A 72,089-nucleotide genomic window follows, 5' to 3' on the forward strand; every position below is an offset into this window, starting at 1 on the left:
TGTGGTCTGGCCCTCTCTGGCAGTTCCAGCGTTCCTAGTTGGGCTTAGGTTTTGTACACTTAGACCGCAAACCAGAGTTGATTCAGAGCTGGGTTTCTTTTTAATTGCCCCAGCGCAGTTTGAGGGTGGAGGATGAAAGATCATCATGGGCAAACTGGGTGTGGGTTTGCTTTATGTTTTTCAAAACATCATCGGTTGGTTTAATAAACCCCAAATGGGGGCTGGTTTGGTTCTGGGTTCCGTTTTACCCAAACAGATGGCGTTCAAAGGTCTGGAGGGACGATTCCTGTTTAGGGACATATCTGTATGTAGCACTCTAGAAAATGAGGTTTGCAACAAAGCTATGGCTGCTACTGCAATGGAAGGGGTGACTGGGGGTCTTTCCTTGAAAGGCCATGGACTCTTCCAGGATAGATAATCTGCTAACAGTACTGAGCTTACAGCAGTGAATGGTTGTTATCAAACAACTGCACACAGCTGGCTCTAGGGAATGCTGAGCTCTTTGTAATAGATTTGGAGAACCAGGCTGTCCTATGAAGGGATGGATCTGCACCACACTTGGCATTTTTGTGACCATTCAGAAATAAAATGCAACAACTCTTACCTTCTCTGGCAAATATGGCCTGAGCATAATCAGGGCAGCTGATACTTAAATACACTGAGAAACTTTCCACCCAACAGGAAAGTCATAGAAGTATTTATGGCTCCAAGTCACCACCTTGCCTACGTCATTTTCATCTTGCTGAAACGGCAGCAATAAGGGGGCCGGTGGGGACAGCAGCGGAAAAGAAGATTGTTGACAAAACCTCCTTCCTACGAAGTGTAAGAGTCTTTCCAGAGTCAGACAAATGATCACCAGAGGCTATTACAAACTGGCAATGGCTCATTAGGCATTCAGAGACCAAATTGTCAGGTGAAGTGTAAAAAACCTAAATAGAATAGAATGACTCTATTCTGTAGTGCATTAAGCAGCGTGACTAACACCTGTCTTGTGTTTGTTCTCTCATCGTCTCTTCGGGGGCAGAATTATTTGCGGCGGGGTGTTTTGTTTTGCCATTGTTTCATAATAAACATACAGGTTGTTATGTGTTTATGATCTATCCAAATATGTCCCCATGTCAGTGCTGAAATGCCAGCTGGCATGAGAGTATTGCAGTGCCACTTGGCATTTTTAATCAACTCCAAAAGTCTTTTTAATGATCATTATTTATTATTTGTGTTAGTGGAGCGCCGAGGCACTCCAGTCATGGGCCAGGACCCCATTGTGCTAGGCGCTGTACGAACACAGAACAAAACGACGGTCCCTGCGCCAAAGATCTTATAGTCTAAGTATCAGACAAGAGAAAACGGATGTATACAGATAGATGGGGGTGTACAAGGAAACAATGAGACAATATTGGTCAGCATGATAGGTTGTGATCTCAGTACACCATCAGTCAAGTTTTTTGTAGGCATCACAGCGAAGGAGAGTTTGGAGCAGAATAATGGGTTGGTGTTAATGGGGAACTCCTCCCAAGCATGGGGACCAGCATGGGAGACAAGCATGAAGGTGCTTTTTCGAAAGTGCAACAAGTAGGAAATGGAGGCCGGCGTCATGGGCATAAACTCACTTTCAGACATTCATATGCAGCTTCTTCATACTCACGCAGCGGCTTGTGCAATATTGAAAAGGATCCAAAATTGTCATATGCGGTCCATGGGACAAAAGACAAGAAAACTATTTACCAGGGGCATTAGTGAGAAGAGAGAACCTGAGGGCTGGTAGATATCAAAGAATGGGCTATCTCTTTTGCTACATTTTTCAAAAATTAATTGAAGTTCTTGAAGTGGTAGCTGCCGTTAGAAGAGTCTGAGCTATCCTAGCTAAGAGGTACTAATTTCAGACTAACCTTCCTGCAAAAGCACCTATATGGGGAAACCCCGACTTACAAATTGGGGGGAAGGGGAGTCTATTATTTGGAAGAATTGACTGAGGAGGGCCAACATATGGATTTCCCAATAAGTGAACGATGAGGGATTTCCTGAAGCAACACTATGACCTACTACCCTCAGCAGAGTGGCCGTACTTACAGCTAAAACAAATGCTGAGAGATCAATTTGATCCGGACACTGCCCAAGGCCCCAGAACTACCAGGAACCTTAGAAATGCTTCATAAGCTCCCCAGACTCATGCCCACTCTATGCTTTATTAATTAAGAGGAAGTCCATTAGTCTTCAGTTGTATGTGAAAGAACCCCAATGGCAGAATCATAGATGGAGTCATCTAGTCTAACCCCCTTCCCCAGGTGCATGTCACGTAATGTTAAAAATGCCTCTGTGGATCTCAGGCTATACTTGATACCACAACTGGATGCCATTGAGGTCACACAACATAAAGTCCATATCTTCTGATGTCTGTTGGTGCTTAATAAGGGAAAAGGGATCCTGGTGCATATGCTATGGGATTGTCCAACTGCCAGGGAGCTACAGAAAGAGGTGGATATGGGAGTTCAAATGGTACTTAACTTCAGCAGCCAAACCTCGCCTGGAAATTATATCCTCTGACATGTGCTGGCTGAGCTGGGTTTCACTCTGCCTCAAAGACTGGTTTTTTGAGGGTTGCAGTGATCACCAAGCCCATGAGGTTAGAAACACTGAAGAAACATGGGCAGCCGGTGACCTGGCCGTTGGGGGAGGCTAGCCCCTGGCCCCTTCCCTTGTGCCTGAGGCCCCACCCTTCCTCCTTCACCTCCCCCGCACCCCCGTAGGAGCCCAGAGCACGTCCACTGCGGCCCCCAGCGCCAGGCAGTCCACCCCAAGTCCCAACCAGCCAGGGCCAGTGCAGAATGCCGGGAACTGTAGGAAGGGGCCTGAGGGCGGGGCAGGGCACAGCCATGCCAGGCTGTTTGGGGAGGCACAGGCTCCCCCAGCCTATGATACCCTCCGCCCATGCCCAGAATACAGCAGTGGTATTCAGACATGTTCTAGTTACCAGCCAATGAAAAAATCACTTATCACCGCAGAGATCAGTGATATGAATTTAAAGACATTTGCAACTTGTTGCTAGATACATTTGAATAAAGACCATTAAGATAGCTCAAAGAGTCCCAGACTTCCATTCCACCTACACCTCCCCCCCCTCGAATCTTCCATCCTTTTCCCTCCTCCCAGTCCCCTCCTTTCCCTTTCATGTACATCTTCTCTTATTTTTTTCAGTAATCCCCACCCAAATGGTTTGTGTCTATGCAGCATTGTCTGAGTGTGTCATTTTGATGAGTTGTAAAATTGCATAATGGTCCCATTCCATTGGCGATCCTGTGAAGTGTGCTGTATTGGGGTCATATACGAGCTGTAAAACGTTTACCTTTTGGTACTTTTAATTGTTTCTCTATAAACATTAATAGCAATGAATCACAGAAATTGCTCGAAGAAAACATGAGAAAGCGTAAGAGGCGGTACAAACACTGCTGCATGTAGCAATTATTAGCCATGTAAGATACACACCCTTTATATGCTTTGGGCATATTTTCATAATTATAAACATCTTAAAACATAATTAAAAACAGCCCATCAGATAAGAATCAGCTTAGCGAGGGATCTAAGCCCAAGCCTTGTTAGGCAACTTGCTGTACTCAGGGAAAGTCTGAGTAAGTTGTAAGTGTCCCCTGAGATTTGGGCTTTGCTGGACTAATTTGAAAGATGAATTCCAAAATCAGGAATCCCCTTCTGAGGATGTCCTTCTGCAAGCCTCTAGAGAAATGCTTCTATGGACTCTGAGCATAAGCACTCTGGCTGGTCTTAAATCTTTATTAGTAATGATGTTCCACAAGCCAGAAAGAACCCAGCTTGCTTCTCAGATCCCAAGCTGAGTTTGCAGAGCTGACCAAAAAAAAACCCCAACCACTCTTCTCTTGTAACTGAACAAACATGTTTGATCTCGATGTCACTGAGCGACAATAAACATGGAACTCCACACTGCTATTTTCATTGAGAAGAACTGCACTTCAGACGTAGGATGTAACTCTATTGGCTTCAGTAGAATTAACTTTGATTTACGTCATTGTAAGTGAAATCAGAATCAGGCCCGAGGACACCAGTTTGAAAGTCAGGCTCAAATTCTGCTATCGGCTAAACCAGTGTAAATCCGGAACGATTCCAGTGAGTTGAGTTTATTTCAGAATTATACTGGTATAATTGAAAGCAGAATTTGGTCCTCAATTAGTAATATATATTAAGGTGTCTATAATAGCAAAGCATATTTAACTTTTTAATGAATCGATAATGACCTGTTAATAAGGGAAACCCATGTGACCTGCTTAGAGCAGGACTTGTGAGATGTGCTCGTATGGTGTGAGCAGATCACTATCTTGAGCCTTTCCTTTTTTGCAAGGGCTAGATCCAGAGATACTTACATGGCCTCCATCACCACTGTAGCTAAGCACCGGCCCAGAAACCCCTGCCTCATTCAGTGCACAGGATGGACGGTGCTCAGTGAACGAGCAATATTCAATATTTTGTTTGCTCCTCAACATTCCATGTGTGGCCCCGGGCCTTATTCATGGCACCCTATTCAAACGTGGCTCTGAAGACAGAATTATTAACTCCCATCCCTAAGGTATCTGACTGCTTCACAGACATTAACAAATTTCTCTTCATTAACTAATTTATACCCCTGTAAGGTGAGGGGGTGGCATTAAACTACCTTACCCAGGAAACTGTCCTTTCTCTCCTTGCAATGCCCTCATTACTATACACCTTCCCACTTCTGCAACAAATGAGACAGACGACCTACAGGCTACCAGCCCTACCTAAACTAGCAGGCTACATTTGCTTCTCATGTACACCAATGTAACTCCAGATTTAAACACAGTTACTCCTGACTTACCCCAGTTTAAGAGAGATCAGGCCCCATAGTTCATGTAGCATTCAAGAAATTACTTTAGCATTGGAATGGGAATTATTTCTCTGCTCATGGGTAACGGACTCCCCACAACATTCCAGTAATGTATATAACTATTCTTATCCCTATTGGAACAGGCAGTTGTCTCCACACTCCAGCACAAAGAGCTTTTGACAGGGTTGCCAGCACTAGGATCCCATCATTTATCTGCCACAGGGTCCAGGGCCTTAGAGTTAAGTCTCAGTTGCAATATGTCCATTACTGCATCAATGCTCATTCTTTCGGGGCATGTAGCACCAATCCAACTCCTTCCTACCTTGTGGAGGTTGCCATGAAGCAAGTGGGTTGGAGGACCTGGGGAAACTGTAAGTTTTTGATCAGCTCCTGTCTCTATGACATAGCTGGATCACTTTCAGCAGCGTGCAGGTGATCAATCCAAGAGACATCCTCCTACACCCATTACCAAGAGATGTTTTTCCACCCTCTCTAGCACAGATGTCATGTTCCCACAGCACTGCATGCTCCCACATATAATTAATTAAGCATCCTGGAATTGTGTCCCTAGCCTCTGTTTGTCAGAGGGTGGAGATGGATGGCAGGAGAGAGATCGCTTGATCATTACCTGTTAGGTTCACTCCCTCTGGGGCACCTGGCTTTGGCCACTGTCAGTAGACAGAATACTGGGCTAGATGGACCTTTGGTCTGACCCAGTACGGCCGTTCTTATGTTCTTCCATATACCTGACTTCAGTTGGCATCCTCAAACGTTGTGCAAAGAGGCAGTTGCATATATACCCAAGTGCTACTCTGCTGCCGAATTGTAAGAACTTTTCCTGGGTTGAAAGAGTAGGAAAAGCCCCACCTTGAAGGAACATCAATAAGGAGGGAAGAGGTCTGATGCTCCAAAGCAGTACACCGCACATCAGCGAAAGTCTGCTCTACTGTTCTTGGATTCTGGGAAACACGTTTCTACCCGCAAAAGCCCAAGGCAACCAGATAACTAGAAATGTATTCCCACCGCACAAGTTATTAGCAACTAGAGCCAGTCAACAATTTTTCCAATGGAATAATTTTCCATCAGAAAATGCTGGTACAATTAAATGGAAGTGGTTCAGAGGAACGTATCAATTCTTTAGGTGTGTATTGAAATGTTTTGTTGTGACTTTTGTTATATTATTATTTATAATACAAAAGTCCAAATGTTTTCACTTTTGTAATATATGATATGTCAAAATGATAAGGTTAAAACAAAATGTTTCAGAATATTTCATTTCATGAAAAATTCTGAGATTTTTGACTTTTTGCCCAGGTTTGGGACATGTGACATTTCAAAATCTCAAATTCCGGTTTGGGGTCAGCTGTATAGTTGTGATATTGCTCCTGGACCTGCAAAGCAATCTATAGGTTCTGTTATACAAGTCCCTAGAGCTTTTAACTTCTCATCGAGCTTAAGGACATGGGCCCTGATTCAGGGTCCATTGAATTTAATGAAATTATTCCAATGGATTAAGCCCATTTTGAACAACAGTCTCCTATCTGGGGACCTGTTCTTCCCACATGTCCTTCAGCAAATCAAGACTACCTTGAGGTTGACTGCCATAGAGTAACTTCAGTTGGGTAATCCTGTTGAGATATCCCACATGCAGCAAAGAATAGGAACCAGGAATAGTTGATCCCAGTGGTGGGGCTCACGGGAGATACACTTCTTGGACCTATTTTTAAGGATATGGTTAAATCTTTCTACAGTCCTAAACCATCAGTTTGGGGATGGTAGCTTTAGTTTTCAAGGAAGTGCACACTTGTTTTATGAGCCTAGATTTGAAATTGGCCTCCTGATGAGCTAGAAAGAATAGTTTCAGGGAATGTCTGCCTGGCTACTACATCTCCCCCATACCGCATACTTGACTTCAATGGAGTGGCAGCATGTTTAAATAAAGTGGTGTCTCTTCACCAGAGAAGAGTAGCTCCCGCCTTGCTTATGTTAATTAGTTATAATGCTGTGTTCCTTCTTAGCAGATTAAACAGCTGTAGAGGGACTGTGATATGCAAACCAAGGGCCCAATCTGGAGAGCTGGTGTGAAGTCACAGGAGATGGCTTTTTTTCTCAGGGGATAATCACAGAATGTTGCACTACTGAGGTTGGGGTCTTTGCACCCAACTCCCACTGAAACGCAGTGACATTTGGGTGCCTAACTCACTTGGGTTCCTTTGAAAACCCCATCCCAAGCCTCTATTTAGCAAATATGCTTCATCAACAGAATGAAAGAGAACAGTAGTACTTTAATGAGTAGTCAGAAACAATCTGTTAACAAATACACAACAGACTGAATTCTTCAATATATAATAATATTTAGCTGCTATATCACACTTCTTATTCTTAAAACACTTCTGTACACAGCACCATCAAGTGATACAGTTGTCCCATTTACTGACATTGGTGTGACATCTTGCACATTAAATTATATTTTGTGATAGTTACCGTTTAGCCCAACACCTTTTTTTAAAATTATTTTAAGGACATCTCTCCTTGCCAAATAAGGTTCCAAGTAGTCCTCTTGCAGGTATAGATGGGGAAAGGGCTTAATCTCACATTGCAAGGGGAAACCTGGATGCTTTTACTAGGAATGTGCCTGACTTGAGTAAAATGTTCCTTACTGGGCCTCTTAAAGAAAGTGGGAGGAGTAACAGAATTACGGGGATACAAAGTGCTGTGTGTCCACAGTCTTGAAGCTGGTCATCTTTTAAAAGAGTAAGTCTGTGCCACTTTAACTCACCTGTGTAATTTACAAGGTTCCTGGAGGAATGCTCCACCATTGTTGTCATTCTTATTATTTATTTCCCATGCCAGGCCGTGGCGCCATTGTGCGAGGCGCTGCACAAACACATCGTTAGAGATAGTCCTTCCTCCGAAGAGCGAAAAAGATCATCGGTGCTTGTCATTCAGATCAGACAGGCTCCTGGCATAATCTTCATTTTCCTTCTGCCTGACTAAAGGCATGACCTTCACCTGAAGGAAGATTCCCTCCCAGGAAATTAACATTCAAATAGTCCACAGGGAAGACAACGGACAATTATTTGGTACTTGGTTTCCTCACAGGGGCTAAAGGATTTGGCACATTCAAAATACAATAGTGAGAAGAGCCTGTGACTGGTTGTTTAGTTCACGGAGGTCTATGTAGATAGGAATTGATCCAAAGGCCATTAAAGTCATTAGCAAGACTTCCCATTGATGTCAATACACTGTGGATCAGACCCATCTTTGATATATCTTCATTATGTTACGGGCTAGCTAGATTGGAACCTTATTATTGAGGTGGTAGCTGGGTTTCTTTAGCTGGGTTAAAACTGTGATCTATCACTTTAAGTTCTATGGGGTTTTCCTGGCCTTGTTTGCAGGCTAGGGGGCTTTATAGGAAGCATATGATCTGGGTCTTTCAGTAAGCAACTTGCAGAGAGCCATCCTAGAGTGAGGTAAGTTGAGTTGAGTTGTGCCTGCTTTCTCTCTCTCTCTTTTGGGGTATCATTCTGAATCCTAAGAAACAAAGCAGTGTTACATTGCAACCTTCCAGCAAGAGTATTTTATGTCATCTAACTCCAACTGGAATAATTGCACAAGCAGGACATCATTTCACCTGTGGAGTTCAGCAAATGGGATGCACCACTTGTATGTAGCCCAAAGGGTAATGGCAGCATAAGAGTTTGTGGGGACTATAAATGCGCCATATCCCCCTGGCTGGAATTGGACCAATATCCAGTTCCTAAACCACAAGATTTATTTGCAAAGCTGACAGGGGCAGTGACGTTTACTAAACTAGACTTGTTTCAGGCTGACCTGCAGATGGCATTGGAGCTAGATTAAAAAAAATGTGGGCAATGAAGACACATAAGGTGCTATTTAGATATGAAATATTATCCTATGGGATAGCTGGTGCCCGTGTTATGTTTCAAAGAATAATGGATCAGTTAGTGCCGGTGGTAAATGGTGTTTCCTGTTATTTCGATGACACATTCATTCATAGATTCCAAGGCCAGAAGGGACCACTCTGATCGTCTAGTCTGACCTTTTGGATAACAGAGGCTGGAGAATTTCCCGTAAATGATTCCTACAGCAGATCTTGTTTTTAAAAAATCCAATCTTGATTTTAAAATTGGCTGCCGGAGAACACACCACAAGTCTGGGTAAATTGTTCTGATGATTAATTACCCTCACTGTTAAAAAGATACACCTGATTTCCAGTCTAGCTTCCACTGCCAACCTTTGGATTGTGTTACCTTTGTGTGCTATGTCAGAGGAACATTTAAAAATCCTAGAGGGGGTTCTAAAGAGCTTGTAAAAACATGGCTTTAAAGCTAAGTATGCTTTTTTCCAAAGCCGGGTTACTTCATCCAGCCATTTTCTAGATGCAGGAGTACACCTGTTATGTACAAAAGCCATTCAGAATGCCCCTAGGCTATGTAATGTCTCAGAGCTTAGATCGTTTCAGGTGACGTTAAAACTATTATGGAAGGTTCATTCCAAACTTATCACCAGTAACCAGTCCGATGTGTGCCCGGTTATGGAGAAATATGAAGTGGGTTTGGACAGAAAAAGAAAATAAGGCTTTGGAGAAAGCAAAAAAGAAACTAAGTCGTGCCAGCCTATTGGTACATTTTAATCCGGAGCTTCCCACAATGCTAGCCTGTGATGTGTCTCCTGTAGGAATTAAGGTTTTTGTTTCACATCTTTGTAAAGATGGGAGTGAAAAACCCATAACATCTGTTCCCAGAACATTGTCAAAGGTCAAGAAAAAATACTCACAGATAGAAAAAGAGACTTGGGTTATTAATTTCCATGAGTACCTCTTTGGAAAAAAAGTTACCCTTGTTATCGATCATAAACCACTGGTAAAAATAATGGGCCCAGGTGTAGGCATTCCCCCACTAGCGGCAGCTAGACTTCAAAGAGGGGGGGTTGATCTTAGCTGCCTACTAAACTGGGATATATTATAGACCATCCGAAAAACATGCTAATGCGGATGCATTGCCCTGTTTGCCCTTGCACACAAGGAAACATATAGAGGAAAATTCCACGGATAGAGTCTCTTTCCTAGATGACCTCCCTATTACAGCTAAGGAAGTTGCTCTGTAAACAAGACAAAAAGGTGATTTTGGTTAAGATGATGCACCACACTTGGGACTGGCCAAATCACATAACCAAAGAGCAACTTAGCCGTTACTATTTCAAGAAGCCATGCAGAAGGGTTGTTTGCTATGGGGAATACAAGCGATAATGCCAATATGTGTACAGAAAAGGATGCTGGTGGAATGACACGAGCAGCACTGTGGGTTAATACATATGGAAGGGATGGCCAGAAATTGTTTTTGGTGGCCGGCTTTAGATTAAGTAGCCAGTGCGACTCCCGTTATAGCCATAGGAACATGCCAGAGGAGACACTGTCACCCTGGCCGCAGCTGTGCATTGGCTTTGCAGAAGAAGATAAGCAAATATATGTCATAGTGGTTAATGATTATTCTTGGTGGCCAGAGGTGAGGCACATGATTTAAAACCTCTTCTGTAATAAACAACTGACGTGCTTTGCAATATTTGCCACTTATGGGTTACCTGAGGAACTCCTCACATAACAGTCCACAGGTTATTTCTGGGATTTTCAGACATTCCCACAGCAAAATTCAGTGAAACGTATTGGGTCTGCTACCTACCACCCAGCATCACCTGGATTGGCACAGAGTGTTGTGCAGACATTAAAACAAGCACTAGACAAAACTGAATGGAGTCCCCTGACACACTGCATTGCAAATTCCCTACTCTCATATTGGTCTACCCCACAGCCTGCCACGCAGAAGACTCCAGCCGCTTTGTTTTTAAAATGCTTGTTACGTACTAAATTTGATTGACTTAGACCCGACCTATGGAAAGCACTCAACAAAAGATGGCAAAGAGTGAAAAAAACTACCCATAAACCTGCCAGGTTTTTCTGCTGAAGACAGACAGTGGTGGTGCAAAATCACATGGGAGGGATGAAGTGGGGGAAAAGCAGTAAAGCAGATACTGGGACTAGAATCAGAGGGGTAGCCATGTTAGTCTGAATCTGTAAAAAGCAACAGAGGGTCCTGTGGCACCTTTGAGACTAACAGAAGTATTGGGAGCATAAGCTTTCGTGGGTAAGAACCTCACTTCTTCAGATGCAAGACTAGAGACATATCTGGTAGAGGTAAAATGGGAGATAATGAAGAGGCCCTTTGATAACTGTTACCAGAAAGAACCTCAGTACCGTTACAGAATGCAGCCCCTGACATTAGTAAGGATGGATGTAGCTTTGGTTGGCCAGAGGAGGAGGAGAAGGCACTGGAGATGGTGGCCAAGAGAGGGAGAGGGATAGTGCTTCTTTTGGGGGTGACACAAACAGGACAAAGGTCAGGTGTCACTTTCTCTCCCTGGCAGGCACCACTGGCCTCAGCAAAATCACCAACCTCCTCTAAGGTTAAATTTGTGGTTTTTTAAAATTGTGTTTGAGGAATGTACAGGGGAGGAGTGTGGTGGATTGAAAAGTGTGTTAAAATTGTGATCTATCACTTTAAATTCTCAAGGCAGGTCCCTGGTTTTGCTTGCAGGCTATGGGGCCTGGTGGGAAGTGTGCAATCTGGGCCTGAAGCCGTCTGCCTGCAGACAGAGAGCTAGAATAGGGTGGGGTGAGTTGTGCCTCTCTGTTTTAGGGAGCAGCCTGCTTTGTCTCTCTGTTTATTGGTTGTTTTGCATTATGGTTCTGAATTCTACGAAAATAAAGTTATATTGCAACCTTCCAACATGAGTATTTAAGTTCTTATCTAACTTCTCTGTGTGCATGCTGTGAACACAATCAGAGAAAGCCTGGGGAGTCATTCCACACAAGAGCAGGAGTACAATCCTGCAGAGCCCAGGAAGGGTGAAGAGTCTGTGGAGGAGTGAGTCTGATTAGGAGCAAAGAGTTATGTTTCTCTAAGTTCATTTTATTTGACTCTTTGTTTACCCCAGAATGGGTGAAACTGAACTAGAGAAGGAGTGCCTGCAACACTACCTCCAGCCATGAGGGGGCATGCCAGCAGTGAGTCCACTCTTCTACCCTACTAAAGAGTGATCATTTGCCAAGAGTTGCCACAGAGAGGAGTCTGAGATACCATAGTTTCCCTCTGTACCTAGCAAAGGAAATAAAAGCTTTAAGGTCACAACGAAGTTCCTTTTTGCAGAAATTGGCTTTAAATGGTGACCACTGGATCAAATTTTCAGATCTCATCTGGTAACATAGGCCTAAGTCTCCCGCTGGTATCAATCAACTAAACTAAACTCCGATGAAATCAATGGAGCAAGGTTGATTTACACTGGCTGAAGATCTGATTCATATTTTTCTCCCTGGCTGATCAATCCTCTGTCATTAAAGTAACCAGAAAGTGTTTGGGAATACAGTTTTAATGGAGGACATCATATGGCTCAGAATAAATATATATATGGACCAACAAGCAACCTTTCAGGCTCAAAGGGACTGAAGATCTTTTTTTCCCCAAAGATGGGATTTTTAATGCATTTGATAATCAAATAACTTACAAATCTCTTATGTATTTTGCCCACTTATTTCACAATGTCAATGCCAGTGGATTTTCTTCAAGTGCACATGTATCCCATTCTTGGACCGTAAGACCACCTGGGGTATTTTCCTGGGAACCTTCTCTGGATTGGGTGAAAACTCAAAGCGTAGCAGGGACAAAGCAATGGCCACTTTCATCTCGATCATGGCAAACTGCTGCCCAATACAGTTCCTGAGAAGAGAGAGATGAAACCAGTGAGAATACCCAACCTGAGTATCCTGATGCTTGCTCAAAAGTCGCTTGAAATCAATGGGAAACTTTCCATTGACTTCAAGCGCTCTTGCATCAGGCGTATTAAGATTCTTTCATTTCCCATTAATCCAACAAAAAGCAAGCGCTTTAAAAGATTTTGTTTATTTTTCACTCTTTGCCAATACTTTGATAGGGCTAACTGCTGCTCAACAATTCCTTATGCTCCATGTGGTTCATGCCTAAAGGAATCAAACTGGTTTAAGCCATCCAACTCATTAATTTATATTTTAGGATCAGTCCAAAACGTCCATAGACTCCAGCATGGTTGTTCATTGAATATATAGAATTCTACAGCTACAAGGAAGAAACAACACGCAACTCTTAGCATGAACAGAAGATTAGATCAGGTTTTACTACCTCCTTAGTGGAGCCCTAAGACCAGGAGATGGTACTGCCATTTATAGGTAGGCGACGTCAATATATATGGCTTGACTATAAAGTAACCTAGAGAATTGTTGCCATCACATATTAGTTAAGCAATATGTTGTGAACGCTGGTGTAAATTGACATCACTCTATTGACTAAAAAGGAGAAATGCTGACTTACACCAATGGAGCAGCTAGCGTCTGGAGTGCATTGTTTGGCCACTAATTCAGAGCTTCAAGCACTGTAATTCTGAAAAGAGGGACTGAAGGACAGGAAAATGCCCTTCGTCGCTCAAGAAATGCACCAATATCTAGGCACCTGCTGGCATGGCTGATTGTTAACATAATGGGGATGGGCAAACTCAGGTGCAGGTTTGGTTTTGCAGCACCTTGTTGGTTAGGGTAGTCTTTTTGCAAAACCAAGGACAGTTCAGCTACAGAACCCTGCATAGCAGGACCATTGTTTTTCATAAGAACATAAACGGTCATACAGGGTCAGACCAATGGCCCATCTAGCCCAGTATCCTGTCTTCCAACAGTGGCCAATGCCAGGTGCCCCAGAGGGAATGAACAGAACAGGGAATCATCAAGTGATCCGTCCCCTGTCGCCCATTCCCAGCTTCTGGCAAACAGAAATTAGGAACACGAGCCCTGCCCATCCTGTCTAATAGCCATTGATGGACCTTTCCTTCACGAACTTATCTAGTTCTTTTTTTAACCCTTTTATAGTCTTGGCCTTCACAACATCCTCTGGCAAAGAGTTCCACAGGTTGACTGCATTGTGTGAAGAAATACTTCCTTTTGTTTGTTTTAAATCTGCTGCCTATAATTTCATTTACTGACCCCTAGTTCTTGTGTCGTGAGGAGTAAATAACACTTCCGTATTTACTTTCTCCACACCAGTCGTGATTTTATAGACCTCTATCATATCCCCCCTTAGTCGTCTCTTTTCCAAGCTGAAAAGTCCCAGTCTTATTAATCTCTCCTCGTATGGAAGCTGTTCCATACCCCTAATCATTTTTGTTGCCCTTCTCTGTACCTTTTCCAATTCCAATATATCTTTTTTGAGATGGGGCAACCAGATCTGCATGCAATATTCAAGATGTGGGCGTACCATGGATTTATATAGAAGCAATATGATATTTTCTGTCTTATCATCTATCCCTTTCCTAATGATTCACAATATTCTGTTCGCTTTTTTGACTGCCGCTGAGCATTGAGCGGAAGTTTTCAGAGAACTATCCACAGTGACTCCAAAATCTCTTTCTTGAGTGGTAACAGCTGATTTAGACCCCATCATTCTATATGTATATAAAGAAGCTGAGGGTGGTAAGATAAATGTTTCTGGCCTTTCTCCAATTTTATTATTCTATGACTCTTTAATATTTGCATATATTCACTTTTTAAATTTTGTAAAAAAAACTGTGTTCAATTATTATTACAGTTACACAAAAAATACAAATTGACAACTATCCAAAGTTCTAGGCACCTCTGCCATAGGACCGATCAGATTGCCCCCAGACCACTTGACTTCCCTCTCCCACATACAAGTGATTTCTCTCAAAGAGAAAGACATACATACACACCTCATAGGAGCCCACATAAATACATGTGTCTTGCGGTATGCTCTGAAGATCAGTAGATTTGAGCTTTCTTGGACCAGGATTTCAAGTCTGTCCCAGAGCTCAGGAACCGTCATAGAGAAGGGGTTCCCACCAGCCCACCCTCTTTTCAATCGAGGGGGAGCCCACTTGAGCACCGCTGCCAATCTCAACTGAGGCTGTATGGCATGGGGAGAGATCACAGGTATCTTGAGCAAAAACTCTTCCACCGTGGAATGCAGTGCATTGAGAAAGACACAAGAAAATAACAGGGAAAGAAATAGAAAACTCTTCCTTTCCCTAATGAATGAGTCCAATACTGAGCTCTTTGCCTCTCTTATTTACTCACTCCCATTGATTTCCATCATAGTTTATCTGTGCAAGAACAGAATAAAGGACTCAGAATGGATCAGCAAGGAGAGCTGCCTCTTGGAGGTCAGAAAGAGAAGGATAAAGTGAGAACTGCCAAAAGCCAAGCTGAGCTGGACCTTGCAAAGGAAATAAAAACCAATGGTAAAAGGTACTTTAGCCAGGTAAATAAAAAAGAAAACAAAGAAAGAAGAACTGGGACCACTAAGCACTGAGGATGGGTGGAGATTAAAGAGATAATCTAAGTATGGTCAAACACAGAAATGAACATTTAGTCTCAGTTTTTAGTAAGGGTAATGAGGCATTTGGGGCCAGTGGCAGGGTGGCTAATGGGAACAAGGATATGAAGTAGAAATTACCACATTCAATGTGGAAGCCAAACTCAAACAGTTTAATGGGATCAAATTGGGGGCCTGGATAATCTCCACCCAAGAATATTAAAAAAAAATCACACACACAATTGCAAGCCCAATAGCAAGGATTTTTAGTGAATCCATAAACTCGGGGGTGATACCCTGTGACTGGAGAATTGCATATGTAGAATCTCTACTCAAGAAAGGAGGGGGAGTGATTCAGGAAACTACAGGCCCGTTAGTTTGACCTCAATTGTATGCAAGGTCTTAGAACAAATTTTGAAAGAGAAAGTAATTAAAGACCTCGAGATAAATGGTAATTGGGATAAAATACAACATGGTTTTAAAAAAGATAGATTGTGTCAGACTAACCTGATCTCTTTCTTTGGGAAGATAACTGATTTTGTAGACAAAGGAAATGCAGTAGATTTAATCTGCCTGCCTTTCAGTAAAGCATATGATACAGTTCCACATGGGAAATTATTAGTAAAATTGGAGAAGATGGGGATTAATACGAGAACTGAAAGGTGGATAGGGACCGATTAAAGAGGAGACTGAAATGGATCATACTAGAAGGTGAACTGTGAGGCTGGAGCAAGATCACTAGTGGAGTTCCTCAAGGATAAATCTTGGGACCAATCTTCATTAACATTTTCATTAATGACCCTGGCACAAAAAGTGAGAGTGTGCTAATAAAATTTGCCGATGACACAAAGGTGGGAGGTATTGCCAATATGGAGGAAGACCAAAATATCATACAAGAAGTTTTGAATATTGGATTAATAAAAATGGGATGAAATTTAATAGGACAAAGTGCCTGGTCGTGCACTTAGGGACTACCAACAAGATTTTTTTCAATAAGCTGCAGACTTACCAGTTGAAAGCAGCAGAGAAGGAGAGAGATCTGAGCATATTGGTTGATCATGGGATGACTATAAGCTACCAATATGATGTGGCTGTGAAAAAAGCTAATGCAATCCTAGGGTGCATTTAGCAAGGTATTTTCAATAGAGCTAGGGAAGTGTTAGTACCATTATATAAGGCACTGGTGAGACCTCATCTGGAATACTGTGTGCAATTCTTGTCTTCCATGTTTAAGAAAGATTAATTCAAACTGGAACAGGTACAGAGCAGGGCTACTAAATTGATGAGAGGAATGCAGAACTTACAAGAGGAGACTTAAGGAGCTTGGCTTATTTAGCCTAACAAAAGGAAGGCTGAGGGGAGATATTGCTTTGTATAAATACATCAGAGGGACAAACATCACTGAGGGAGAGGAGTTAAGGTAAGGGCCAATATTGGCACAAAAATGGATATAAACTGGCCATTAACAAGTTTAGGCTTGAAATTTGATGAAGGTGTCTAACCATCAGAGAAATGAAGTTCTGGAACAGCCTTCCAAGGGAAGTTGTGGGGGCAAGAAACCTAATTTGTTTAAAGACTGAGCTTGATAAATTTATGGAGGGAATGGTATGATGAGATTGCGTACAATGCATATGGCCCAACCACAACTGCTATTAGCAAATATCTCCAACAGCTGGAGATGGGACACTAGATGGGGAGGGCTCTGAGTTACAGCAGAGAATTCTTTCCCAGGTGTCTGGCTGGTTGGTCTCACCCACATGCCCAGGGCCTAACTGATCTCCATATTTGGGGTCGGGGAAGGTATTTTCTCCCAGGTCAGATCAGCAAAGACCCTCAGAGGGTTTCACATTCCTCTGCAGCGTGGGGAATGGACCACTTGCTGGCTTGAACTAGAGTAAAGGGTGGAGTCTCTGTAACTTAAGACTTTAAATCAAGATTTGAGGACTTCAGTAACTCAGAGGTTTGGGGTTTACTGAAGGAGTGGGTGGGTGAGGTTCTGTGCCTGCAATGTGCAGGAAGCCAGACTAGATGATCATGAAGGTCCCTTCTGGCCTTGAAATCTATGAATCAATAAGGACTGGGTCCAATCAATGCACTTCTAAATGATTATTTTAATGTTTCTTGCATGCTGCTGGAAGGAGCAGCTGGCCTCATGTTTGGCATTTTCTATATTCTTGTTTTCCCCCTTTCTCTCGACCCCACATCCCAGTTATTTCCTTTAAAACATAAACATGTACTTAACAGCTCTCAATTCACCTTCTCACTTGAAGGAAAACTCTGATGTAGTCCTGCTGCCTTTCAAATACTGCTAAGCGCCATAGGCTGGAGAAGAAAATGTGGCATGTCTCTTTAAATTGAAGCCAGAGGAGAAATTCTAGCGGCCAACCCCACCCATGTCCCATCTTCCCTCTTCCTCCTCCCCCCCCCCCCCCCGCCTCACAGCCAGCAAATCTCTACATGTAGCTGGGCTGATTTGAAAAGAAGCTGCCTCACTGGACAGCACTGCCCACCCCCTTTCCGCCCACCCCCTTTTCCTTATTTCCCCACCCTCTGAATGTCACAGGTATGCGGGCTTTCCTTTCTGTGTGGGTGATGAGCTTGCAGCCAGACATCCTTGGGAGTTGGTGATTGTGACCGTGTGCACACGGCTGAATCTGATCCTTGGCAAATAAGGGGTTAACCTCGACTCAACTTCCCCCTGTCCCTTCCCAGGTGCTTAGGGACAGGGTTATAAATCGTTGCTTGGGAGATAGAGAGGCAAGAGAATGTTTTTGGCAGGAACAGGTTCCATGCTCGGGGTCACAGGGCTGGGTTGATTCCCGAGCTGAGGAGCTCGCTATTTCCTTTTTTCACTTAAATTACCTTAATTTGCCTTTTTGCTATAAATATTATGCCTTGAGGAAGACCTTGCCGACTGCAGTTGTATCTCCCCCACTCCCCCAGCCATTCTTCCGGCTTATCGTAACCTCATGAAAAAGGCCGATATGACCAATCAGAATGTGATCTTGAATCATTTGAGCCTGATTCACTGCTCTCTGACTCCTACTTAGTGCTGGTGAAATGCCCTTGATTTCAACAGACTGATGCTGGAATAAAACAGCAGTTGCACAGTGGCAAATGATGCGTCTGGTATCCTAAATCAGATTGTAATGAATAGGTAGGATCATGTCCCATGTTTGGCTGTCTAATCCCTGATATTCTCAGCAGAGCCAGGAAGGGCAGCATAACCGTGTAATAATGTGTAAATGATATGGAAAAGCACAATAGGGTTGGATTTCTCCCTATTGTGTTGAGAAAGTGGAGTCACTTATCCCCTGCTGGAGGGGCCTTTCAGAAGCTAAATTAGGAAAGAATCAAATCGCTTTACTTAGAGTTTGTTTACCAAGCTTCAAATGACAAAACCCCATTGCCTCCAGCTATGTCTGTACTTTTAAAGTGTGTGGTTTAATATTATGTCAGGTGTGAGAAGAAAACACTCTAACTTGTGTTAATCAGTGTCCGGGTGAGGCAGATTTTGTGCCTTTTTTGTAACTGTTATTTACAGAATGATTAAGTCAAAGGAACTCAATGGCACTACACTGATTGATTTACGCCGGCTGGGGGCTCTGGCCCATGAACTTCTATGGAGCCCACCATGGCAGAAATCTCTGTGCGGGTATAAAGCTGTCTTAGTGTCCCCTGTGCCATGCTACTTGTAATCCCCAGGTGTAGGGGGCAGATCTTGGGAAAGGAGGTGTGATAATTGGGTCTGAGGATATACCCTAATTGTAAGCCCAGCTGTGACAAGTGAGTGAACGTCCATAAAGTGTCACAATAATCTATAACAACCCATGCTGATGGGGAAAGGTGCAAAGGGGAAACAAACTGAATTAGTCCAAGCAAAAAGGCCTCCTGATCTAACTCAGGGAATGTGTTTAGACCATGTCGGGAAATCAAGAGAAGTGCAGGACTGGAAATCAAAGGACCAAAACTGGTGTGTTGGAAATTAGGCCTAACTGGTGAACGCGGTAATGAGAACAAAATATTCTGCTCAAAATTCCCTTTTCGTTTAAAGGAGAAGAAGCTGTCTGACAGCTGCTGGGTGGGGAGAGGTAAATAGAGAGGAGCAAACTTTGTCATCAGGGCAGCCACCACCACCATCTCCTGGGACCCCGGGAGCCACTTGGCCATTGTTGGCCTTTGTCATCCTCATCCCAAGCATAATGAGACTCAGATGCCCTGGCCAGTTCCACTGGCTCAGGCTAGATCCCAACCGCCACCTGGGATGTGAGATTTTGTCCTTTCCTGCCTTGTTCCTTCTCTTTCCTATTCCTTTCCTTTTCCCTTCTGTCTAATAAGAATGGCTTAGCCGGCCGAGACTGTCTATTTTGCTGTGCTGCTGTAAGCCTGTGATCACAGAGGCAGTTGAAAAGCAATGCTCTAAACAGTCCATGGCTGGTATGAGTTTGCCAGGTCTCGGAGCGGCTAATAAAAATATGTGCCACGCTTGTTTCTCCAGCGCGGAGGTTGCAAGTAAAAGCCAACACCAGAGACAGAAGCTGCATTTCCTGTCCTTGCTGTTCTTTTCTCCCCTCTTGTGTGGATTTGTCTTCTTCTGTCTTTTAGGAAACGGGACTGGGTTTTAACAACAACAGCACCAACCCACCTCAACTAACTTCTCTTTCTCCCAAAAAGGACAGTTATTGCCTCTTTAATACCAGCGAAGAGACTGTAAAATAGGAGGGTTTTCCTTCTAAAAACTCACTCCGACTAAAGGGAAAGGGATCAAGGCATGCTGTTAAAATGAAAGCCTTACTTAATACCTTACATTTCAAATGTTTGAATTGTTTTTCCTTCTTTTCTGTATCTTTAATAGAAGATTTAAAAGATTTTTCAGTGGAGCTACACAGACTTAACACGAGCTGGGAATCTAACCCATTCACTTCCATGGGGAGAAAACTTTGTGGGGGCATAAAGCTGTCATAGCGACCCCTGTGCCAGTCCACTTCCTGGTCCCCAGTGTAGGGGGTGTGTCGTGGGAAAGGGTGATCTCTGCACTGAAATACCAATCTCTGGCTGTTGGAATGGCCCCATGACATCCAGGGTAATGTAAAGCAGCTTTGAGGCTGCTCTAAATTACTCCAGGGATCAAACCAGGAGCTGGCAGCCTCAGAAGAAGGGGCTGGAGGCTTCCAATCCCTTCTGTGTCTCCCATTCTTGGATTCGCTTCACACTGTTCTCTGCACATGGAACAATCTCCTATTTCCTGTCTACCTAGTGCACTCTCTCCCCTTTCAAATGCCTCCTTAAAACTCACTTCCCCAGGAATCTGCTCTGCCTTGTCTTCCTGGCCGATGATCTCTCTATGCCATGTCCCATTCTGTTGCCTTAAAGTATCTTCTCTCCCTTTTTCCTGTCTGCCGTAGGGCCTCATCCTGCTCCTGTTGGAGTCAGTGGCAAAACTCCCATCTGGATCCGGGCCTGAGCTCTTGGCAGCACTGATTGCAGGTTTGTAAAGCGCTGCATAGGTTTGTGGCACTAACTAGACATGAATACTAATGCTATACCGCACCTTGCTCCAGCTGAAAAAGGCATGAAGGCATGGGAGTGTCTCTGGGAAGAGTTCTCCGGCGAAAACCTCATGGGATCAAATACCTGTAATGAGAGTGTTTGATAACTCAGAAGAGATAACATCACTGTAGCACTCCTGTTTAGATTGGCGGCTGATTTCTTGTATTCCTGTTGCTCGCTGAATGATGGCCTCTCTGTGTCATGGTTGCATAAGTGAGATTATAGCATTGTAAATTAGATGTGTCTCCAGCCAGAGGGCCACAACAGAGCTGGGTGTGGCAGGGAGCTTTATTACATCCTTTGAATAGGCAGTACCATGATACAGTGGATAAGGATTCGGCCCTGGCAGTCAGGCCACCTAAATTCTATGTCCTGAAATGCTGTGTGACCTTTGGCAAGTCACTTCCCCTTTCTTTTTTGCCCCCTTTCATCTTTTCTCTCTCTGAGCAATTTGGGCTGTAATCTCTATGGGGCAAAGGCCAGGATCTTGCTCTGTGTTTGTACAGCACCTAACACAATGGGGACCTGATCCAGGACTGCCCCCCCCCCGGTCACTACCCCAGTATAGTAGCTGCAGGAAGCAGGTTATTGTTATAAAGACAAAAAATACCATACCTCAGGATCTTTCCATAAGTTGGGGTCCCTATGTATAAGATAGATGTTTATTCCAACCAAAGTGCCTGCAAAGCAACAGAAGAGATCAAAAGCTCAAGAAAAAGACAGGTCTTAGACATAGCTTCTCTGCTTAAGCTATGTTCTCTGAGGGGCTAAGCGTTCTTACAACCACTGTAGCTAGCATTTTTATCACCCCCATTTTCAGGCCACCCATCCCAGTGCAATTGCTCAGTGGGAAGGTATTACAGCGCTCCCCCGAACTTCGGTGATAAGAGCAATAATAATATCTAGCTCTTCCTAGATAATAATAATAATAATAATAACAACAATATCTTGTTCTGTGACATGAAACCAGCTGGAGCGCCACAGCTCAGCCTGACTCTATGGCTGTGGACATCAACTGGAATTAAGTGGGAGGCTTGAAATGGGCAACATATCAGCCACGCTCCATCCAGTGTCCAGGCTTCAGAGTCTAGACATCCCTTGGGGCTATTGGAGACAACACCAGGGAGGCCCTGCACCCCTGTTACGTCTCCCCATCTCCACAGAAAGGGAAGTGAGGGGGCAGGTGGGACTCCACAGCTGAGAGTCAACTGCAGAAGCTCATTTTGCATCAGTCATTGAGGGTGGGCAGATCTGCTGGCACAGAGATTTTCCCCTGGGGCAGTTGGGAACTGGGAAGACTGGACTACACCATCACCATGGTCACCTCCAACCCTGCTAACCACCAGAGGAACATTTTTGTCCCCCTCATTCCCTGTACTGCTCTAGGAGGACGATTGCAGCCCCACAACTGCAGTAGTCTATGTGTGGAGGAAAGAAAGGGGCAGGATCTGTGGAAGTTGGCAGCATGAGACGTTCATGGATATATTCTCCTTTCAGCTTCTCAACAGTGTTACGGGGAGGGAGAAGAGAGGGGAAGCCTCGGAAGTCTTGCAACGAACATGGTGAGATCACCATGACTGGAGAAGGCATTCAAAGCTAAGGCTAGTTCTTAGACCCATCTACTAGGGATCATAGGTTCAGATGCAGCAATAATGAAGGCAGATGGACTATGTGACCCAACAGAGGCCAATTCGAGACCAAATAACTTTAGGATTCTACATGGCCCATTTAGGACGCCTGGACTTGGTGAGGCTTAATGGAGTGGCTGTGGAAGCAATTTGTAGCTCTCAACAACCAGCAAGACAGGGTGCAGACTCCAGAAAGGGGAAATGGAGTAAACCGACCTTCTGGTAAATAACGTCCATCGTGGAACGTGATGGGTTTGCTGAGCTGGCGGCTCACAAGGGGCACCGGCGGGAAAATGCGCATACTCTCCTTGATGCACATTGTGGTGTAAGGCATCTTACCCAGGTCATCCCTGCAAGCAAGAGAAATTGAGTGACACCCTTCTCAATGCAATAATACTGGTAGGCAATAGCTCTGCTGAGAATCCACGCTGCATACAAAACCTACACCCAGTATCCAGGCTGAGCTGCTGACCGTATTGTTCTGCCTAAAATGATCATTTTCACTAGACCTGCTTAGCTGGCTTTTACACTGACAACTTCTTTCCTTTGATTCTATTTTTTAAGCCTGTAAAATACAGTTTAATTTTCTCCCATGTGATGAAAATCAGTAGAAAGTAAGTCTGGTGATGCGGGGGGATAGGATTAGAGGATTTACAGCACCCAGGCTTGATTACCCTGTGTTCTCACTGAAAAGTAGGTGGGTGCTCAAGCCAGCCTGCAGCAAAACCTGAGTTCATGTCTATACCTTCAGCTGTGTCTGCTCAGAGTATTCTCAAGCCTAGGTTTTGCCGTGTGAACCAGAGGGAGGGTAAGATAACACCCAGGCTGTAGCCCAGAATAACTCTGCTATGAAGATTTACCCTAGTCATAATGATGTATATAACAGGCGTGGCCAAACCGTGGCTCGTGAGCCACATGTGGCTCTTTTTACAGTTAAAATGCGGCTCATGGAGCCCACCCCCCATTCTCCACCTACCAGGTTGTGGATGTCTTGCAGCTCTTGAACTTCTGAAGATTATGGTATGCGGTTCGGAGGGTCAATCAGTTTGGCCACCTCAGTATATAAGAATGGCCGTTGCTCAGCTAATGGCATTATGGGGACCACAGTGGCTTTGCTTAATGAAGGCTTTGTGAACTATTCCTTCTCTTTCAATTTGTGGCCATGGGGTCATATCCCCTGAGCTTGTTTTGTTGGTTAGTTTTGCCTAGATCTGTAACTCTTCTGCTTTTCCAATGAGTCCAGCATGTCCGATCCGTGGAAGGGCAGGGAGTGGGGATGGGAGTTCTGCTCCTTTCCCTGCTGGGAAGGGCAGCGGGGAAAGGAGCAGAACCCCCAGCCCTGCCCCACAGCCCTCTCCTCCTCCTCCTGCTGCTGTGTCTTTCCGGTACTCCATACTGGCTATAAATAGCTTGCTGGTACAGCGTACCGGAGGGTACCGGCCTACTTGCACTGCTGGCTTAGTCACAAGTGTTTGCAGGATTGGGCACATAGTTTCTTCCTGAAACATAAAGCAGTTGATCTACATTTAAAATCCTGGCCTGTCTGCATGCTCTCTACCTGCTTTCCTTGGCACGCCTCCCCAGTTTCTGAAAGGACAGAGGGTTTGGGTGGGAAAGGCTGAGTGGCTACACAGCCAACAAAAGCTGTCATTCATTTTTATGATTATTTATGCAACTCTCAGCTCTCAGCCCTGAGCCTCCTCCTGGAGCCAGCACCCCATACCTCCTCCTGCACCCCAACCCCCTGCCCCAGCTGTGACCCCCTCCCAGAGCCAGCACTCCATACCCCTTTCTGCATCTTAAACCCCCACGTGCACCCGTGCCCTTTCCTGTACTCCAAACCCTGCCCCAACCCTGACCCCCCCGAGAGCCAGCACCCTGTAGCCCCTCCCACACTCCAAACCCCTCAGCCCCAGCCCAGCATCCCCTTCTGAACTCCAACCCCCTGCCGCAGTCCAGTGAAAGGGAGTGAGGGTGGGGAGAGCGACGGAGAGTGGGGGGAGGAATGGAGTGAGTGAGGCGGGGCTTCGGGGAAGGGGCGGGGTAGATCCTGGGTTGCATTTAAATTCAGAAAGTGATCTTGTGTGTAAAAAGGTTGGAGAGGAGTGCCTAAAGAGTGTACAAAGCTGTGTAGATAAGCATTTGAGGTGAGTAAAGAAACCACAGTGATAAATGACTCAGCATATTCAGTCTCCTTTTTTTCTGCTCATGGAATATTATGGTTTTACTCTGTGGGTTGTGACTGATTGCAAACAGTTTGCTGAAAGGTTCCGGCACTTTCTACTAGAAATTTAAGTCATGTGGCTTAGTTGTGATTAGACAGATTGGTTATACAGTACAACGTTGCCTGGTTGAATGAGGGCACAAGCATTACCAACAGGAACCTTTGTCTAGGCACATTTAAATTTGGTTCCTACAAATATTCATGCACGTGGATTTGAAATTTGCTTCCCACAAAAATCCATGCCAATAATACCTAATCGCGTGAACATTTTCAGAGAGCCAAAGGGACAGAATGCAAGGAGGCCCATGGGAACTCATTAAACCATTTGAATATTCACAGAACATGATTGAAATCTACTCCCAGCTCAGTCCAAGTGATTTAATCTGAGAGTGACCCTAATTAAAACAGGGTTACAAAATTCAGCTTGCCTTTGACCACTACACTTTTTGATGGACAAGTAAAATATTGTTTAATTTTCTCATTATCATCCAAGGCTCACATACATATTACGTGCGTCTGACGAAGTGGGTATTCACCCATAAAAGCTTATGCTCCAATACATCTGTTAGTCTATAAGGTGCCACAGGACTCTTTGTCTCTTTTTACAGATCCAGACTAACACGGCTACCCCTCTGATACTTGATACAGTGACAAGAGCTACTTAATTATCTAGATTAGAGGGTTGGATGACGGGAGATAAAATTTTGCATTCATGCTGGTAGATTTTTATGACAACTTTGAACACCGATTTCCAGGGGTAGCATCCGCTTATTTTTAATGGATCTGAAAGTCACATATGGCGCCATTAATTCACCTGTTTACGTCAGTCTCATCAGTGATGTCAGGCACAGCTGTGGGATTAGCACTTGTTAACTGAATGCCCCTGAAGAGCCAGACAGTGGAGAACAAGAGCGTGAAACTTTTTTAAAACCGTGGGTCCCACAAAATTAGTGTCTATTTGTGTTTAATGTGGGGAGTTGGATCTTTAAAATATATAAGTAAATCAGAGCCAGCTGAACCCTCAGCTATTTGACAGTCTCCATTTACACGCAAAACATGAAATGTTCTTGCAAGCATCCATGTTAAAGACAATGAAAATCCTGTTCAAAACTCTGATCCAAAGACCATTGGAGTCATTGTAAAGACTCCCTCAGACTACCACTGGGCTTTGGATCAACTAAATATCAGGGCAATATACCACACTGCCTGATGCCCTGAGTTTCAGGGACTTCTTGGTTTCCAACGCTCAAGAATATCTTAATTCACCAGACATAATCTTGAGAGGAAATGACATGAAATAAGATGTGAGCGCTCACCACTGAATGATTTCCCGGTCTCCCAGAAGCTCCCGTATCTCTTCTCTGCATTTCTGCTGGTGCTCTGGGTACATGGCCAGGCAGTATAAGGTCCAAGAGATCCCGCTGGCTGTGGTATCATGACCCCCAAACATGAAAGTGTCCACCTCAGCACGTATGTCTTCATCAGATAATCCAGCTCCGTTTTCATCCTAATTAGACAGGGATATTGGTCAAGGGAATGTTTTAGCCCAGAGATATATTGCTACTGCTGCCCCACATTGCACCTAATGCTGTCCTTGGCAAACATTAAGCAGACATACCACTACCACTACCAATGGTTATTCCAAATGCAGAGTAACAGTAGGGAAGGAGGGTTAAAAATGGTCTCTTCTCTCTTTCTTTCTTTCTACCCCTGAGCTCCAGAAATCTCTCTATTCTCTCAGGTCTCTCCCCCATTGGGCATACAATGTGGTTCACTCCAAGATCAGTGCACAGACTGCGGTGGCCAGTAGAGATGGTCTGATTTTTTTTTCCTCATGGAAATTGTCCCTTTGTTTTCATCCAAAAAAAAAAAAAAAATGATGGGAAATTAGAAGTTTTCATCAAACTCTAAACTGAAAGATTTTGGCTGAGAATAGGCCTCATGGGAGTTGTCATTGGCTCCCCTTGTCCCCATTCTCCGCTGTGGGCCAAGATCCTGTGACGGGTTTGGGCTGAACAGGCCACACCCCCTTGCCCTTGCTGGGCATGCTTTCATGGAGGGAGCATATAAAAGGGAACAGCTTAGCTCAGTCTGGGCTGGCTAAGGAGGAGAGCAGATGTGTGCAGCAGGCTCCAGCCAAGAAGCCGCCAGGACTTCAAAGCACTGAGGCGGAGCACCCTGGGGAGCCAGTTGCCCATGGGGACTGAAGGGGACGATGTGCTGCAACCAGCGGAAGAACTGCCAGAGACAGAACAAAGGGTAGGAAATGGCCCAGGGGATGCACTTAGGGATTCAGAAACCTATAACAGGGTACCTGGTTTCGAAGGGCCCTGGGTCATAACCCAGTGGAGTAGTGTGGGCCCAGGTTCCCCTACCCTCCCTGCACTTGTCATTAGGCGACCCTGCCCCTAGGGAAAGTGGCCACTGGGACTCCAGCCATTGTGCGGTACTGCTGCCAGGGAAAGAGGCCTACTTGGACTCTCACCATTGGGTGGCATTGCCACTAGTTAAAGTGGCTACTCATACTCTAGCCACCGGGCGGTACTGCCCCTAGCTAAAGCAGCTTCGTGGATGCTTGGCAAAGCCATTGCCAGAAAGAGCGACTCATTGGACTCTCACTACTAACCCCCCCCAGAGGAAGCACCTCTTAGGATCCCACCACTGACCTCTACTGCCCTTAAAGCAAAATGGCACCTCGGACCCCGCTGACCCCTTGACAGATCATCAGAAAGACAACTCCCACCGTGCATCCTGCTCTCCTCTTTTTGTGAAGGGAACCTGTGCAATGTGGGTTCATACACAACTTGCGGTTTGAGCTATTCACCTGAGGAAATTTCTTCAGTAAGATACAAAATGAGCATGGATGCCAAAGCATGAGATCAAGGATTTGTAATGTTGATATCAGCACTGTGGGTGTAATTCTTTTACCCACTGAAAAAACTCAAGATGCTTCTAAGGAAGGGTTGGGAGCTACATCACTATCGAGACATAGGACCAGGGCTGGCTTTAGGCCGATTCCCCCAATTCGGGTCCCGCGCCTAAGAGGGCCCCACGCCCGCACCTAAGAGGGCCCCGCACCCTAAAGAAGAGCGCCTAACTTTTTAATTTTTACTCACCCGGCGGCGGTCCGGGTCTTCGGCGGCGGGTCCTTCACTTGCTCTTTGGCGGCATTTTGGCAGCGGGTCCTTCAGTGACACGGAAGACCCGGAGCAAGTGAAGGACCTGCCACCGAAATGCCACCGAAGACCCGGACCGCCGCCAGGTATCCGAATCGGGCCTGCACTTCCTAAAGCCGGCCCTGCGTAGGACTCAATGACTGCTCTAACATGTGCAATGAGATCCGTGTTACCAAAAGCACCACTGTATTCACACCCTACACATTACTGAAATAATTATTGTGCAACATATGCCTTGCGAGGTAGCATTTATAAACTAACACGCTGATCAATATTTTTGTTCAATGTCTGTATAAAATGTGGATTAAGAGTTATGAACATAAACTGAAATTATGACTACAGTGTGTTTACCAGACACCTCTGGGGAGTGAGTAAACTGGTTCTCAAAGACAAAGGACAAGCTAACGCGTCTAGTTAGGTGTCATCAACACTGATTGGCCTGTCAAATGAAAGTAGGCAAGAATAGATCAGTCTGCATTTTAGCAAACAACTTTGATCTCTGTGCCTGCTACATATAATCGCTTTAAATCAATCTTTCTCTAGTTAACAAATCTGCTTTATTATATTTATTTAAAACAGTTTGGGTTGAAGTGCTGGGGGAATCTCTGCTCAGATTACAAAGGCTGGTGCATATCTACTTTCCTATGAAGAAGTGGCAAACTTATTCATGAGGTTGCACTGTCCAAGGGAACCTTACGCAAGACGGTATATTTCTGGGATGCAAGGCTGGGGAGCTAGGGGGAATTGGCTGAAGCCTTTCTATTGATGGTTCATGAGTGGCTGGGAGATCATTCATGTAACTCAGTGGGGTGTGTCCCTGACTGTGGATGGCTATGTAAGGGCAGTGCCTATAAGAGGCTTGTAGCTTGACATTAACATCACAATGTGAGAGACAGCCCAGGTTGGTGGGTTTGGAGGGCTCAGTGGTCCCACACTCCAGGTTGCACCCTGGGGACCCTGTCACAGTGACACAATCGGTCACTGGGCTGGACTGCACCCAAGAATGTAACAGATACTATCAGAGAAAATGATTGCACAAATGAAAAATGGTATGCTAGGTTTTGAGTATGGTTGTATGAAGTTTCACTAGTTTCTCACTGGTCTTGGATTCAAGGCTGAAATTGAAGATAAACCAGTGACTGATATACAAGAAAGAAGTTGGAGCAGAAATAAGTCATGCCCAGATATCACCTGGTAATCAAGAAAAGGTGGGGGAAGGGGCTGGGGGAAAGCCGACAGGTGCGGAGGAGCATGTGGTTCGGACATCCCTTCGGGGAGGATCTATAAATGGAGATTCCCTATGTCCTAATAAGGAGGAGAGGATGGAAAATGATAAAATACAGGGAGGATCTGATGAGAAACAGTCAAATGAAAATAAGTCCCATTCAATTACGTCATGCAATAGGGGACGGCCAAAAAATGACAAGTTTTTAAAATGCTTATATACCAATGCCAGAAGCCTAAATAATAAGATGGGAGAACTAGAGTGCCTAGTATTAAATGAGGATATGGATATAATAGGCATCACAAAAACCTGGTGGACTGAGGATAATCAATGGGACACAGTAATACCAGGGTACAAAATATATCGGAAGGACAGAACAGGTCGTGCTGGTGGGGGAGTGGCACTATCTGTGAAAGAAAGCGTAGAATCAAATGAAATAAAAATCTTAAATGAACTAAATTGTACTATAAAATCTCTATGGATAGTAATTCAATGCTTGAAAAATAAGAATATAGCAGTAGGGATCTATTACAGGCCACCTGACCAGGATGGTGATAGTAACTCTGAAATGTTCAGGGAGATTAGAGAGGCTATTAAAATAAAAAACTCAGTAATAATAATGGGGGATTTCAACTATCTCCATATTGACTGGGTACCTGTCACTTCAGGAAGGGATGCTGAGATAAAGTTTCTTGACACCTTAAATGACTGCTTCTTAGAGCAGCTAGTCCTGGAACCCACCAGAGGAGAGACAATTCTTGATTTAGTCCTAAGTGGAGCACAGGATCAGGTCCAAGAGGTGAATATAGCTGGACTGCTTGGTGATAGTGACCATAATATAATTAAATTTAACATCCCTGTGGCGGGGAAAACACCACAGCAGCCCAACACTGTAGCATTTAATTTCAGAAAGGGGAACTACACAAAAATGAGAAGGTTAGTTACGCAGAAATGAAAAGGTACAGCACCAGAAGTAAAATCCCTGCAAGCTGCATGGAAACTTTTTAAAGACACCATAATAGAGGCTCAACTTAAATGTATGCCCCAATTTAAAAAACATAGTAAGAGAACCAAAAAAGAGCCACGGTGGTTAAACAACAAAGTAAAAGAAGCAGTGAGAGGCAAAAAGACATCCTTTAAAAACTGGAAGTTAAATCCTAATGAGGAAAATAGAAAGGAGCATAAACTCTGGCAAATGAAGTGTAAAAATATAATCAGAAAGACCAAAAAAGAATTTGAAGAACAGCTAGCCAAAGACTCCAAAAGTAATAGCAACATTTTTTTAAATACATCAGAAGCAGAAAGCCTGCTAAACAACCAGTGGGGCCACTGGACAACCAAGATGCTAAAGGAGCACTCAAAGACGATAAGGCCATTGCGGAGAAACTAAATGAATTCTTTGCATCGGTCTTCACTGTTGAGGATGTGAGGGACATTCCCAAACCTTAGCCATTCTTTCTGGGTGACAGATCTGAGGAACTGTCCCAAATTGAAGTGTCATTAGAGGAGGTTTTGGAACAACTTGATAAACTAAACAGTAATAAGTCTCCAGGACATAATGGTATTCACCCAAGAGTTCTGAAGGAACTCAAATGTGAAATTACAGGACTACGAACTGTCATCTGTAACCTATCATTTAAATCTGCTTCTGTACCTGTCATAACTATACAGGGAAGGGTAACAGCCCTCCTGTGTACAATACTATAAAATCCCTCCTGGCCAGAGACTCCAAAATCCTTTTACCTGTAAAGGGTTAAGAAGCTCAGGTAACCTGGCGGACACCTGACCCAAAGGACCAATAAGGGGACAAGATACTTTCAAATCTTGGTGGGGGGAAGGCTTTTGTTTGTGCTTTTTGTTTTGGGAGAGTTCGCTCTTGGGACTAAGAGGGACCAGACATCAATCCAGGCTCTCCAAATCTTTCTGAACAAGTCTCTCATATTTCAAACTTGTAAGTACAGCCAGGCAAGGCGTGGTAGTTTTTTCTTGTTTTCTCAACTTGTAAATGTACCTTTTACTAGGGTGTTTTCCTCTGTTTGCTGTAACTTTGAACCTAAGGCTAGAGGGGGGTCCTCTGGGCTCTTTAAGTTTGAGTACCCTGTAATGTTATTTTCCATCCTGATTTTACAGAGATGATTTTTACCTTTTTCTTTAATTAAAAACCTTCTTTTTAAGAACCTGATTGATTTTCCCTGTTTTTTAGATCCAAGGGGGTTGGATCTTGATCCACCAGGAATTGGTGGGAGAGAGGAGGGGGGATGGTTAATTTCTCCTTGTTTTAAGATCCAAGGGGTTTGGCTCTGTATTCACCAGGGAATTGGTGAAGAGTCTCTCAAGGCTACCCAGGGAAGGGAATTAGCACATTGGGAGTGGTGGCAGCGGACCAGATCTAAGCTGATAGTTAAGCTTAGAAGTTTTCATGCAGGCCCCCACATCTGTACCCTAAATTTCAGAGTGGGGAAGGAGCCTTGACAGTACCAAGTGACTGGAGGATAGCTAATGTGACGCCAATTTTTTCAAAAGGCTCCAGAGGTGACCCTGGCAACTACAGGCTAGTAAGCCTCACTTCAGTACTGGGCAAATTGGTTGAAACTATCGTAAAGAACAAAATTGTCAGACACATGGATGAACATAATTTGTTGGGAAATAGTCAACATGGTTTTGGAAAGGGAAATCATGCCTCACCAATGTACTAGAATTCTTTGAGGGGGTCAACAAGCACATGGACAAAGGAGATCCCAGTGGATATAGTGTATTTAGATTTTCAGAAAGCCTTTGACAAGGTCCCACACCAAAGGCTCTTAAGCAAAATAAGCACTCATGGGATAAGAGGGAAGATAACTGGTTAAGAGATAGGAAACAAAGGGTAGGAATAAATGGTCAGTTTTCAGAATGGAGAGAGGTAAATAGAGGTGTCCCCCAGGGATCTGTACTGGGCCCAGTCCTATTTAACATATTCATAAACGATCTGGAAAAAGGGGTAAACAGTGAGGTGGCAAAATTTCCAGATGATACAAAACTACTCAAGATAGTTAAGTCCCAGGCAGACTGTGAAGCGCTACAAAAGGATCTCACAAAACTGGGTGACTAGGCAACAAAATGGCAGATGAAATTTAATGTTGATAAATGCAAAGTAATGCACACTGGAAAGCATAATCCTAACTATACATATACAATGATGGGGTCTAAATTAGCTGTTACCACTCAAGAAAGAATCTTGGAGTCATTGTGGACAGTTCTCTGAAATCATCCACTCAATGTGCAGCGGCAGTCAAAAAAGCAAACAGAATGTTGGGAATCATCAAGAAAGGGAGAGATACTAAGAAAGAAAATATCATGTTGCCTCTATATAAATCCATGGTACGCCCACACCTGGAATACTGTGTGCAGATGTGGTCACTCCATCTCAAAAAAGATATATTGGAATTGGAAAAGATTCAGAAAAGGGCAACAAAAATGATGAGGGGTATAGAATGGCTTCCGTATGAGGAGAGATTAATAAGACTGGGACTTTTTAGCTTGGAAAAGAGGTGACTACAGGGGGATATGATAGAGGTCTATAAAATCATGAGTGGTATAGAGAAAGTAGATAAGGAAGTGTTATTTACGCCTTCTCATAATACAAGAACAAGGGGCCACCAAATGAAATTAATAGATAGCGGGTTTAAAACGAGCACAAGAAAGTATTTTTTCACACAATGCACTGTCAACCTCTGGAACTCCTTGCCAGAGGGTGTTGTGAAGGCCAATACTATAACGGGATTCAAAAGGGAGCTAAATAGATTCGTGGAAGATAGGTCCATCAATGACTATTAGCCAGGGTGGGCAGGAATGGTATTTCTAGCCTCTGTTTGCTAGAAACTGGAATTGGATGAAAGGGCATGGATCACTTGATGATAACCTGTTCATTCCCTTTGGGGCACCTGCCATTGGCCACTGTCAGAGGGCAGGATACTGGGCTTGATGGACCTTTGGTCTGACCCAGTATGGCCGTTCTTATGTTTCTTATGTGTCAAGTATGCATGTTTTGGTTGATGACATACACCTGGATGATCTGGCAAAAGCAGAAAGTATATGAGAACGTGATACAAGCATCATGCACTTTATCATCCGGAATAGGACAAGGGACCACCATTCAAGAATAGGGAATTCCTGGACTATGCTAAAATATGTGAATTTGAAGCCATAGATACCTATAAACAAAGGAAGTTGATGGATGTGGCGTCCTTAAAGAACTTGCTCCAGAAATTAAATGATGCTAGAGAAAATTCACTTTTAGCCCAACCCAGCTAGGGAACTACGCTGCTACAAAGTGGAAAAATCAATGTGAGAATTTTTTTGTCTAACAGACATACACACACTCATTTACTAGATATGAGAAATAACCAAGGTTCTTCTGTACCTACCTTGGCACACAAAAGAATATCCAGGAAGTCCAGGTGTCTCTTCTTCTGAATCTTTTCAAGTTCTCGCTCGTCTTTGAGGGATTTCTTCCTCTCCTTTATCACTTTATCTGTTTCAGAAAAAGAATAATAAAAATATATATTTCAAGACTCTGGATTCTCTGTTAGCGCTACCAACAGAGTGAAGGACCATCATTCAACATGTGAGGGGTTTCTGGCCCCATCATCCTCCATGTTGATGATGATGGGATTCACTCTGTGGACCATAGGATGCAGGGCAGAAGGGCAAAAGCAGAGGCCTGTTAGAAGGACTCTACTCAGTGCTTTCTTGTATCCGTATGTGGGGAGGAATGGGATTTCTCTCATTCCATTACCCAATTGGCTACACAGTTATTTCTCACTAAATTTGAATTTGCATAATTCGAATGTAGAGGAAGGTAAGTCCTCAAATCCAGCCCAGATAGGTAATGACTGCAAGGTGCAATCAGATGTCCACCTCACATAACACCTTTGATGGCAGCCTTATCAAAGAAGCCAAGGGTCCATGAAGAGTGCACCTCCCTCTCACCTCTAAAAGTGGACACCCCAGAATAGGAGTGAGGCACACTGGCAGAACAATATGTGGGAAGCTTGCACCGCTATACAATGTCTATAGATCAATAGAAGACTTTGTTGCTATACTGAGAGTCATAGAGACCAAGGCAACAATCTGGCTTCTGTTGAAGTCAACTGATCGCTTCTCACTGGCTTCAGCGGGAGTTAGATTTTCTCTAAAGAACTTTTAGCCCTTCCCCCTAAGTTTCAGAGAAAGACAGCGACAAGAACATTGGGAAATACCTGTTTGGAGATGCACCATTTCACAGGCCTTCTGGAAGCGACGTCCATCACGACTGAGCCAATAGATGAAATCAATTTGATATGGGAGGTACCATATCCTGTAATTTATCTGAAAGGTGATTTCAAAGACAGATTTGATGTAGGAATTCTCCCTGAAAGAAAAGTTTATAGAAGGATTTAAATGGCATTTAGCAAAGTATATAACTTTTCTGCCTGTGGTAGAGATGTAACATAGTCACCATTAATCCCAAAGTTGCAATATCCTATACCTAAACAGTGAGTTAGTGGCAGCAATATATCCAGATAACATTGCATAAAGCTCCCAGTTAGAGCTGGGAGAATAACTGATGTTTTGGTTTGAAGGCAGTTCTAAAAAAATAAAATAAAAAAATCAGATTGGGTTGAACTGAAGCCAAAACTTTTCAGTGAATCAAAAAAGTCTATTTTCTAGAGGCGGATTCAAACCAGAGTCTCAGATATCTTAACCACTGGGCTAAAGGTTATAAAGAGCATGGGAGGAGGGGTATCGCAACAGCACCACACCACACCGCCCCCTTCTCCTCCAGCTGTTTTGTGACTATTTGTGTCAAATTCGCAAATAGTTTTGAGTCAACCAAAACTGCATTTTTTGGCAAATAAATTATTTGTCCAAAAAATGTTGCCCAGGTCTACCCCTTGTACTGACCTGTCAATCTGGCAGTTGCTCTCATGACTAAAGGCACATTTTAAGATGCTGTCAAGAGTCATCAAGCTGACATGTCCAAAGAGCTCCACCGACTTCTCCTGAGTGATCAGATGTTCCCATTTATCCTAATGCAGGAAGGAGACGGAAATGAGATGGGACAGAAGTGCTTTGCTAGTTGCTATAGCAACAAGGTGAATGAGGCAATAGCTTTCATTGGACCAACTTCCATGGTGAGAGAGACAAGTTTTTGAACTTACACAGAGCTGTTGATATACCTAACATCACAGGAGAGTGGGTCGTTGACCCCCTCAGGTGGCTGATTGGTATAATGATTGGAGAAAGTAAATAAGGAAGCGTTATTTACTCCTTCTCATAACACAAGAACTAGGGGGTCACCAAATGAAATGAATAGGGAGCAGTTTAAAACAAGCAAAAGGAAGAATTTTTTCACACAACGCCATCAACCTGTGGAGCTCGTTTCCAAGAGACGGTGTGAAGGCCAAGATTATAACAGGATTCAAAAAAGAACTAGATAAGTTCATGAAGGATAGGTCCATCCATGGCTATTAGCCAGGATGGGCAGGGATGGTGTCCCTAGCCTCTGTTTGCCAGAAGCTGGGAATGGGTGACACGGGATGGATCACTTGATGTTCTTCTTATGTTAACCTTACCACCTACCAGCTCCAAGAAAAAGACAGAAGAGAGCTCCCGCACCACCACCACCTTCCCCTCCACTTCCCAGTTAAAGGATCAAGAGAACTAGTATTGCCAGCACTCATGATTTTATTATGAGTATCATGATATTTGGTGTTTCTCTTAAAGCCCCAGCTCCTGGAGTCATGCGAATACATGAAAATCTCAGCTTTCATTTTTAAACAAGAAAGCTTCTAGCCCTCATGACTGCAGAGAAAGGCTTGAAAATGTGACCCAAGTGCCCTTGAAAGAGTTCAGAGACCAGAGGGCAAATAAAAAGAACCCCGTTTACCAATGGCTGGAAGCTAAAGCCAAACAAATTCAGATTAGAACGAAGACACACATTTTTAACAGTGATAGTGATTAACCCTAGGAACAAACTACCAAGGGAAATGGTGCCTTCTCTATCTCTTGATGTCTTCAGATCCAGACCCAGTGCCTTTCTGGAAGAGATGCTTTAGCTAAATACAAATTACAGGGCTTGAGAAATGGGGTGAAATTCTATGGCCTGTTTTCTACAGGAGGTCAGTTTAAGTGATCTAATGGTGCCTTCTGGCCTTGGATTCATTCAAAGATTCACAGCATTTATTATTATTATTGATTGTTGTTTTAATCTCATGAGTTTTAATCCAATGTCATGATTTTGACGGGCTTGAATCCTGCAAGTTAATAGTACCAGGATATAAAATGGCCCTGTGAACTCCTTTCCCACCTCCTGATTACTCCTGAGGGTGAGGTGGGGGGGAATTTAGCAGAGGAGCTGTGACTGGGTGTACCAACCCCGCATTGGTGACACAGGGATTAACAAACTGCTTTGTGTCCAAGAGGCCACGCCCCCTCGCCTTTGCTGGGCACACTCCCAGTGGAGGGAGCATATAAAAGGAAACGGCCCAGTCTGGGCTGGCTGAGGAGGAAAGCGGACATGCACGGCAGGCTTCTGCTGAGAAGCCAACGGGACTACAAACCGCCAAGGCTGAGAAACCTGACTATACCACAGGAGCCCAGTTCACCGTAGGGACTGAAGGGGATGATGCACTGCAACCAGCGGAAGAGATACCAGAGTAAGGACTAAGGGTAGGAAGCGGCTCGGAGGACATGCTTGGGGATATGGATACCTGAACCCTGCAACGGGGTAATGGGTTTTGAAGGGCCTGGTTCAGATCATGGTGGAGTAGGGTGGGCCCGGGTTCCCCTCCCCTCCCTGCACTTGCCACTGGGCCATACCACTGCCAGAGAGGGCAGCTCCTTGGTCTATTGCCGCTAGGCGCTACCGCTGCCAGAGAAGGCAGCCCTCTGGACTCCTGTCACTAGGCACGGCTACATCCAGAAAGAGGGCGACTCCTGAGACTCTCACTACTTATTCCTACTAGAAAAGACACCCTCTTAGGCCTGGTCTACACTACAGGTTTAGGTCGACTTTAGCAGCGTTAAATCGAATTAAGCCTGGACACATCCACACAACGAAGCCCTTTCTTTCGACTTAAAGGGCCCTTTAAACCGGTTTCTTTACACCACCTTCGACGAGGGGATTAGCGATAAAATCGGCCTTTGCGGGTCGGAATTGAGGTAGTGTGGACGGAATTCGACGTTATTGGCCTCCGGGAGCTATCCCACAGTGCTTCATTGTGACCACTCTGGACAGCACTCTCAACTCAGATGCACTGACCAGGTAGACAGGAAAAGACCCGCGAACGTTTGAATTTCATTTCCTGTTTGCCCAGCGTGGAGAGCACAGGTGACCACGCAGAGCTCATCAGCACAGGTAACCGTGATGGAGTCCCAGGATTGCAAAAGAGCTCCAGCATGGACCAAACGGGAGGTACGGGATCTGCTCGCCATATGGGGAGATGAATCAGTGCAAGCTGAACTCCGTAGCAGTAAAAGAAATGGCAAAGTATTAGAAAAGGTCTCCAAGGCCATGAAGGACTGGGGCCATAACAGGGATACACAGCAGTGCCGCATGAAAGTTAAGGAGCTACGGCAAGCCTACCACAAAGCCAGAGAAGCAAATGGAAGGTCCGGGACAGAGCCGCAAACTTGCCGCTTCTACGTGGAGCTGCATGCCATTCTAGGGGGTGCAGCCACCACTACCCCAACCGTGTGCTATGACTCCATCAATGGAGAAACACACAGGGAAGACGGTTCGGGGAACGAGGAAGATGAGGATGGAGGTACTGTAGGTAGCTCACAGCAGCAAGGAAGCGGAGAAACAGGTTTCCCCAACAGCCAGGATATGTTTGTGACCCTGGACCTGGAACCAGTAACCCCCGAACTTGGGACGCTGAGAGTATCCAGGAAAGTACTTTCTCTGAGGACCCCACCTCAGTAGCAACAGCTGCTCACCCTCTAAGGAAGGCAATCAGTGCCCCTCCCAGCGGGGGGCAGGCGTCTGCTGCCATGGATACCGAATCGACATACTCGGGATATTCCCACTACTCAGGTCACTCCAAAAAAGCCCACAGACAAGGGAGTCGGGACAGGCACAAATCGCCACGGAGTAAAGATGGCAGTAGGTCAGAGAAATCAGTCACCATCCAGACGCCTCCCGCGGAACCGCTGCTGGGGAATGATGCCTCTCGGACAGAAGAGGGTCAGGATGACAATTGGGGTGAGACCACAACAGCTATCACAGGCACCTCGGAGCACAGCATCTCCCAGGAGGACATTGCCAGGATCAGTAAGGATCTGGAGGACAGTGTTGGCTTGGATTGCAAACGCTATCTTGGTTTAACAGTGGCTGCTGTCCTTGGACTCCTCGTCTTCCTTACCCCCATTGCCTCCATTCTCTTACCCCAGATCCTGTGGTGGGATGAACTGGAGCCATGTGGCACCGTCTGCGAGGGACTGTTCATCTCTGTGGCTTTTAAACTCCTGATTCTTCTGATTGGGACCTGGGCTCTGTTCTTCCGTCAGTCGAAGGCGGATATACCAAGAGTGTTCGTGTTCCGGGCCCTCCTGTTGGTCCTTATATTCCTGTTTGTTTTTTCCTACTGGCTCTTCTATGACGTCCGCATCTTGGACTCCAAGGACACCAATTACCAGGGGATAGTGCAGTATGCGGTGTCTCTCGTAGATGCTCTCCTCTTCATTCACTATCTAGCCATTGTGCTGCTGGAGCTGAGGCAACTGCAGCCCATGTTCACGGTCAAGGTGGTGCGGTCGACAGATGGAGAGTCGCGATATTATAGCTTGGGGCACCTGAGGTCTGAATCCACTGCAGGTTTCTCTGCAGTTGCCTTTTTAAGTGCTAGTGGACAGTGTGGAGGGACTGCATTGGACACTGCAGTCTATTTGTCTGCGGAACAAGAACAGCACTTGATAGCACATGCCTCCTGCAGCATGGTGCCAGTTGTGTGCCTAATCCCCTGTCCTAAAGAACCCACCTCCAGAGCGAAAGTGACATTGACTCTCCATGTCCTGGTCAGTCTTTGGCACCCCGTCAGTAATGGGGACCATTTGTGATTTGGACATCAGGAACCGAGACCATCAACTTGCTTTTCTCATAAGCTCCCAGATATTGTGTGATAACTTCTGTTTGCTACAGACTTAGTCTGGATTGGAATCGCTGACCTAGAAATGAGACTCAAACTCACATCCAAGCTCCGGAGCCCTCCAGATCTCTTCCTCCAGCACTTCTTGTCATCTGCTGTTCCACTCTTTCCTGCTGCTGAGATCTTTCTCATAAGACCAACTTCTGTAGCAAGCATTGATAGTCCCTAGTAGTAATTAGCCTGCAAATTGTTCACTTGGATTGATTTAATTCAAGCCTTCAAAGAGCTAAGGGCAGATGGGTTCGCTTTACTGTAAGGAAGCTGGAATGACCAGCTGGCCTGTGCTGCTACTGACTGCACCTACGTGTACTAAGCTGGGTGATGCTGTGCAGGTTCAGAGTGCCTGCTGAGCCGTTAATTTTGAGATGTTGTGGATCAACTTCCTGAAACCATCCCTTCGTGTAAATTGCCATCTTTGTGCTTCGTCAGCCTTTCCCCCTAGCCTGGTCGATCAATTGATAATGAAGGCCTTTCACTGCTTAGGCCTGTTTCAGTGCTAGCAGTTGGTTTACTGATGTCATGCTGCAATGAAACTTCCTTTTTAAAATGTAACTTTTCATGCTATTTTATCTGCAATGTGGACTTTTTTATTTATTTATATATTTATTTATTTATATATATATGAAGCTAACCGCATTTGTGGTAGACTCATGAAAACTTTGGGGGGGGGGGATAGCTCAGTGGTTTGAGCATTGGCCTGCTAAACCCAGGGTTGTGAGTTCAATCCTTGAGGGGGCCACTTAGGGATCTGGGGCAAAATCAGTACTTGGTCCTGCTAGTGAAGGCAGGGGGCTGGACTTGATGACCTTTCAAGGTCCCTTCCAGTTCTAGGAGATGGGATATCTCCATTAATTAATTAATTTATTTATTTATTAACTCACCCAAGACCCTCAGGGCACACAGGAGACCTCTGGTGAGTGTACCTTTGTAAATATTTGTGAATATTACACATGGTTTAAAAGCAAGCGTGTTTAATGATTAATTTGCCCTGGCAATCGCGGCCAGTACATCTACTGGAAAAGTCTGTTAACGTGTATGGGGATGGAGCGGAAATCCTCCAGGGACATCTCCAGAAAGCTCTCCTTCATGTACTCCCAAAGCCTTTGCAAAAGGTTTCTGGGGAGGGCTGCCTTATCCTGTCCGCCGTGGTAGGACACTTTACCACGCCAGGCCAGTAGCATGTAGTCTGGAATCATTGCATAACAAAGCATGGCAGCGTATGGTCCCGGTGTTTGCTGGCATGCAGACAATATCCATTCCTTATCTCTCTTTGTTATCCTCAGGAGAGTGATATCATTCACGGTCACCTGGTTGAAATGGGGTGATTTTATTAAGGGGACATTCAGAGGTGCCCGTTCCTGCTCTTCTGAACAGAAATGTTCCCCGCTGTTAACCATGCGGTGGGGGGAGGGGTGAAGTGATCATCCCAGAGAATCGGGTGTGTGTGTGGGGGGGGTGGTTTACTTGGGTTTGTGCCGCACGTTAACCCGGAAACCGCAGCCCCTCCTTTTACATTGAAAACCCATTTTAAATGGCCAACCCAATTCATCCTTGATATGGGAAATGCGCTGCTGTTTGAAACCTTTCCCGCATGTTAAGAAGGTTAAAAAAGCCAAAAGACTGTGGCTTACCATGGCTGCCTGCAAGCCGAAATATGTTGCCTGGGGCACTGTGTGAGTGATCTCTCATACCAAACGGGCAGGCAGAGGAAAAATGCGACCTTGTAATGAAAGAGTGTACCCATTGTTCTCTAAAATGTGTCTTTTTTAACCACCTCTTCCTTCTCCTCCACCAGCTGCAAATGTTTCTCCTTCGCAGAGGCTAGTGAACATTAGAAAGAGAAAATGGAGGACGCGGGACGATATGTTCACGGAGCTCCAGATGTCCTCCCACGCTGATAGAGCACAGCAGAATACGTGGAGGCAGTCAATGTCAGACATGAGAAAAGCACAATATGAACGAGAGGAGAGGTGGCGTGCTGAATGGCGAGATGAAAAGAGCAAGTGGCGGGCTGAAGATGATAGGTGGCGTCAGCTTGCAGACAGACGGCAAGAGTCAATGCTCCGTCTGCTGGAGCATCAAACTGATATGCTCCAGCGTATGGTTGAGCTGCAGGAAAGGCAGCAGGAGCAGAGACCGCCGCTACAGCCCCTGTTTAACCAACAGCCCTCCTCCCCAAGTTCCATAACCTCCTCACCCAGACGCCCAAGAACACGGTGGGGGGGCCTCCGTCCACCCAGTCACTCCACCCCAGATGATCGCCCAAGCATCAGAAGGCTGGCCTTCAATAAGAGTTAAAGTTTTAAAATGCAGTGTGTCCTTTTCCATCCCTCCTCCCTCACCCATCCCAGGCTACCTTGGCAATTATCCCCCTACTTCTGTGAGGAATTAATAAAGAATGCATGAATGTGAAAAAACAATGACTTTATTGCCTCTGCAAGCGGTGCTCGAATTGGGGAGGGGAGGGTGGGGTGGGGTGGTTGGTTTACAGGGAAGTAGAGTGAACCGGGTCGGGGGCGGGGGTTTGGAGGGTTCATCAAGGAGAAACAAACAGAAGTTTCACACAGTAGCCTGGCCAGTCACAAAACTCGTTTTCAAAGCTTCTCTGATGCGCACCGCGCCCTGCTGTGCTCCTCTAACCGCCCTGGTGTCTGGCTGCGCGTAATCAGCGGCCAGGCGAGTTGCCTCAATCTCCCACCCCGCCATAAAGGTCTCCCCCTTACTCTCACAGATATTGTGGAGCGCACAGCAAGCAGCAATAACAATGGGGATATTCTTTTCGCTGAGGTCTGAGCGAGTCAGTAAGCTGCGCCAGCGCGCTTTTAAACGTCCAAATGCACATTCCACCACCATTCGGCACTTGCTCAGCCTGTAGTTGAACAGGTCCTGACTCCTGTCCAGGCTGCCTGTGTACGGCTTCATGAGCCATGGCATTAAGGGGTAGGCTGGGTCCCCAAGAATCACGATAGGCATTTCAACATCCCCAATGGTTACTTTCTGGTCCGGGAAGAAAGTCCCTTCCTCCAGCTTTCGAAACAGACCAGAGTTCCTGAAGACGCGAGCACCTTTTCCGGCCATCCCACGTTGATGTTGGTGAAACGTCCCTTGTGATCCACCAGGGCTTGCAGCAGCATTGAAAAGTACCCCTTGCGGTTTATGTAGTCGGTGGCTTGGTGCTCCGGTGCCAAGATAGGGATATGGGTTCCGTCTATGGCCCCACCACAGTTTGGGAATCCCATTTCAGCAAAACCATCCACTATTGCCTGCACGTTGCCCAGAGTCACTACCCTTGATATCACCAGGTCTTTCATTGCCCTGGCAACTTGGATCACAGCAGCCCCCACCGTAGATTTGCCCACTCCAAATTGATTCCCGACTGACCGGTAGCTGTCTGGCGTTGCAAGCTTCCACAGGGCTATCGCCACTCGCTTCTCAACTGTGAGGGCTGCTCTCATCCTGGTATCCTGGCGTTTCAGGGCAGGGGAAAGCAAGTCACAAAGTTCCATGAAAGTGCCCTTACGCATGCGAAAGTTTCGCAGCCACTGGGAATCATCCCACACCTGCAGCACGATGCGGTCCCACCAGTCTGTGCTTGTTTCCCGGGCCCAGAATCGGCGTTCCACGGCATGAACCTGACCCAATGACACCATGATTTCCACATTGCTGGGGCCTGTGCCTTGTGAGAGGTCTATGTCCATGTCAATTTCCTCATCACTCTCTTCGCCGCGCTGCAATCGCCTCCTCGGCTGGTCTGAGTTTCGCCTTGGCATGTCCTGGCTCTGCATATACTCCAGGACAATGCGCGTGGTGTTCATAGTGCTCATAATTGCCACGGTGATCTGAGCGGGCTCCATGATCCCAGTGCTATGGCGTCTGGTCTGAAAAAAGGCGCGAAACTAGTATCTGACGGACTAGGGGAAGGAGGGCAGGAGGGAGGGCGGGCCGAGTGACGACATGGCGTACAGGTACAGGGAATTAAAATCAAGAACGGTGGCTGTGCATCAGGGAGAAACACAAACAACTGTCACACAGAATGGTCCCCCCAAAGATTAAACTGAAAACCCTGGGTTTAGCAGGCCGTTGATTTGACGGAGGGAGGGGGAAGCAAATGAATACAGAGCAAATCTATTTTTTACATCTTAAGACGACGGTGCAGCGTGACTGATAGCCCTCGGCATCTTTCTGGGTGCTTGGCAGCAAATACTGGGCGCTTGGCAGTTAGTGTATTACGATGGCCTTCAGGCCTATTGCACAATCTGCTGCTCAGGGAAGATTCTGCTAATGTGCGATGATCCAACTTGTAATAGGACGGTTACCAGTCGTAATACACCATCTACTGCCAAAAGGCAAGGGGCTGGTGCAATGCAGCCCTACGGCTGCCAGCCCCACGGCTGCCAGCCCCACAGCTGCCAGCACCCACATCGCCGATGAAGGCTACCAGTCTACTGCACCGTCTACCGCCAAAAGGCAGTTAGCTGCTGCTGCTGTGTAGCAATGCAGTCCCACGTCTGCCGGCACCCAGATGACATATGGTGACGGTGAGCTGAGCGGGCTCCATGCTTGCCGTGGTATGTTGTCTGCACAGGTAACCCAGGTAAAAAGGCGCGAATCTATTGTCTGCCGTTGCTGTGACGGAGGGGGAGGGGCCTGACGACATGTACCCAGAACCTCCCGCGACACTGTTTTGCATCATCCGGGCATTGGGATCTCAACCCAGAATTCCAATGGGCGGCGGAGACTGCGGGAACTGTGGGATAGCTGTGGGATAGCTACCCATAGTGCAATGCTCCGGAAGTCGACGCTAGCCTCGGTACTGTGGACGCGGTCCGCCGACTAGAGCACTTAGAGCATTTTATGTGGGGACACACACAATCGGCTGTATACAACCGATTTCTATAAAACCGGCTTCTATAAATTCGAACTAATTTCGTAGTGTAGACATACCCTGAGATTCCCACTGCCGGGGCACTGCTGCCCTGAAGCCAAGCGGCACGTTGGACCCCCGCTGGCCTCCTGACAAGAGGAGAATGTAGGGCCCAATGGAAGTGAATTGGGGGAGAATGGAAGGGGGAAGAGGAAAAAATGGAGGAGGGCAGAGGGCACATTTATACGGAAGAAGGCAGGAAAAATTATTCATCAGGGGAAACGGGAAAACTAAGGCAAAGGCGAGCAGACAGAAAGGGAAGAGTGAGAATAAAAAACTCAGGTATTAATCAAACAGTTCAAAATAACGGCCACAACAATGACCTGGGCGCTGGAAAACAAGCTTTCCAATGGGAGACCTAAGGAGCTCAACCCACTCAGCTTACCCAAGAGAAGGCTGAGAGGCGACTTAACGCTGTGAATCGGTACTTATGCGTGGGAAAGATATCTGATGGTGTGGGGCTCTTCAGCTTTGCTGATGAAGGCGTAACAAGTACCGGGAGCTGAAAATTGAAGCTAGGTGATTTCCTAAACACTGGAACAGCTTATCCGTGTTGGGTGTGGACTTGCCATCACTTGGAACCTGTGTGTGCAATGGGGTCAAATGGATGTTCGTAGCAGTCCCTTCTGGCTTTGGGATCTGTGAATCTTTGGGTCCCCCGTTCATCTCCTTTCTTCACTGGCCATGGGGAGAACAGGATCGCCTGCATTGCCCTCAACATGCTCATAACACTTGCATCTCTGTGTTAAGAGAATGACTGTAATCAAATCGGATGCTTCAGGGCTTCAGTCATTTGCCTGCTGGGGTAAGGAAGGAATATTTTTCCTGGTGCACAATTGGCTAGATGAATACTGAGGGGTTTTCCCACATTTCTCTGAAACGTCAGAGATTGGCCACCGCTTGGGACAGGACATTGGACAAGGTGGACCAGTGCTCTGAGGTGGTACAGAGAATCCTCTTTCAAGATGCCTGGCTGGTTTGACTCTCTCTTGGGTCATATTGATGGACAGATTTGGAGTTGGGAGGGAATTTTCCCCCAGAGTACATTGGAAGGGGCCTGCGAGGGGGGTTCACATTCGTCTGCAGCATGGAGCCAGTGCACTCCCCTGATCCTGGGTCTGGTTTGACCTATAGACTCAGGGCTGCTCTAACTTGCTTTCAACTGCAACATATCCCAAGGAACTACACTAGCAGCAGGGGACTGCTGGAGCACAGATGCTCTCTGGAAAACCCCCTCTGGTCACCCCCACCTCCATGCTGGGGTTTAAAGAGTGTGTGTTGGGAGGAGGATGTAGGGCTCGCTATATTAGCTCTCTAGTGATTTATACTTGTTCAAAGAGAGTGCAAAGAGGATGTAAAATGTTACCACCATTGTGAGTGAGTGGAGAATTCTGATTTGGTAACGTGTAAATTATGTCATAGCCCTCAAGACAGCAGTGAATCACCCCATATGTCCTTCAAATAGTACATCATGCAGGCATAGAATCCAAGAGAACAGCGAAGAAACGGCAAGAGAAGCTTTGCCTTTAGCATAAAAGTTGAAAAAGAACCAAGTACAGGTGATGACAATAGCAATAGTTCCTACCAGCATCACTTGTGTAGACTTGGTGATCAATGACACATAAGGTTTCAAAACCCCATAGTGAAACCCAGGAGTCAGCAGTTTGCGATGCTGGAACCACTTTCGTCCTTGTAACGTCAGTAATCCTTTCCCTGGAGAAACACAGGCAACAAAGATCAGATGATTTCAGTCACAAGAGAAGGAAGCTGCTCAGAAAAGTGATAAGTATGTTTGGGGGGGGGCGGGGGAAGGAATAATTTAGTTTTTTCTACATTCCTTGCAAAAATATTCAAAATCTTTTGATTTATTTTGAAGAAAAAATGGAAACATAATGGGAAAATGTTTGCTTTTCCAAAACCTTTCTTTGGTTTTTGCAGATTTAGTGTTTTTCCCCATTTCCCCTCCTTTTTTTTTTTTTTTTTTTTTTTTTTTTTTTAGTGAAAAGAGGGGCATGCAGAAAAAAACTGAAAGAAAAGGAGGGAGACAACTAAAACCCCTACAATTACAAAAGGAGTAGGTTTCCAGTTTTGAAAAATGAAATGCTTTTGGTTTGGCGGCATTGTCAAAAATTCAGAAAATTTGAAGAAAACCCACATATATATCCACAAACATTTTCATTTAAGAAAGGCCTTTTTCTCATGGAAAAAAGTTCCAAATTAAAAAATTCAGCCTGTCAACCAATCTGATCATTTCTGTATCAATGCCTTAACCTCGAGTAATTTGGGTCCACGATCAACTAGTATTACTAGCTACGCAGTTCAAGTTTAGGGAATGCTGCGCACCTGGTATTTCTGGCTCAACCGGAAGAAAGTACCAGAATCTAATGAGGTAGTTTCTGCTTGCAAAATCTCCAGCCTGACTTTTTTCAGTGCAAGAGGTTCAGATAAGCAGCATCTGAATGTGTCTCCAAACCAAACCTCCGCGTCTCTCCCCCACCCTCACCCCCACTCATTACATTTTATCCTGTTTGCTAGTTTCAAGGTAAATATCTTACAAAATCTCATTTTACGTCAATATTTATTTCCAAGGTGGAAAGGTAACTGGGTTTGCCCATCACTACCCTATTACAGGCTTTCGCCTGGTACCATTAGCCTATTGTAAGACTGCAGTCACCCTCTTCGTAATAGAGAACGGACATACCTGAGGGGAGCAAGAAGATTCCTTCAGGGTGAGGACAAAGCCTGTGGGTGGAGGGTGGGGGTAAGATACACGACTGGAGCAGACTTCTGTGGTTGACCCTGATACAAGGGCAGGAACTTGGCCTCTTGGGGAGAAACCCTGGGAGGAGCTGATTGTTACAAAGAACTGAAGAAGGGACTGAAGGCAGGAAGGAGTCCAGGGAGGCAGCAGCACGGTGTCTGAGGGAGCAGATCTTGACTGCTTATCCCAGGGTTCCCGGCCTGGAACCCACTGTAGATGGTGGATCTGGGTTCCCCTACTAGCCACTGGGAAGGTGGCTTGAAGCCCCTGACATAAGGGGATCAGGATGATTTAAGGCCCTCGGAAAGGAGTATAGGGAGTGGACATTGAGACTGAGATTTGGGACCGAGGACCAGACGTAAGGACTTCAATTCGTTGGGCTAGTCTACACTAGAGGGGGGGATCGATCTAAGATATGCAACTTCAGCTACGTGAATAGCGTAGCTGAAGTCGACGTATCTTAGATCAATTTACCTCGGGTCCTCACGGCACGGGATCGACGGCTGCGGCTCCCCCATCGATTCCGCTACCGCCTCTCGCTCTGGTGGCATTCCGGAATCGACGGGGAGCGCGTTCGGGGATCGATTTATCGTGTCTAGACGAGACGCGATAAATCGATCCCCGATAGATCGATTACTACCCGCCGATCCGGTGGGTAGTGAAGACATACCTGTCACCCCAGGAGGGGTGTAACCAAACCATGACCTGGCTAGCAGGCTGAGCGGCAGAAGAGGCAGATCGCCTCTGGGCCAGAGTGACTGTCACTAGAGAGGAAACTGCTGCAGCGAATCAGCTCCGTCGAAATAGTTTTAATGTTTAATACACCCTGTAGCTTTTCAAATGGAAATGAATTCAAGAATGCAAGTCTTTAAAATCACAGACAACATAAACACTTCAGACAGCTGCTGACCAAACCATTGAGGCAGTACGGCAAAAGCAGGAAGAGCCAAATTTGGACATGTAATTCCACTCATTTGAACAGCTTCATCCCTTCTCACGCTCTGTTTGTATAGGGCCAGCCCAATGGGGCCCCACGTTTGGTTGGCCCTGCCTTAGGTACTACTTTAGAATCATGGATTGGGGATGAAGTTGCCCCGGGAGGTTCTGTGTATTGAACCAATCTGAAACAGCCGTGCTTGGCAATCATGGAAACACAAGGGCTGATCGTCAGCTGGTGGAGTAGCTTCTCCATATCATTATTGATGGCTAAAAGCAAGAATATACTTACCAATCCATGGGAGCACGTAGTGATAGAAAATATTATCCTTGGGGTCTGCAAAATCGTGATTGGGAGAGAGAAAAACAGCTTTGTGTTAGTGGTTTGGTCCCCACTGATTGATTACATTGGTCATTCATATCCCTAGACAGCCTGTCACCAGACCTATTGTGATGGGTGTGGAGTTGCCTGTAATCTATGGGTTTGTCCAGATGGCGAGCTAGTGTGCAGTACGCTAAGGTGTTCCTAGCATGCCATGCACTAACGGTCCCTCTGGATGATGCAACCGTGTGCTAAAAGTTCCCTTGCACATATTGACCTGCTCTGCACTAAGAACCGTTTTCAGTTTAGTTAATGTGCAGCACGCTAACGCGCTGTAGATTTACAGCCCAGCTTGCCAAGTGCTAACTCACCATCTAGACAAGCCCTTCGAATACTATGGGCGCCATATGTTTGTCTGAGCTTTGTTCAGGGAAACGACCCAGGAAGACAGACAGTAGTCCGCATAAGAGCTCACTAACACACACCTGGGACTCGTAACGGTGGTGATATGCTATCTCCATTCCCCAGGGCTGAATCAGTCTAGGAAGGGGGAGATGGGTTTAGCTGATGGTTAAAGGGGAGAAACTGCCCCCCAGACCTTAGGCTGCCTAGAGTGCCTACCGAGGGCAAGGAAGGTAAGATGAACCTACTTGTGGGCCTTTTGTTGTTTTAGAAACCTTTTCCCTTGTCATACTGTGTTCCTACTATTAGGACTACACAATACTTTGCTTAAGAAGGCTGTTTTGAATCTTCTATTCACTGCTGGCCACTAGATACCAGAGGGAAGAACTGTAGGTCCCGAGTCCAGTAGGATCTGTTAGGATAAGCAGTTTGTACACAGGGTGCTACAGACTAGTACCCTGGTCTAAGAGTGGGAGAATCACAGGATTCTGCCCTAGAGGTGAAGGCTTGAAGCCACCTGAAAGGGGGTTCATTCAGAAGAGAGGACAGAGGTGCTTGAACTGTAACCCGTGTCGTTCCATACATATAGAAGGGAATGTTGCTCCCCCTCTGTGCTTTGTCTCTGGGATATTAAAATAATGGGGGACGGCATATAACAAATAACTCAGCACAATGTGAAGTCTCTGCATGAAGAAGAGACACAGGACTACAATGACCAAGGATCCTGTATGTCTAGAGCTGACTGGGAACATTGTACAGGGCCAGCCTATATCGTTAAAATAAAAGGACCATTTGTACTAACACTGTGACACCTCGTCCCCCGCAACCTTCTCTCCCATCACAGTTCAGAATGGTTTATTGTCTCTGGAGATGCTAAATATGATGATCCTAGCTACTGTGTTCTTTTTATGTAGCCCTATAGAAAATAGACATGCAGTGCGGGAACAGGTGCAGCATGCAAGTGTCCAAGTGTGCAAAAAAACCCACTTTTCTATAACTGTGTAATTTGCCATTTTTGCCGCCTCACTGCTCAACCCTCTATAAACACATACATAAAATCATCCATCCCCACCTGATACCTCCCCTAACTCTCCTAGTGTAACTCCATTGGAGAGGGTGCTTCTGAAATGCTACACTGAGCATCTAGTGGACTTGCCCCTGAATCACAGCAGCAATTGGTGGCAGAGGAGACAGACTGGCTAGCAACACTACCAGAACCAGTCGTAATAAGGCAGAACTCCGAGACGGCGTGTTTGGTTTTACTTTCAGTTTTCTGGCTGTGTTTGGAGTGTAGCAGGGAGAGAAGCATCACAGCCAGGGAGTCAAGTATCGGAGGGGTAGCCGTGTTAGTCTGGATCTGTAAAAAGCAACAAAGAGTCCTGTGGCACCTTATAGACTAACAGACGTATTGGAGCATAAGCTTTCGTGACTGAATACATCTGACGAAGTGGGTATTCACCCACAAAAGCTTATGATCCAATATGGGTGTTAGTCTATAAGGTGCCACAGGACTTTTTATTGCTTTTTACAGCCTGGGAGGACCTTTCAGCCCTCCACATTCCTATCCAAGGGAGGATTTTACGGGATTTTTGGGACACTCAGTAATGTGCAGAGTCATGGTCAGGCTACCAAGAGCCAACCTACCCGCACACTGGAATCCAGACCAGAGAGCAACAAGGAAGATCTGGCCATCCTTGGGGTGGATACTTCATAAGAACATCCTTATTTATTTATTTTGCTGTTTTGTTTTAAGCCAGCCACCAACGTCAGTGTTGCAACACCAATCAAAGGATGAGCCTTAAATCATTGTTTACCTAGGCAAGTGCTGGGCTCAAAGGGTGGCTATACATGTTGGAAGGTGTGGAGTTTATGTCTTGTTGTTTTTATCTTGTATTATCCTGATCCCTTTTTCCTTTGTCCCTTAGCCTCAGCTCCCCGTACCTAATCAACAGTTACTGTTTTATTACCTGGGAATTGTGATAGCTATTTTATTTTTGTGTGTGCTCTGACACTCCTCTTTATGATATCGTGTGTGAAATACATTCTGAAGGGACAAGCTCTCTGTGTTCTCTGCACTAGGAGGGGTTTCGTTGGGTGGAGGCATCAGGCACTCTTATAGGTGAACTCAAGACCCATAACAAATGTTCCCTCTAATTTTTCCCAGGCGTGTGCAGAACGAATTTGGAGGTGATGTGTGGTGGGGGTGGGGCCGAAGGGTTTGGAGTATGGGAGGGGGCTCAGGGCTGGGGCAGAGGGTTGGGGTACGGATGGGGGGGCGGTGAGGGCTCTGGCTCAGGGTGTGGGCTCTTGGGTGGGATCAGGAATGAGGGGGTTCAGAGTATGGGAGGAGGATCAGGGCTGGGGCAGAGGGTTGGGGTGTGGGAGGTCAGGGTTACGCCTGTTGGTGCAGGCTCTGGGGTGATGCTGGGGATGAGGGGCTTGGGGTGCAGGCTGCCCTGGGGTTGCGGTAGGGAGAGAGGACTCCCCCCAGCCCTCTCTCCCCACAGCAGCACCTGGGCTGGGGAGGAGATGTGTCTCTCCCTGTTGTGGCAGCTCCAGGGCTGGGGGAAGGGCATCTTTCTCTGTCACATCCCTGAGCGCCTGCACAGCCCTTGATAGGCTGCTGCGCGGCCGCACAGCTTAGAGGGAACTTAGCCCAAGGAGAAAAGGCAGAAGACTGCAGCCATACATCAGGGCTGAGGTTACACTTGCTTACTCAATTCCTGGCAGGCCTCAGAGCAGAATCACACCTTGGAGGACTTTGATAACAAGTGTGTTGTTCTCATTCAGAGGCAAAATGCACCACCTCTTACCTCCCCTGGCACATACAGCCTTAGCGTAATCAGCATCGTTGAGGGTCACAAACACTACAAATTTCCCAAACCACACGGGGAAGGCACGTGCGTACTTTTTACTCCATTCCAATACCTTGTCCAGATCCTTCCCTCTTCCAGTGAACTGCAACAATGATGGAGGGAAAAGAGGACAGAAGCAATAAGTCAGGCGTTTGCCAAAAATCTCTCTCCTGTAGAGTTCAAGTCAACCTGTCCAGTGTCAGAAGAATGGATAACTATCACAGTGCAAATTCTAAAGTCTGTGATCCATCTGACCATGCTTGTTATGGTGCTATAAGAATCAGTGAATTCCATTATTTAATAATCCGTTGCTGTGAAAGTGAGATGAACAAACATTTAAGCAAGAACAGTACACACACCTTCCTTCCCTACTACTCTCCAGTATTAAGATGCTCCATCTTCCACCCACAAAGTCTCACTTCAAACCTTCCAAAGGGAAAGAAAACAAGTTCTAGCAGGCATCTGGTGTCACTTATACACAAGCGATATCATGGGTAGAACATGGCTGGAAATTTTGTCACAGGATGTTTTCAAAGAACACTGACTTTTCAACCACATTGACTTGGGTTGAGGGTGGGAATTTGCTTAGTTTCTCTCCTTTTTTAAAAGTCTCCTCCCACACTGTCTTGTGCTTCTTACACTTCATCCACACCTCTGCCCTGATAGCTCCGTTAAGCTCCACCGCTCACTCCTGATTCTGTGCCTTCTCTTCTGCCATGCCTGCATTCTTGGCACGAGCACCCAGCTAATGTTCCTTATGTACCATCCTCCTCTTTCTTTCTTAAAACTTCTGAAGTGCCACCTACTCCAGAAGGTGTTATTGCTACAAGGGTCAAACTCAGCTCTGCTTGGTCTCTGTTGCATCAGCTTATGCCATAGGATTTGATCCTGCGTCCTTAAAAGTCGGTGAGGAAAATCATTAGTTTTCACGGCGCAGGGATTATTATTCTACAGCACCGTGTGCTTTTATGGTGCTATAGGAATCAGTGAATATCTAGATTACTAAATACTAGTAATGAAGACCTGTGCTGGTTGGGAACCTGCAATTCTGTTTTATGGGAAAATCTGTGAATTCAAAATTCATCTTTGTTCAGAATCAGAATGAAACACTGAATTTCCAAGTCTCCTGTGAAATGAAATGTTTGTGGGGGGGGGAGAATTATTTGGGGGTCTATTGAAATTTTCCATTTCAATCAAATCAAAACGGTATGTTTCAGTATTGATTTTTTGATTTTATATTTTTACATTTTAGTTGATGCTTATGTTTTGTTGTTCTATTTTACATTTTATTTTTACACATTTACATTATTTTATAAAATAATATAAAAATAAAATGTAAATACACCTCTACCCCTATATAACGCTGTCCTCGGGAGCCAGAAAATCTTACCGTGTTATAGGTGAAACTGCGTTATATCGAATTTGCTTTGATCCACCGGAGTGTGCAGCCCTGCACCCCCCCCCCCCCCCGGAGCGCTGCTTTACTGCGTTATATCCGAATTCGTGTTATATCGGGTCACGTTATATCGGGGTAGAGGTGTATATACAAATAAAATATTTTTAAAAATTCAAAACAAAAAAGCTGTTTTGAAACAAATGCTTCATTTTGATTTTTTTTCCTAGACAAAAAATAGTCGAAATCGATATGTCTATGGGATGTTTAGATTTTGATGAATCAGATTTTGTGATAGATCCATGTTCCATCTGAAAATTTTCAGCCAGCTCTATTCATGACAAAGAGAAGACAAAAGTTACGTGTCTGATATGTGCCTATGCCAAGTCCCCCCATTACCACCCATTTTTACTCAGTTGTACTTTTCCGCTGACTTTTAACTTGAGCGGCTACTGTGATTTCTGAGGCCCCTACATTGTTGATCATAGGTGTCGTAATAGAGATACTCCATACCACCCTGCTTGATAAACTGAAACAAATCTCCCAAAAGGGATAGGTTTCTTGTCCATAGGCGTGTATTTTGGTTTTGTCAGACACAGAAAAATAAGGAAAATAATTTAAACTTCATCATATCTAGGGCCCTGAATTCAGAAAACTTCCAGGTTACTGAAACTTAAGTATGCGCTAAAATGTCTTCCCAATTCCAGACTACAAAAACCCTGTCACTGTAGTGAATCCACTTCCCTAAGAGATATCCCATCTCCTAGAACTGGAAGGGACCTTGAAAGGTCATCGAGTCCAGCCCCCTGCCTTCACTAGCAGGACCAAGTACTGATTTTGCCCCAGATTCCCAAGTGGCCCCCTCAAGGATTGAACTCACAACCCTGGGTTTAGCAGGCCAATGCTCAAACCACTGAGCTATCCCTCCCCCCCGAGGCGGTAGCTCAGTTGATAGAAGAATTCTTCCGTTGGCTTAGCACTGTCTACACCATGGATTAGGTTGTATTAACTATGTTGCTCAGGGGTGTGAATTTTTCACAACCGTAAATGATGTAACTGGATCGACCTAACGTTTTAGTGTGGACCTGCCCTTAGATTTAGAGGTGGCAGGAAAGCAAGGTCGACAGGGGACAGGTAAAAAGCTTTGATGTTATTCCCCCTGTTTTTTCCAAAATTTCCCAAGCAGCGATAGCAATGATTGGAAGCTGGACACGATTTTTTTTTTTAATTTAAAATGTTACTGTGGTTATCTCATGTGTTTGCGTCAACATTTCAAAATCCTGACCAGCTCTAGCCAGAGAGACACTAAGGTCCATATCCACAAAGAAAACGTAGGCATTGCAAGGTTGAGTGGTGCAACACCTAACTCTTAAACCCCTAGCCACCCAGCGAAATCCACAAAAGATGAGTTAAGTGACCAGGCTCCCTCCGATGCATAGGGAGAGACAGCCCCTAAGAATGGGATCCACAAAAGCCACCAGGCTAGGCAGGGAACCACCGTAGTCAGCCAATATCAGATGCGAAGGACAGGGGTGTATTCTAAGCCCCAATATCAGATGCCAAGGAGATGGGTGCATCCTAAACCCCACATCTCTCAGGGAGTTAGGCCCCTCAATCTAGGGTGGAGGGAGGCATGTATTTCTGTGAATCTTTCCTAGAGTCACAGGCCTACGCTACTTCTTCCAAGAATGGTGTTGTTCCACACCTAATTCTACAGAAAATGCCCTGTGGCAGGGGGAGAGAGGAGGAAGCTTCCCTTATAACCTGTAACCCCGTGGTTAGGAAACTCCCTCAGGATGTGGGGGACTGTGGTTCAATCCCCCCCTCTCCCAGATGAGGAGAAGGCATTTCAACAAGGGTTTCCCTCCTTCCCAGGTGAGGGCCCTAAGCACTGGACTCTAGGATGTTCTGATGTGGGGTCTCTCAATCTCTCCCATTGAAACTGTTCCTCTGTGTGGCTATAGAATTAAATATGCATTGGGCCAAAGAGATAGTGAGAGTGACTGTATAACCTAGACGTTAGGGGCACTCACCTGAGAAATGGACAATCCATGCTCAAATCCCTTCTCCTCATGAGGCTAGCCCACAGGCTCTGCCCCTTCCTCCTGAGGCCCCACAGCCAGAGAAATCCTAGACCATCTGCTCCAGCCGCACTGGCTGCCTCCACCCCCCCAGTGTCAGGCCAAGCTACCAGCTCCCCCAGCCCCCAGCCGGCCCTCCCAGCCTCAGGCCAGACCCAGCGCTGCACCAGGCCGCTAGCCTGACCCTACCCAGGCTGGTCCCAAGTGCCTGACCCCCCCTTACCAGGCCTGTGTGAGTTAAGGTTGCCAACTTTCTACTGGCACTTCAAAAGACTTATATTGAGATGTGTGAGATGGTGGGGGTCTATCGAACATTCATAGGCCTTTGTATCAATACTTTTTATACGTGTTTGTGTGTTCCCGGCTTTCTGGCTGAGATTCTTTTGGAATCCAAACACACTAAGGGGTTATTAATGCCAATCCTAATGCTGGTTATGCAGTTACCTGGCCTTTGAAGCTTCCCCCCCGGGCAAAGGTGAAGTAACTGGTTTTACTTGTTTCAGGATAGCTGGGAAACAAAGGTCCCACAAACTGTATAGAAGTGTCAGCTTAAACTAACTGAGAGGGCCCTCATTTGGATCCAACCAACTGCCAGGAACCTTTAACCAAGATGGCAACCCCTGCTCCAGGGTATGAAGGACTAGATCCTGCCAAGGTCTCCAGGTGCTAGGTGCACTTGGTAAGCTGAAGCAAGCGTATAGACTGTCAATTGTTTTGCACGTTTTCTCTGGAAGGCTTTTGTCCTTAAATATCTGTGATGGCTTCCTGGTCTCCGGTAAAGCACTGTCATAGTCCTTGAAAGAGAGAGATCCAGATTGCAGGTGCTACAGGATAATGGCGGTGAACTGCAGGGGGACTGCATGCCTTAAACCATGGTCTGGAGGGACAGAGTCGCAAGACTCCGCCTAATGAGAGGTGACAGCAGGACCCCTGAGACCTAAGCAGGGCCATCCTTAGGCATAAGCAGCATACAAGGCTGTGTAGGGCACCTGAAAATTTGGGGCACCACTGGGTCTTAATGTCCACCCTCCCGTGTCTTCCTATTTCTGTTCTGACCCTTCCTACAGGCTCCCACAGCTGGCTGCTGCAGCCTGGTGACTTACTCTGGAGAGGATCTAGTAACTTAAAAGCGAAAAAGCCTCCAGCCTGCCCGACCTATTAGCACAACATTGAAACTGTTAAAGAGCCATTCAAGTGGTAATGAACCTACGTAACAGGCATTTGCCAACCTCCAGGTATATACTGTCAGTTTCTAAGGCCTTGGCTACACTCGCGGATTCACAGCGCTGCCGCGAGTGTAGTCGCGCCGCCAGCGCTGTGAGAGCTCTCTCGCAGCGCTGCACGTACTCCACCTCTCCGAGGGGAGTAGCTTGCAGCGCTGCGAGCGAGCGTGCAGCACTGCAGACGCAGATTACATCGGCGCTTTACAGCGCTGTACTCGCTGCGCTCGGGGGGGGTGTTTTTTCACACCCCTGAGCGCAGCAAGTGCAGCGCTGTGAATTGCCAGTATAGCCAAGGCCTGAATTTACTGACAAAAGCAGTTGTGCATGACTGTCATATTTATTCAGCACATGTTAGTCTACAGGACCTTAGTTTAAAATTTGCTTTAAAAATATTTCATTAGTGAGTTGGTGAATATTATAAAATCACATCTCTAAAAAATCCTTGCATAGATTTTTAGATGCACAACCATCTTTAGCCTTAAATGCTTGGATCTTCAGACATATGGTTTTTTTAAATAAATCCTTCAAAAGACCACCCTTATCTAAAATACACAATTTAATTTTAATTACTATAGGGGAAAAAAAACTTGCTTCCAAAGTCTTGCTGTCCTTTCTGTCCATCCCTTTCTCCCTTCACCACCCCCACACCCCCATTGAAGAGAGCCCTTAAAGGGACAACACCCCTTTCCGTCCAGATAACTGGACAAAGAGTTTCCCTTTCTTTACTTCTGACTATCTGATGAACTAGTTTTAAGAGAACCCTCCAGCAAAACCAGTGCTTAGTAAGATATAAAATCCTTTGTTAGGCCTAAAATCTTTGGAAACATTTTTTAAAGTTGGTGAAGTTTCATAAACATGTCTATTGTTATGGAGATCACACAAAATAAATTAGTGTTCCCTTTTTCTAAAAGCAATGAACATTGTTATGAACACACTAAACCTCTATGACTGATTAATTTAAAATAATGTCTTTGTTTCAGTGAGTTAAATCTGTAGTAATCTGGAATGATTACTTTATGAAGGCTTAAGAGTACATTTAAAATATAAAATCAGCTTAGAAATACTGATTAAGAAAAGGGAAAACAGAGAAGAGCTACATCATGTATTCCATAATATTTAATGTTGTATTCAGCAAGACAAGTTTTTTGCAAATTAATCTCTGACAAGCCTCAGGGCATATTAAAAAAAATATGTGACTAACATATTTTATTCCCAAATTTAGTGCTTTTAATGTCATTTGCTTCATTTGGGTTCAGGGATTTGGCTGGAAGGGGGTGAGCAGGGTGGGGGAGGAAAGAGAGGAGGGAGACAGTGAGAAGAGGGTGGGGCCTGGGCAGAGTGGGGCGGGGCCTGGGGAGGGGCAGGGGTGGAGTATGGGCGGGGCCACAGGCAGAAGAGGTGGGCTGGGGAGCTAGCCTACCCAAGCGGCAGCTTCATCCACCGCCCATGACAGCAGGTAAGAGTGGGTTGGCTCCAGCACACCAAGCACACACTGCAGTCTCTGTAGGCAGGGGCTGTATTCACAGCGCCGCACATTCTGCGTGAGGGAGAGGGTATGGGGGTGTCTGTGGGGAACTGTGACTCTCCGCCACAGTGAGGTAGGCCAGGCGTCTCGGTATCCTTTGCTGCCTCGTCCTTCCGCCCTCCCTCCCCCGGGCTGCCGTTGGGCACAGGGACACCAGTTTAATAATACTGCCTAGGGCCCCATAAATCCTCAGGACGGCCCTGGACCTAAAGGGGGCATCCCTTGAGCACACAGGGGTCAGAGGTGGAGATGCCTGAAACTGTGCCAGCTGCCAGTGAAGATAAACTATCCCTGTGTGAAATAAAAAGAAACAAAATGTAAAGCAACGACTGAAACCACAGGGTGGTGTCAATCTATTTGATCTAAGCAGGATCTCTTACTGAGGGACAGATGCTCAGTTTTTGTTGTTTGAGCTGTTGTACAACACCCTGGCAAGGAAACTGGCTATTCGGTTGCCATTCAGTGTAACTAACTCACTTGCATAACACAATATTCCAGCTGAAGAAATGGCCCACAATTCAGGAGTGAGTCATTTCCGCAGTTCTCTTTGTATCAGTTCAAGCCCCCCACGTCAAGTCCTTCCTACACACGGTCAAGTGAGTTAGCAGAAGCGGCAGTGCAAAATGGCAAAGAACTTGCTGAGTTTTCTTTTTATAAGCCCTGGTGTATTCAAGGGATCTAGCCCTAGCATTTTCACTCTATTGCAACACACTCCACGCTGCTTGATTAGGATTGCCAGGCCAGAGATTTGTGGGAAGAAGGACAAAATACTATGTTTACTATTGCATTTTTGTAGGAGGCTTCACACAAAGCAAGTCCCCTATCCCTTACTTTATCCCCTGTGCTCCACTCTGGTGGTAAGAGGGGGTAGAATGCTGATATAAGTAGGCAGCTGGGGATCCCCGGATCTCAGAGGCTGGCATAGACACCTTTATGCCACATGCTTCTGACCCCCTCGGATAGAGGGTGTGCTGGGGTCAGTAAGGGGGTGACTGGAGTACACTGCTCTCCAGGAATCCTTGGCCGGTGGATGGCTCTTAGATGGCCCAGACAGCCAGGCATATTACAGAGCAGCCCCAAGGCTGCTCTAAATTACACCAGAGTCTGAAACAGTCCCCTGCTGTCCCCAGGATTAGGGAAGGAGAGCTGCAGAAAGGTGATGTGATGCCACCTTTCTGTCAACTCAGTGCCACTGATAATACAACCTCCAAAGTGGCTAATCTCTTGGGGACTAAATTATGCATTCGTTACTCACATTAGTAGTCGCACACTTACTCACATGAATAACCCTATTGACTTCAGTAAATATCTGACCTTCAGTGTCTGTAAGCTAAGAACACAAGCATAGATTTGGACCTTATGTATCTACAAAGAAATTACTGAATAGGAAGCATACAAAATGAGCAAGGTTATTTATTTATTTATAGATTATTTTCTACTGAAAGTTTAACCAGAGTTTCCCTGTCTCAAATCCCTCTTGCCCCATCTGATTGTTTCTTCTGTGGCTACTTAAATGGAAAGCACACACTGTATAATGTATTTGCTACACAATGTTATGCATGAAACATAGACCTGAATGATATTAGCATAGAGGCCAGGAAGGTGCAGTTGTTTCTCTATTTCTCTTTTACTTCATATGAGCACTGTCATTGCCATAATACATCAGATCAATGGGTCCATCTAGTCCAGTATCTTGTCTCCAACAGTGGCCAGTACTATCAGATTTAGAAGATGGTACAAGATACCCTGCCAAAAACAGTTATGGAATAACTTGCCCACACAAATGGTTCTTTTCAAGCCCTCCTTAGCTACTGGTTGTCATATGTCTCGAAACACGAGAATTTATAACCCTTTCAAACTCCTGGGGTAACTTTTTAAAAATCCATAACCATATAACCCTAATACTTCAGCATTTATAGAGCATAAATGTCTTTGGAGCATTGTACAGTTATCAGTTTATCCACTCAATCTCCGGTGATCAATGTAAACATTATTATTCCTCCTTTACCATGAGTAGGCAAGAGGTTAAGTGATTTCCCCACTCCTCCATTCTAGATAGCAACTTTATATTAGAGCTTGGATTATACCTCAGGCGGTCCTGGCTCCCAGACCTGTGTTCTAACCACTAGGAAGGCTGTCTATCTATAGAAGGAAGCTGCTTTTGGTTTTTTGATTTGAGCTTTAAGTCTTCACCACCACCTCTTTCCCTACCTCATGGACGTTGCCAAAAAGCCAGTGGACTGGAGGGCCCGGAAAACTCTTCAGTGCTTTATTCAGCTCCCTTCTCCACTGATACAGCTTGATTGCTTTCGACACCATGTAGGTCAGACAAAGCACAATGGGCAGGTAAAAGATTCGAGAGACATCCTTATGCAGCCAGCACCAAATAGCGGTTATCAGTCTCACCACCACACAAGTCATCTTCCTGCTGTGTATGTCTTCTCCCCACCAGCAAATGCACCATCCAGTTACTTTGTTTATAAGTGTTTCAGCTAGTAGACTGATCCAATGATATCCAAAGAGGTAGAGTCACACAAGCAGTTGATCTGATGCCAACTTTACCGGGGGGAGGGAAGGACCAGAAGGAATGTGTTTAGGTGTTGCCCCGCTTAGAATTGCAACACCTTAGGTATTGCTCTGCTCAAAATTACAATGCTTCATGGATTTAGGTTCTTTAATTTATGACTCCACAATAAGAAGCATGGGCTGGGACTCTTGGGGCTGGTGTTGTTTTGCTGCCTCCCAGTTGCCAAAGTAAATGCTGTTATAGCAAGTTATGAGACATCCTATCTCTACCAATGATAGCCCACCCAGGAATACGTGTCACTAGCCAACCAGAATTTGATATAATCAAGAATCACTCAAGAGAACACTTCAACCTCCCTGGTCACTCAATTACAGACCTAAAAGTCACAATTCTCCAACAAAAAAACGTTAAAAACAGACTCCAACGAGAAACTGCAGAATTGGAATGAATTTGCAAACTGGATACCATTAAATTAGACTTGAATAAAGACTGGGAGTGGATGGGTCATTACACAAAGTAAAAACTATTTCCCCATGCTAATTTTTCCCCTACTGTTCCTCACACCTTCTTGTCAACTGTTGGAAATGGGCCATCCTGATTATCACTACAAACGTTTTTTTCTCCTGCTGATAATAGCCCACCTTAATTGATTAGTCTTGTTATAGTGGGTATGGAAACACCCATTTTTCATGTTCTCTGTGTATATATATCTTCCTACTGTATTTTTCACTGCAAGCATCCGAAGAAGTGGGTTTTAGCCCACAAAAGCTTATGCCCAAATAAATTTGTTAGTCTCTAAGGTGCCACAAGTACTCCTCGTTCTTTTTGCTGATACAGACTAACACTCTGAAACCTTAAGAGAAGGTTAATGCATGAAGCATGTTATCCTACATCTGCCTGCTCCTGGGTTTCTTACCCTTTCATCTGAACCATCTGGTCCTATCCACAGTTGGAGATGAGATATTGGACTAGATGGACCATAGGTCTGATTTAGGCCATGTCTACACTTCCACTTATGCTGACAAAAACCACCCCTGAGCAACATAAGGTTTGCCGGCATAAGTGCTCATGTCCACAGCACTATGTCAGTGGTTTTATTATGTCAAGGGGAGAGCTCTCTCCCATCGGCACGGAGCGGCTACATGAGCAATCTTACAGCGACGCCGCTGTATCAGTCCAGCTGTGCCACTGTAAGCTCTCTAGTGTAGACATGACCTTAGTCTGAGAATTCTTTCTATTTCTGTGTGGATGATCATCCCAGAGAGCTTGCTAGAGTTGAGCATTAGAGAAAATATCTGAATGTTGATGTTGGGAACCATCCAACAGTGTAACAGGCATCATTTTGGAATCAAAGCTCATTGGAGTAACACCTGCACTCAGAGCCTGTTTGGACTGCACTATCTCCACACAAGTAAAATGGATGCCCACCTGCTAGACGGAGACTTAGCAAGGCTTGTTTGGTGGGCTTTAGGTGAAGTGCTTTTCACCTAACTCAGTTGATTTGGCTAATACTTCCAATATACAGCATAAGGCAGGAGATGGAGTTCTTCTAAAATAAGAGGTGGAGGTTACCTGGTGGGTTAATGTATTAAATTCCTTGCACATAAATGCAGAGACTTGGGAGGGAGCCGGAACAGCAAGATTCTGGCAATTTTGATCGGGCGGCTGGGATGATCTTCATCATTGAATGGACACTGGGGACAATCGTCATAAGAGAGCAGTGTTGTTATTAATGTTTATTTTTATTTGGGGCAGGGCACGTTGTCTTAGACCTGGGCTACACTGGGGAGGTTCAAACTAAGATATGCAACTTCAACTATGCTATTTGACTTACCTGGCCGTCCTCATGGCAGCAAGTTGACTGCCTTGGCTCCCCCGTCGACTCCGCTTACTCCTCCTGCCGAGGTGTCGATTCGGGGATTGATTTATCGTGTCTACATGAGACGTGATAAATCGATCCCCAATACATCGAACACTACCCGCCGATCCGGGTAGTATAGACGTACCCTTGGCCTGTGCTTGAACAGCAGCTAACACGGTGAGGTCATGGGGCTCCTAGGCACATCCTCAGTAATAATAATAATTAATAAACAGTTTTAATAATAGTAATTTCTATCCACCCATCTTTTTAAACCACATCTATCACTGTGCACATCTCAGCACCTCCCAAAATTATAACCATGACCTAGTGGCCATGGACAGCGTGTGAGCCACCCATTCGGGGAGGTTAGCGCCTGGCCCCATCTCTTCTGCCGGAGGTCCCACCCCGTCTGCCCCCCCTCCACCAGCGGAGCCCCGAGCCCCCCACTGCAGCCGCTGGCCCCAGTCCTGGCCAGCCTGCCTGAGTTCCCCTAGCCCTGCAGTGCCAGGCACTGTGGCCCCAGCAACGCAAGTGCCACCAGCACCAGGGCACCATGGCCCCAGTACCCCCAACCCTGGAGCGCCTGGCACCGTGGCCCCAGCTACCCAATGCCACCAGCACCGAGGCACCATGGCCGCCACACCCCTAGCCCCAGAGCGCTAAGCCCAAGTTCCGGGCCGCAGGCTTGCCTACCCTAGCTAATTGTTCCAAAAGCATTACCGACAGACATGCTAAATTGGATACATGAAGGACAATTGGAAATGGAAAAATGTAAATGGAGGGCTAGAGATATTTTATGCTGCCCTCAAATGAATGTAAATGTAAGAACAGCCATACTGGGTCAAACCAATGGTCCATCTAGCCCAGTATCCTGTCTTCCAACAGTGGCCAATGTTAGGTGCTTCAGAGGGAATGAACAGAACAGGGAATCATCAAGTGATCCATCTCCTGTTGCCCATTGCCAGCTGTTGGCAAACAGAGGTTAGGGACACTTCAGAGCATGGTTTTGCATCCCTGTCCATCCTGGCTAATAGCCATTAATGGACTTATGCTCCATGAATTTATCTATTCTTTTTTGAATCCTGGTATAATCTTGGTCTTCACAACATCCCCTGGAAACAGTTCCACAGGTTGACTGTGCATTGTGTGAAGAAATACTTCCTTTTGTTTGTTTTAAACCTGCTGCTTAACACTTCCTTATTCACCTTCTCCCCACCAGTCATGATTTTATAGACCTCTATCATAACCCGCTTTAGTTATCTCTTTTCCAAGCTGAAAAGTCCCATTCTTATTAATCTCTCCTCATACGACAGCCATTCCATACCCCTAAACATTTTCATTGCCCTTTTCTGAACCTTTTCCAAGTCCAATATATCTTTTTTGAGATGGGGTGGCCACATCTGCATGCAGTATTCAAGATGTGGGCATACCATGGATTTATATAGAGGCTTTATGATATTTTCTGTCTTATAATTATCTATCCCTTTCCTAATGATTCCCAGCATTCTGTTCACTTTTTTAACTGCCACAGCAATTTGAATAGATGTTTTCAGAGAACTATCCATAATGACTCCAAGATCTCTTTCTTGAGTGGCAACAGCTTATTTAGACCTCATTATTTAATATGTATAGTTGGGATTATGATTTCCAATGTGCATTGCTTTGCATTTCTCAACATCGAATTTCATCTGCCATTTTGTTGCCTAGTCACCCAGTTTTGTGAGATCCCATTGTAACTCTTCACAGTCTGCTTTGGACTTAACTATCTTGAGTAGTTTTGTATCATCTGCAAATTTTGCCACCTCACTGTTTACCCCTTTTTCCAGATCATTTTTGAATATGTTGAATAGGACTGGTCCCAGTACAGACCCCTGGGGGACACCACTATTTACCACTTTCCATTCTGAAAACTGACCATTTATTCCTACTCTTTGCTTCCTATCTTTTAACCAGTAAAAAGCAACAGAGGGTTCTGTGGCACCTTTAAGACTAACAGAAGTATTGGGAGTATAAGCTTTCGTGGGTAAGAACCTCACTTCTTCAGTTGCTTTTTACAGATTCAGACTAACACGGCTACCCCTCTGATACTATCTTTTAACCAGTTACTGGTCCAGGAGAGGATCGTACTTCTTATCCCGTGGCAGCTTACTTTGCTTAAGAGCCTTTGGTGAGGGACTTGTCAAAGGCTTTCTGAAAATCTAAGTACACTGTATCCATTGGATCACCCTTGTCCACATGCTTGTTGACCCCCTCAAAGAATTCTAGTAGATTGGTGAGGCATGATTTCCCTTTAGAAAAACCATGTTTACTCTTCCCCAACAATCGTGTTCATCTATGTGTCTGATAATTCTGTTCTTTACTATAGTTTCAATGAATCTGCCAAGTACTGAAGTTAGGCTTACCACCTGTAATTGCCAGGATCACCTCTGGAGCCTTTTTTAAAAATAGGCATTATATTAGCTATCCTCCATCTGGTACATAGATGTGGACATAGAAGAAACCATTAGAGCTTGTGAAACATGATAGAAATACAGACCCAGTCAAGTAAAGGAGCCCATAATATTTACTCAGGAGAGTTTAGTTCCATGGTAAAAGTGGGCATTGATTTGTTCACATACGCTAGAAGAAACTGTGCACTGGTTTGGGATTATTTATTGCAATTTCCAAAAATAGCATTGCTAGAAAACACTACAGCAAAACATGTTATTATGCACATGAAGTTCTTTTTTGTTAGACACGGTATACCGGCAGTGGGTGTGTCAAATAATGGTCCACAGTTTGATGGATGTGAGTTCAGACAATTTGCTAACAAACAAAGCTGTAAACGAGGGCTGCCAATTAATCACAGTTAAGGAGGAGTCTAACTCTTACTTAAAATTGCTGCCCCCTTAAAGCGTGGTGGGACAGAGTGCAGGGAGCAAACAGGTGAGTCTGTGCTCTGATCACTCAAAAGTTAATTAGCTCCCCTTGAGAAAGCTGGCAGCGGTAATTAGACAATCAGGTTGGCCGGCTTGGTGGGATCAGGAGCCACTTACCCCATCAATCCAAGGCTAACAAAAAAGCAGGAAGGAAGTACCAGGGGGAAAGAGAGGAGATTAAGGCTAGTTGAGACCAGTTAAAGGGAGGCCTCAAAGGAGAGAGACCTCTGTTCCCCTGAGGTCCTGGGGAGAAGGCCAAAAAATTGTGGTGGTGCTGTATTCAAACTGTTGCATAGGGATTGTTATGGAAATGGTGGAGAATACTTAAAATAAAAGGATACAGTGAAAGCACAACCACTCGAATCCGTGCATTTTCTGTGGGAAATGCGTCATGCCCCCTTACACATGGGTTGTCACCAGCAGAGGTTTTGTTCAATATGTAAGCGAGGGAATGGTCCTGCTATTGTGGGGAACTTTCCTTGCTTCTGCACTACCCCAGTGAAATGGGCTAGCGCAAGGATCTGAGTCCTCGCTCCCACTCCCTTTACCCAGAGGTCTGCCTGACCTCGAGGACTCCCCTTCCTCCCTTCTGTCTGGCAGAGTCCTCATAACCCCAACAAGGCTGGGCTCAGGATTCCTGGGGGGCTCGACCCTCAACCTTGCTGTGGCCACTTAGGACAGGGGCTAAGATGTCCCCACTCCGGGGTACTCTCTCTGCACTGGACACTTCCCTGACTCACTGATCATTACATACAATTTATAGCAAATACAATTTATTTAATCAGCAATTAATTTTAAAAAGAATAAGGAAAAATGGGAAAGGTTGAAGGAAACACATCCCCCTGCTCTGTGGCAGGGAACATCACAAACAGTGTCTCTGGAACGTCCGGGCAGTTCACAGTCTGTTCCTTGTAGGTCCCAGGCTCCTTCTCAGGCCCCGGCTGTGCTGCAGGGATGCTGCGGGTTGGACACTTGCTCTAGCGGTGGCCACACACCTCCGGGCTTTGCGTGGTGGGACCCTTCTTCCCAGCGTCAGCCCCCCATTGGGTTAAGATCCCCCTCCCAGTCTGGCCTGCAAGGACCCTGGGCTGGGGGTGTCTTTCTGCGCTGGGCCCTTTGCCCAGGGTCCCCCTTGGCTGGCCCCAGTTGCTCACCACACCCAGCTCTAGACTGCTCCAGCCCCAGCCCCAGCTCCATTGTTCTAGCTCCGGCTCCACTCGGCCTCAGCACTGATGCTGCTGCTCTGCCTCCAGCCCCCTGGGCTGCTTCTCAGGCTCTGTGGCTACAGCCCTGCTCCCAGCACAGGGTCTGCTCTCTCCTGGGCTGTGTCTCTGGGTCTGTGGCTGCAGCTCTGCTCCCGGCACAGGGTCTTCTCTCTCCTTAGCTCAGCCCCACTCTGTCTGTGTGACTCAGGGCGATTCCAGCTCACACAGAGGATGGGACCTTTCTGACCCCCTGACTCCGTCATTAGCCTGTCTGCCCTGTCAATCAGGCTGACCTGGAGCATTGGCCTCTCCCCATTGCCCCTGGGGACTGTCAGTCTCAGGGTCCTGGTTTCCCATCGACTCTTCCCCTTCCTTTTGGTACTGGGACCTAGCCAACCAAAACCCCCCACTGAGTTTTAGTAAGGGGCCAATAGACCCCTTACAAATAGAAAAGAAGAAAGCCTAACGGTGTAGAAATTGGTGTAACAGATAAAATGGCTTCACTATGTATAAGAAAACGGACCAAAAAAAACAAAAAGGTCATGATGACAGGGGTCGTAAGAACCTGAGTCTGTGGAGCAACAGGATCGTGTACAAGTATATGAGGCAAGAACTTGGTCACAAAAGGCTGGGGTCTCTCACAGAGTGGCTCCTAGGTCCTATGAGGTTGTCACTCCTGAGGAAACTGACATACAGATGGAATAGGAAACGCCTCCAAGCAACCCCTGGATGAAGGGAGGACAAGGAGACAAAAAATGAGACAGCCCGGGGGGCAGAGTCCAAATCTGCAGAAATGGAACCAGCAAGGGTCATGGAGGTGTTGGTGTCACTAGGCATAACCCTAGGTAACTCAGGAGGGTGGAAGACCACGAGTGTCGAAGAAGCCTTCCTGCTCTAGACCTAAATGAACCAAACTCCTTCCATGTTTAAACTCTAATCGACCTCAAAAGCAGGTGCAAAATGGAATTTGTAGCAGCCAGTTATCAGTTGCAACCCCCCGCTCATACCGGTACCAAGCGGTAATAATGAGGCCTGCATGTTTCTGGCTGAAGGGGAGATAATAAATCAAAGGGGGAAAGGACAAGATAACGGTTTAAAGGAAAGTTACTAACGAGCTAGACTTATAGCCGCCAAGATGATTTAACTGCTTAAATGTAATTCCTACCTTTTTAACATGACTACTACAGAAGGTAGGCGTGGAGGGGGGAATGGTGAGGGAGGGGTGAAGAGGGAAGAGCTTAGCTGCAAAAAGAATAAAAAGGGAAAACTCAGTGTGCTTGATCTGAGATGTGCCTGTTTCCTTGCACCGCTTTGAGATCTCAAATAAACTTTGATTGCTTCTTCACCCTGGTGTGTTCATTGGCGCGAAGCACACCGGGCAACGAACCCCACTGTTGCTTTCCTCGGGCACTCTGTGTCAGCAACAGAGGAGTCCACTGAATGGGTGCACACAGGTGGTACTGAACACCACACATGAAAGGATAACACCAGATTCACAAGACTGAGCAGCACACCTCAAAGACTAATTGAAAATTGTTAGTGAGTTATTAGGGGCTTGTATTTGCATATATACGGTTGTGTCTAACATTCATCTTTATTTGGAACCGGGAGATGAAACGATAACTCTGTGAGAGAGCCATGTTGAGGGTTGGCTCTGTCTAGTCTGGCTCAACACAAGGAGGTTGAGAATGGCACAGAGACTCGGGGATGATCTTTCCGCTAATACAGAACCAGTACCTCAACTTTGTTTATGTCTCCTTCATAAGGACCAAGGAATATTACAGATATTGGCTCATTGCACACTGGCTCAGCCTTGATTGACAACTACTAGTGAAAGTCAGGCCCGGTAATCTGTATCTGAAAATATTGCATCACTGCTGGTCCTTTAATCATTGCAACTCCTTTAGAAGTCAGACTCTTTTCTTCCCCGTTTTTTGGTAGCAGAAGTTGCTGTGAAAACAATACCTCCATATCACACCCTGGATCATTTTTTATGCAACCAAATTGTGTAAGAGTTTGGGACTTCCCCTCACCTGGCCGATTAGGACGACTTAAAATAAACTTCTCATTGCATTCATTATTATTTCCTTGAAGCAGTATCAACTTTGATATAAGGGGTGGAGTAATTAGTACCTGTGCATTCCCACACTACAATTATCAATAAAAACCTTACCCAGCATATTGGCTATGCCAAAATTCTAGCTTTATGCTCAGCTGAACTCACACAGTGAAAGGGGAGGTCTGGCTCGAACAGAGAAATAAATCAGGCTGTCCAGAAGGGCTTTGGAAGGGAGGCAGAATGCCCAGGATTCTGCTGTCTCTGTATAGGCAGATCCTTGTTGTGCGTGAACCACCTGTCCTCTTCCTTCCTTAACTGCCTCCCAAAGAACTCTCTGCTTCAGCAGATCCCAGGATCACCCTCCACCTCATGAGACACCTTTGGGCAGGGATTTTCTCAGGGCAGGGGTAAAACCCCCTTTAAAGCCCTGCCATGCTGGCTGCAGTCTGCTCTCTGGCCAGGAGGCCAGGGGAGAGACACAGGTATTCAGCAGTGGGCCCAGCTACAAGCCCCAATCAGGGCTGGCTCAGAGGAACGTGCTGAGCTGCGTGCTGACAGCTGGGCTGAGGCCCGGGAGGGCTATAAAAACCCTGAACACACCTCAGAGAGGAGGCTAGACTGGGAGGAGACAGGAGGGTGGGTAGCATTGTTGTCTCCTTACCAAAGGAGGAAGCCTCAAAAGCAGGAGACCCTGGGGAGGGTCTGTGGAGCACTAGCTGTTGGGAGACCGGGGAACAGCACGAACGCGGTAAATAAAGACACTTGGGTGATCCAACAAAAGAAGGCATGGAAGTGTCTTTATTATACCAGCCTAAACTCAAGGCGCAGGCGGAAAAGTGGGAGAGCCCGCACCGACCCCATGACAGGCCCTGATTTTGGTTGTGGCTACCGTGATGCAGACAATAATTACGTACCAAAAAACCAGCATTAAAAGAACATTGTGTTAGCAAAGCCCAGCACTTAAAAGTTGGGACATGCTGCTATCAAGGTCACCCTTCAAGCTCAATTCAGCCCCCTCGGGCGTTTGCATTCTGAGTTAGTCTTTCGTTATACGATCATGTAACCATTTGTTTCCAATATTCCTATTTACTATCATTTGAATCTCTGTTCTCTGCTAACAAACTGATTCGTGTTTTCACAATAAATATATCTAAGTGCTGTGTGTTTAAGTGGAGTGGTGAGCCAGAGTTGAATCTTCGAGACTGGCTGATCCACAAAGTTTGGATTCAGATGCAGAGTTTTCCCAAATTCTGTGGTGTTTGAATCCAGGCTTTGGGGTCAGGCCCACATCTTGCTGGATCAGAACTAAAACCTAGTGAATTCTTTCCATTGACTTCAATGGGCTTTGGGTCAGGTCCATTATCCTGTAGCTATTCCATGTGGTTGCTGCTATGTTTACTGCACAATAATTCACAGTAGCACCATGAGAAATTCATCCGCTGCAAAGCAAAGCTTAATTTAATCTCCAGGTTTTACATGGTCTTAATCCCAAATTACTTATCAAGCCAAGCTCATGTTGCAAAGTGTATAGCCCAAACAGGCAAACGCATGGGCTAAAAACACAAAGTACAGATACCTTGAATGAAGCCAATGAGCCGCCCATAAACATGAGAGGGAAAGAAGCTGCAAACGCCAGAGAATGACTAATAAATCATGTGATATATAAAACAGGCCGTGGCGCCCAAATGAATGTGGTAATAGAAATTGATGCTGCATTGTACAAAGAATGTGGAAAGCCGGAGAAGTCAACAGTGAAATTCAAATCTTATCATGAGGGATAAATTCCAGTCGTGGGTGTGTGGAGCTGTCACCGATGCACCAAGACAAGGCAGTGACAAAAGGGCTTGGGAGGAGCCCAGAGAGGAGATCAATCCTTCTTGGGCTGAGACACGTTGGAGGTGTTTGGCCTAGTCACAAGGGAATATGCCAGAGGGAGTCCTGGTCGTAACTGTTGCAATCATCCTCAATCTGATGGGAATGGGCTCATTGCAGCATACAAAGGTGTGGTCCCAGAAAAGGGTAGCTGCTATGGGAGGGCATGGAACACGTGCATGCCTCTCCACAAGCTTTCAATGAGTCCAGAACTGAGCAGATAGTGTCTTTCATAGAGCCAAGATACTGGGTCTGCCGCTTAGTAATTGCAGAAATGTAAGGGGGGCAAAGGACCCGAAGAAGGCCTTTCATGGGGAATATGTCTATACACCCACAAGAAACTGGATGTATGATGAGATGCTGGCAGCCAAATTTTTTAGCAAATTTGATGCACGGGCAGGTTGCCCTGGATGAAGAAATTTCCAAGATTACCATATTTAATATACTAGTTGGCAGATGCTGTTTCTTGACATTGTCTTTTGGAGAACATACGTGCAAGTAATACTGTATTTCATTGTGTAATATCCCAGATAATAGAATGTGTTATTGGAGTGAAAGGGTGCCCTGATAATGTGATAGCCTAGGGCAGCACCGCTATTACAAAGAGAAAGCAGCTTAAATTGAGCAAAGCTAAATGTCAGTTTAATACAATGGAAATCAGTGGGGTGGGCCAGAAAACGAGAATTTTTCCTGCAGGAATTTTCAAGGGGAAAATAAATAGTCTTCCATCAGGAAATCATGATTTCCCCCAGGGAAAATATTAAACAAAAACTATTTCCACCCACTTTCGGGCTGTTTTCCAAATTTTGCCAGTTGTGGGAAGTGTTGTGGGTGGAGGTTTGTTGTTGGTTCTACCACCCTCTGACATTTTCTCACTGCCTTTCAAGTTCTGTCAATTGGAAAACAATAAGAAAGTGTTGACAGTTTTCATTTTTAAGTGTTACTTTTTCTTACTCTACCTTTATTTCCGCCCTTTCTTCTGAGAGAAGAAATTTGAAAAAAATTAGGGCTTGGCTACACTTGCAAGTTAGAGCACATTAAATCAGCCCCGGGCGCCCTAACTCCTGAGGTGTCCACACTGGCAAGGCACGTAGAGCGCCTGGAGCGCTCCTGATACCTCCACGAGAAGCATAAAGCTTGCTACGCCCTGGCTGAAATGCCCAGGTGTCAGTGTGGATGACGTGTTGGATTACTGCGCTGTGATTGGCCTCTGGAAATGTCCCATAATCCCCTGAAGTCAAGTGGCCACTCTTGTCTTTGTTTTGAACTTGGCTGTAGGTATGCGGATATTCTCTTTCAAAGCTCTGTTTCTGACAGCTGGCTGCTTATCTGCTGCGGGACAAAGCAAACCGTTACTGTGGAATGCTGCTGTTGCCGAGGCGTTAGTGTGTGAGAGAGAGGGAAGCGCGGGCGGGGGGTCTGCTGCTGTCTGAACTTACAGGACAGCATGCTGACACACTCTCTGTCCCCCAAAACACACTGTCTCTCCCCTCACATACACACAACACACTCCCCTGTCACACTCCACCCCTCCCATTTGAAAAGCACGCTGCAGCCACTTGCATGCTGGGATAGCTACCACAATGCACTGCTCTCTGCGGCATTGCAAGAACGGCTAATGTGGCCACGCCAGTGCGCTGGCAGCTGACAGTGTAAACACGCGGGAGCGTTTTCCCTGCTGCGGTCTCCGAAGGCTGGTTTAACTCCTGGCGCTCTACAGATGCAAGTGTAGCCAAGCCCTTAGAGAATGTAGGATTTTATCCATAATTTTTTGAAAATGCCAAAGAGTACTTTTTTCTTCCATTTTTTTTTCATTTAAAAATCCGGGGGGAATCAAATTTTGTCAAACATGATTTCTTTTTACTCAAAAAAATTAGCTTTCGGTAAAACAATTTTTTCATGAAAAATCTGTCTCCGAAAAATGTTGACCAGTAGTAGAATTCACTTCCT

General features: G+C 45.6%; 2 protein-coding genes across 2 annotated transcripts; one reads left to right on the forward strand and one right to left on the reverse strand.

The window, feature by feature from the left end:
- Nucleotides 1–12,467: 12,467 nt before the first annotated feature.
- LOC128841462 (cytochrome P450 4B1-like) lies at nt 12,468–60,118 on the reverse strand. The gene is made up of 12 exons (XM_054036487.1): nt 59,909–60,118; nt 51,434–51,578; nt 48,189–48,233; nt 45,785–45,912; nt 35,032–35,156; nt 34,347–34,498; nt 33,513–33,619; nt 26,022–26,212; nt 22,698–22,831; nt 21,469–21,533; nt 20,855–20,937; nt 12,468–12,669 (listed from the first exon to the last, which is right to left on the reverse strand). The coding sequence occupies exons 1-12, from the start codon at nt 60,116–60,118 to the stop codon at nt 12,495–12,497; spliced, it is 1,560 nt and encodes a 519-aa protein (XP_053892462.1). The 3' UTR covers nt 12,468–12,494.
- On the forward strand, nt 38,023–39,186 carry LOC128841864 (vang-like protein 1). Its single transcript, XM_054037357.1, has one exon. The coding sequence runs from the start codon at nt 38,122–38,124 to the stop codon at nt 39,184–39,186; it is 1,065 nt and encodes a 354-aa protein (XP_053893332.1). The 5' UTR covers nt 38,023–38,121.
- Nucleotides 60,119–72,089: the final 11,971 nt, after the last annotated feature.

Source organism: Malaclemys terrapin, chromosome 8 (genome assembly GCF_027887155.1).
Source record: "Malaclemys terrapin pileata isolate rMalTer1 chromosome 8, rMalTer1.hap1, whole genome shotgun sequence".
NCBI lineage: Eukaryota > Metazoa > Chordata > Testudines > Emydidae > Malaclemys > Malaclemys terrapin.

Coding starts and splice junctions, on each gene's coding strand:
- LOC128841864 (XM_054037357.1), top strand. CDS start 38,122: ATGGATACCGAATCGACATACTCGGGATATTCCCACTACTCAGGTCAC.
- LOC128841462 (XM_054036487.1), bottom strand. CDS start 60,118: ATGACTTGTGTGGTGGTGAGACTGATAACCGCTATTTGGTGCTGGCTG. Junction 33,620..34,346: donor AATGGTGCATCTCCAAACAG/GTATTTCCCAAT, acceptor TTTCTGAAACAG/ATAAAGTGATAAAGGAGAGG. Junction 26,213..33,512: donor ATATTCTTTTGTGTGCCAAG/GTAGGTACAGAA, acceptor CTGTCTAATTAG/GATGAAAACGGAGCTGGATT.